This window comes from Hemiscyllium ocellatum, chromosome 4 (genome assembly GCF_020745735.1).
Source record: "Hemiscyllium ocellatum isolate sHemOce1 chromosome 4, sHemOce1.pat.X.cur, whole genome shotgun sequence".
NCBI classification, from domain to species: domain Eukaryota; kingdom Metazoa; phylum Chordata; class Chondrichthyes; order Orectolobiformes; family Hemiscylliidae; genus Hemiscyllium; species Hemiscyllium ocellatum.
This window is the reverse complement of record NC_083404.1, coordinates 20,739,584-20,811,672: the sequence shown is the minus strand read 5'-3', so window position 1 is coordinate 20,811,672 and position 72,089 is coordinate 20,739,584.

Here is a 72,089-nt window from a genome sequence, read left to right as displayed (position 1 = left end):
AATGCAAGCATCTACATGTTCCTCTCTGGTCCACACAACATGGAACTGTACCATCATTTTTTCACTGCCATTGGAATAAAATCCTGAAAATCCCTCTATAACAATACTGTAGATGTATATTCAACAGGTGGATTGCAGCAGAAAGCAGCTCATTACCACTTTCTTAAGGGCAATTGGGGTAGGCAATAAATGTTAATCTTTAATTTAATTTGAGGCAATATTTTTCAAGTTTTCTGACTTACCTACTACAGTAATTAACAAATTCTCCAGGTAATTGATCTAACCTTGTATTTTCCATCTTTTAACCGAGATAATATCATTCAGAAGTTTCCTTTGCTTCAAGGAAATTTCTTTTGATCATATTGATTTTTTTTATCACTCACAAACCATTTGATCTCAACAATATACCTCACCTTTTTTTAAAAGAACCTTTCAATATTTCACGAGATGGGAAAGCCACAACAGAAATTTTGCTCTAGATAAAAATGAGGACTGCAGATGCTGGAAACAAAGTCTGAATGAGAGTGGTGCTGGAAAAGCACAGCAGGTCAGGCAACATCCAAGGAGTGGATGCTGCCTGACCTGCTATGCTTTTCCAGCACCACTCTAATTCAGAAATTTTGCTCTATCCATTAAATGGAGCTTGTAATTTTCTTTTTAAATTCACTTAATACTTCCATTACATTCTACCAAATCATTATCACTGACCTTTAAAAATATAGGCAGTGCCTGATTTCTGAAGTGCTCCCTGCCACCTTTCTTGTGTAAATGCATCTTAAATATCAAGATCTAATGCTGAGGAAGAGATGAATTAAACGCTGTGGTGTTATCTGGATTTGTAATGGTTTTAAAGGCCAGCCTGTCTTTGTGTATAAATGAAAAGCAGTTTATTTAATTATAGCAGTTATTGAGCAATTCAAAAAGATTGTGCCCTCAATATTCATCAAAGAACATACTGAGCGCTTGAAGAGGATACTGACACTTATTCCATTGAAGTTCATAACACTTTAAAGAGTGAATAATTGAATGCATCAAGGAGGTCTAAATTGTCTGGTTTTTGGAGAAAAACATATGATTGAGTTGAAATGGGTTTTAAAAATAATATCATAACATAAACAAATCTTCTTCCCTTAAGAAAGCTACAGATAATAAGAGTAATAATTATAAGTAGCATTTGATGGGACAGGAATGATGAGAATTAAATAAGGCTTTTCAGTGATTCCCATCCATGTCCATCTGTTTGTCTATTACCGTGTTGGGCTGTTGAATAATTTAGATGTGACTTATATAATTCTCAAGTATGTTCCACAGTAGAATTGACAGAGAACAAATGATTCTTTGTACTATAGCACTATATTCTATTGTTGTGGAAATTGAAGGCCCCTGCTTCACTTTCTTACATAATACCAGGGTGTTGGCATTGACAACATTTAAAACATAACATATTAATTTTCTACAAATTAGTCCTGCAGAGGCCAGCTTTGAAAAATTGCTTTGATTGAAATATATAGGGAGAAATTAATTTTGGTGTAAAAAATAAATATAATCAGCAATAAACAATTAAACCTAAGCTCAGTGTCTCAGTAGTTAGCTCAGCTACCTCACAGTACCAGGGACCAGGTTCGATTTCACCTGCGGAAGACTATGTGGAGTTTGAACATTCTCTCCATGTCTGCGCGTGTTTCCTCAGGATGCTCTGGTTTCCTTCCACAGTCCACAGATGTGCAGGTTATTTGCATTGACCATGCTAAATTGCCATAGTGTCCAGGAATGTGAAGGCTAGATGGATATGCCATGGGGAAGTGCAGGGATAGAATTGGGGGAAGATCTGAGGTGAGGTGTTCTTTCGAGGGTCGGTGTGAAGTTAATGGGCCAAATTCTATGATAAGTAGGCAGCCAGACTAATATATCAAATTTCAATTCATTTTTGCCAGCAATCATTCCACAGATATCAAAAAATTAATATATGATAACAAAAAAGCAGTTTCATCAGAGAACATCTCTCATAAGACTGGCTGTAAAACCACCAAGTGAATTCTCCAAATCCAAATCCAGAAGCAGCAGAGTCTCATCAACATGTCTCAGAGTAAATGATCTAGCTCTGAACAAGCTGATCACAAGATCTCAAGTTGCCCATATAATGGAATAATTCTTCATTCTTTGAGAACGGTTTTATTGAAGAGGAATGCTGAACATGAAATCCTGATGAATTTCCATTGAAGAACATACCTCATCCCATTGACATTGATGGACATTGTAATCCTTGACACTTTGAGGGTTCCATCTAAAACATCAGGGTACCCTGCCTACAACTCACTCACTACAATTCCATTATCATAAGACCCTAAGAGCAGAAGCAGGCCATTCATCCAATTGAGTTTGCTCCACCATTCAATGAGGTCATGGCAGCTTCACTTTCCTACCTTTTTCCCATCACCTTTCTATGCCATCCTATAAGACCAGCCTGAGTTCTCCAGATTAAAACTTGTCTCAACTTTCAAATGTAATCACCTTGCAGAGTTTTGCAAAGAGCTGCACCAAATCTTCGCCAAATCCAGCTGTCAAAATGTAGGACTCTGGATTGATGTAATACCTTTTCAAATTTCACAAAGCCCTTTTGAATGAAGCCAATGAATGACTTTCGAAGTCTTGCCTCTGACTTGCATTCCACAACTCAGCAACCAATTTACAGACAGCAAATTTCCAAACACAGCAGTGTGATAATGACAAAAATCATCTGTTTTTCTTGTTAATCATTAAGGGGTCATTATGGCCAGGACAGAGTGAATTACTGAAGTCATGCCTTGGAATCTATTGCACTTCTTTGAGGGGACAGACAAACCTTCTCTTTAACATCTCATCCAAAAGATAGCACTTCCACTGGGTGATGCATACTCTCAATACTAGACTGCAGTGTGAGCCTAACATTTATGCTCAAATCCTTAAGTTAATAGGAAGGCATAACCTTTAAGGGGCATATTATCAATGGACCATAATTTTCTGTCCAGGAGTTACAAGGAGAACAAGAAATAAATAGTGCCTTGTAACAGCAACACCTAAATGAATTGTTTACTGATGAAGGTAGGCTTTAAATTAATCAATTAGTTGAAGGTTATAAGTGTCCACTTCTCAAAGGAGCAGACAGTAATGTAGCAAAAACATATATTGAAAGGAAACTTGACAAATCAAATTAAAATCAATTCCCTGAGGTTGATGTATGAACTCAAATTTAACAATGCTGTGGTCAGCCTCAAGCATAATGAGGTCAAAGGACACATTGTGTCTCTCTCCAGGTTTACCTGAGTGCAAATGTAAGCATTGAAGAGAGGTTCTCAAACACTGAGTCGGATATAATACATGCTCCAGCCAGTGCATGTTAGTGGAGCATTTTCTATCCCCTGAGACAGCTGAAAAATTCTGTACACGATTCCTAACATCTCTCAGTCAATGGTGTATGACTGGAGCTGAGAGAGTCAACAATGAGGGAAACCTACATGTGCCCATCATCATGAATCTATCTACTGCAGGTGAAGCCATCTTGATAATATCAGTCATAGTCGTTGTAGAAATGAAGTATCACCTTTACATTGAGGATACCTTCCACCCTGTTGAGCAGCAATACCTTAGTGCTAAAACTAACAGATCTTTAAACAGATCAAGCAACTCAGAACTGATCATTCACAAAGTGCTGTGAGCCATCAACAGTAGAATTGTCTTCAATCATAATTAGTAACCTTGTGATTTGTCAGCTCCACCCTTTATCAATATCTTCATGTTTAGTTCAATAAAGAGTGCAGAAGGGCCTTGAAAAGCAATACCTGACTTAACTAAACATGAGGTGTCAATCTAATGAAGCTACAACACAGGACTACTTGCATGCCAAGCATGGAATCAGCATGCAGTACACAGAGCCAAATGGTACCACAATCAACAGATCAGATCTGAGCTCAGCAGTTAAGGCACATCCAGTCATGAATAATAGAGGATCATCAAACAACCAACAGGAAAATGAAGCTCCACAAATATCCTCATCCTCTATGCCAGGGCAACCTAGCACATGAGGGAAAAAAAGTGGTACTGAAGCTTTGCATCCATCTTCATGCAGATATGTCTAGTGGATGATCCTCCTTGATGTCAGCCTGAAAACATAAATTCCTTCTGTGTATATCTAGCAATAGTAGACCTATCAGCTCCTGAAGTGTCCTCTGTCATTCAATAAGATTGTAGCTGATCTGATTCTGTCTCAAATTCCCATCAAACTGATAAGGTTTGACTCCCTTGACCAACAAGATTCAATCCACCTCTGTCTTAAAGGCATTGATGACGCCCCACCCCCACCCCCATCACTGTTTTCTGATGCCGAGTTCTGAAATTGCACAACCTTCTGAGAGAAAATAAGCCAATTTCTGTCCTGAAAGGGCAGCCCTTAATTTTAGAACAGCAACCCTTATTCCTGAACATCCACCTTGACAAGATTGTTCAGAATCTTTTACATTTTAATCAAGTCACTCCTCACTCTTCTAAACTGCAATGGAACATGTCTAACACATTCACAAGCATTAAACAATCACACAACACCAGGTTATAGTCCAACAGATGTATTTGGAAACACCAACTTTCAGAGTGCTGCTCCTTCATCAGGTAGTTGTGGAGCAGGATCATAAGACACAGAATTTATAGGAAAAGATCACAGTGTCATGCAACTGAAATAATATATTGAACAAAGCTACATTGCTGTTAAATCTTTCATTTTTTAGAATGGGTTGCAGGTTTTGGTTCATTAATATGTAAATCCCAAAACTTCTTTCCTGTCGCATTCCCAAGATAACTTAAGGTTTTACATTTAAAAAGGTGTCATCTCAGCTTAGACAATGCATTAAAGGTGTGAGGTTAGAGTCTGTCTGCATCCCAATCTTGAGCCAGACTAGTTTTATTTCCAAAGTGGGAATTCAAAACATGTTACATGGACTGACTGCTTGAATTGACTGCCTGCAGATTGTGTGCTTTTTGAACAAAATAGAATGTATCTGCAATTACAATTCTGCGAATACAAATTCACCTCATAAACATATGTTTGTGTATGTGTGCGCGAGAGAAAGAGAGAAAGAGTGTGTATGTGTGTGTGAGAATGTGTGCAAGTGAGAATGTGTGCATGTGAGTGCGTCTGAGAATGTGTGTTTGCATGTGTGCATGCTTGGTAGAGTGTGTGCATGAGTGTGATGGAATATGAGACTGTGATGGGTGTGAGTGTGGGAGGTGTATGTGTCTGCGAGAGACCATGTGTATGAGAGAGGATCTGTGTGAGTGTTTGAGTATGGAGAAGGGTGTGTGTATGTGTGCAGTGGGGTCACCTGTAATTGACGTGAACCCAAGATCCCGTTTGAGGCCAACCCCATGGGTACCAAAATTGGCTATCAGCCTCTGTTTGCCCACTCTGCATTGTTGTCTATCCCAAAGTGTGCCTTGGGGGATGGTCACCCAAAGATCCAAGGCTGTATGTCCCTGATCGCTGAAGTGTTCCACAACTGGGAGGGAACATTCTAACTGGCGATTGTTGTGCAGTGTCCATTCATCCGTTGTTGTAGCATCTGCTTGATCTCGCCAATGTATCAGGCCTCGAGGCCTCCTTGCCTTCTCAATGTCGGAATTAAACCAGACTCTAACCTCACACCTTTATCTGAGCTGAGATGCCACCATTTTTATATATATAAAACCTTAACTTACCTTCAAAATGTGACAGGGAAGAAGTTCTGGGATTTACATAGTAATGAACTGAAATCTGCAACCCATTCCAAAAGGTGAAAGACTTAACAGCAATCTAGGTTTGTTCAATATATCATTTCAGTTGCATGACACTGTGATCTTTTGCTCTAAATTTTGTCTTATGATCCTGCTTCACAGGTACCTGACAAAGAAGCAGCACTCCAAAAGCTAGTGTTTCCCAATAAATCTGTTGGACTATAAATTGGTGTTGCGTGACTTTTAACTTGTCCACCCCAGTCCAACACCGGCACCTCCACATTATACTGTCATACGGTAGTCCAATCATTTCTGGTATCAATCTAAGAAATTGCCTCTAAACCTTCATAATGAGGTGACCTAAGTTGTACAAAGTTTGAGATGTTGTCTCACAAATGCTCTGTATAACTGAGACAAAATGCCTTTCTTCACCTTTCTGTTCAATTCCTCTTGTGAGGAGGGATAGCATCCCCTAAGTCTTTCCTAATTATATGCCATACCAATGCATTCATGTTCCATGGCTCATCCATGAGAGAGGATCTGTGTGAGTGTTTGAGTATGTGGAAGGGTGTGTGTATGTGTGCAGTGGGGTCACCTGTAATGTGACATGAACCCAAGATCCCGTTTGAGGCCAACCCCATCGGAATTCTACAGTCAATCTCCATTTAAGTAAAACTCTGCTTTTTATTCCTGCCAAAATGAACAAATTCACATTTTTCCACATTGTACTTCATTTGCCAAATGTTTCCTACATACTCAACCTATGTACATCCATTTTCAGCATTCTTTTGTCTTCTTTACAACATATTTTCCTACCAATCTTGGTATCTTCTGCAAATTTAACTTGCATGACTTTTCATTTTTTAATTCTAATGAGTTGCGGTCCCACCACAGACTACTGTGGGATTCCACTCATCACATCCTGCCAATCAAACAAAACCTAATTGATGCATACTTTTGTTTTCTGCCTTCAGGACGATCATTTCTACAGGTTAATATGTTACACCTACACCATGAGACTTTACCTTCCCACAATGACCTTTGATGTGGCAACTTATCAAATACTTTCTGGAAATCAAAATATTGTATGTCAACAGCAACTTGCTGCTTAACATGTAAAGTGATTTATGATTTATATGTATGAGCATTTTTAAGTTTGGATGTTTGAATTTTAAGTCAGTGACACTTGTGTTTTTCCGGGTGTCTGAAGGGTTTACTGATTAACTTGAATGTTTATCTGTTGTTATGGTGATTTCTTTCCATAGGTTGAGTAGGTTAGGTTTGTATTTATTGGAGTTTAGAAGAATTAAAGGTGACCTTATTAAAGCATACAAGTTTCTGAGGGAGCTTGACAAGGTGGATGTAAAGAAATTGTTTTCATTTATGGGATATCTAGGATTGAATATTTGAGTAAAGGGTCACCTAGTTAAGACAAAGATGAGGAGGAATGTCTTCTCAGACAGGATAGTGTATTTGTGGATTTCTATACTGCAGAGTGCTGTTGACGCTGGTTCATTAAATACTTTCAAGGCTGAAAGAGACATATTTTTAATCAGGAAGTGAATCAATGGTTATGGAGAAAAGTCAGGAAAGTGGATTTGAGAATTATCAGATCAGCTATGATCTCCTTGAATCACAAAGTAGACTCGATGGATCAAATGGCCTATGTTTACCTTTAAGTCTTATGATCTTATACTTTAATACAGAGAGCTAGGACATAGTCATTTTATTCTGTGTGTTGAATTTTAAACTGGTACTGTCTGACAGAAATGCTTGTTAATTGTAGGACTCAATAATTAAATCTGAATGAGCAAGTTTAACAGAATTGTTATTGGGTAATGTTCATCACCCAGAAGAGCCCATAATTCTGTCATTGATATTAACTAGCTGTCTCATTCAGACAGACCACAAGGGTGACTGGTGGAATGGGAGATAATTTAAAAGTATTCAGAAATAATCCCACGGATGGTAGCTTCATATCATTGATTCTTCAGTCATGCACACACACCAAACGCCTGAACTCACATTCCTTTTCTTTCTGACCCAAATTAAATCAGCAGCTATTTTGAGAAAGACCCGAAACAGATGGTGGGTGCAGAAAATGAAAAAAAAAATGGATTGGTGCAGTAGAACCTTGCTCTTCTTTGTAAAAGATTGAATTGATTGTGATGTGTTAGGATAAAACAGCATATTACACACTCAAGTATCTGGGAAGAAGGTTGAATTTACTTTTAAAATACTTATGTTTTTGCTGTTCTTTGACACACTCAGGAGATCTACTGTCATGGTATGTTATACTTATCTGCCTTCTTCCATTCTCAAATATTGTAACTCCTGTATTTGCTCTAAAGGTTCTGGTCTAGATATCAATGGTACACAACAACTTGGACACCATTCCATTTAATGTGGTACACTTTTATTAAACTGCTAAGTACCAATGCATATTCATAATGACACGAGATGCTTAGATATCCTGTGAGCCAGAGCCTGTCTCAAATGGTCTGTCCAATCACAGATTTTGTGGTATATATTTAGAGAACTCACCAAACTGTGCTAATACAATGATAGAAATTACTGGAGAACATCAGCATGACTGGTACCATCTGTGAGGAAAAACAGAGTTAACATTTTGAGTCAAGTCACCTTCTTCAGAACAAATTGCTGTACCTGGGTGCAGCCTGGAGTTGCTCTCAAAAACTTTCTTTCTAGCTTTTCTTGCTATTATTGTGTGCTACCTAAGAAAATACCTGTTTTCTTGCCCAATTAATTGACTTTTAATGATATCACTGTCCTATTTGAAGCCAAAACCAAACGCATTTTCTCTGGTGCCTTTTGTCATGGTTTTGCTTAATGAAATATGGGTAACTGCCTAGGGTACTATCTCTAACTTCCTTTTCCTGACTGTTGCAGAAACAATGAGGCCATAGTTTTCTCACAATTCCAGCACAGTTTGACAATTATTTTGCAGATTTTAACAAAAATCTTGTCTTGAACTTTATTTTCTCATCCTTCCTTCCTGTTTTCATTCTCACAATACATTCTTCAATGAGGCTATCATTTCTTCTTTGATATTCCATTCCATCATTATGAGATAAATCCAGCATGCAAGACTCCATCAAACCAGTTTACATTCATTAAGATGAAATAAAATAAAGAATGATTATATGATATAATGTAATTAATACAAAATAGAGTGTGTGTGTGTGTGTGTGTGTGTAAGCATGAACTTTGACCTACAGTTTATTCTGTGACTCATCATCAACTACACTGTACACTCTATCATTCACCTCAACCTTGATCAATCCCTCTTTCTGACATCTATTTTGATCTCCAGAAAACTTTGCTGTAGATTTTCAGCTCTAATCAAAGGGTCGATAGACTGACATTTTTCTTTCCAATGTTTTTTTTCAGGCGTGTTTCCATTCTTGCAATTTCAAGTAACTCTTCATTTGTCTTATAATTTGAAAATGAAGTTTTATTCATACATCTTGGCATCAAACGCTATTTTCCTCCATACATTGTTATTTATTGTCCAGGTTTCTAAGGCAGACAGGAAATTTGATAGAACCAAGAAACTTATGCAAATTCTCATTGTGACTACTTGAGTTTTACTGTTAGTAACTATCGCTTCACCTTCCCAAAGTTACTATTAGCTATGCCAATCCTTCTTCTAATTTCAGTATCATACGTGCCATTTTTAGCTATTGAGCTGTTAAGGGCAAGGTACTGGCCTTGATAAGGAATTGGCTAATTGGCAGAAGGCAGAGTGGGGGAGGATAAAGGGGTCTTTTTCAGGATGGCAGCCAGTGACTAGTGGAGTTCTACAGGGATCAGAGTTAAAAGCACAACTATTCACATTACACTTTAATAATCTGGACAAAGGAACTGAGAGCTTTGCTACTAAGTTTGATGACAAAGATGACACAAAGGTAGGTGGAGGGAACAGATAGTGTTGTGAAAGTGGAAAGATTGCAGAAGGGCTTGAACATGCTGGGAAAGTGGACAAAGAATTGATCATTGGAATACAATGTGGGAATGTGTGAGATTATGCATTTTGGTAGAAAGAATGAAGGGATAGAATATTTTTAAAGGGGAAAAAACTTTGGAAATCTGAAGGACAAAGAGACATGTGTATCCTAGTACAGGATTCTCTTAAAGTTAACATGCCAGTTCAGTTGGCAGTTTGGAAGGCATGTTATCATGCATTCCAAGCTGGCTAGGATGCAAGAGCAGAGATTTCCCGCTGAGGTTATGTAAGGCTATGATCAGAATGTTAAGAGCAATTATGAGCATTTAGAATATTATGAGCAATTTTGGGCCCCAAATCTGAGGAAGTATGTGATGGCATTGGAGGGGGTCCAAAGTAGGTTTGCAAGAATAATCTGGGAGAGGAAGCGCTTGTCATATAACGAGCAATTGAGCACTCGGGGTCTGTACTTAATGGAGTTTAAAAGAATGAAGGGGGCATCTGTTTGAAACTTACAGAATACTGAGAGACCTGAATAGAGTCAATGTTGAGAAAAGTGAGACTTGAGGGTACGTCTTCCGACCAAATGTTTGAGCCTTTAGAACTGAGACAAGGAGGAATTTCTTCAGCCAGAGGGTGGTTAATCTTTGGAATTCGTTGCCTCAGAGAGCTGTGGAGTATATTTAAGACAGGTTCTTGATTAGTAAGGGAGTCAAAGATTACGGGGAGAAAACAGGAGAATGGGGTCAAGAAACACATCAGCCATGATCATTGGCAAAGAATACTTGATAGGCTGAATGGCATAATCTTGTTTCTATCTCTTATGGTCTTATGGGTGTAGATTAAGGTCTGAAAGGGAGAGAATGGGTCATAACTACGAAGAGCAAAGTAAACTAGATACGTGCTGTGGTGAGTAACAGTGAGATAAGGTAAGAAAAATTAAGAACAGAAATCATGCAGTCAGTTTCTGAAGTTATGGAATTCAATGTGGAGACCTTAAGGCTCTTAAGTGCCTAAACAGAAAATGAGGTGTTCTTCATTGAGGTTGCCTTTGTTTCATTGGAATATTGCAGCAGGCACTTGAAAGAAATGTTAACATGAGAGTAAGGTGATTTATTGAAGTGGCCAGTAATTGGGACGTAAAAGGTTATCCAATGGATGGAATGGGGATGTTTGACAAACTGGTCATCTAGTCTGTAATTACTCTTGCCAAACATACAGGAGACCACATTGTGAGCAGCAAATGCTGGAGATGTACAAGGGAAGCTCTGCTTCTCCTGGAAGATGTGTATGGGATGTTGGGTACTGAGGAGGGCGGTAGCAATTGGGAAAGTGTTATACCTTCTGCAATTGCATGGGAAGATGCCAAGGGAGTGATAGAGGAATGGACCAGAGGGTGAAAGAGGGGAGTAGATCCTTTGTAAAGCTGACACTGGGGAGAAAGGGAAGGTATGTTTGGTGGTGGCATTCTGCTGGAGTTGACAAAAATGACAGAGTTTGTCCTGTACTTTTTCATTTTTTTTATTTTCTAAATGGGGAGAAAATTTAGAAATGTGAAGTGCAAAGAGACTTGCAATTTCTCATTCAGGATTCTACCAAGATAATCTTGTAGTTAGGAAAGCAAATGCAATGATTGCACTTATTTTGAGAGGACTTGAATATAAAATCAGAGATATTCTTCTGAGCTCTATAAGGCTCTATCAGGCAGCATTTGAAGTATTCTGCACAGTTTTGGACCCCTTGTCTCAGGAAAATTTACTGGCCCTTGAACATGTTCAGAAAAGATTCACAAGAATGGGCCCAGGAATGAAAAGCTTAACATATGAGGAATGTTTGATGACTCTGGGTTTACACTCTGGAGTTTAGAAGGATGGAAGGGACCTAATCGAAACATACAGAATACCGAATGACCCGGAGAGAGTGGATGTTGGAAAGATGTTTCCATTGGTAGGAGAGACTAGGACCTGAGGGCACAGCCTTCGAGCAAAGGGAAGATCTTTTAGAATGGAGATAAGGAGAAAGCTCTTCAGCCAGAGAGTGGGGAATCTATGGAATTCATTGTCACAGAAGGCTGTGGAGGCCAGGTCATTTGGGTATATTTAAGACTGAGATAGATAGGTTCTTGAGTATCAAGGGGATGAAGGGTTACGGGGAGAAAGTAGGAGAATGGGGTTGAGGAACTTAACAGCCTTGATTGAATGATAGAGCAGACTCGATGGGTGGAAAACCCTAATTTCTACTCTAATGTTTTAAGGTTTGTGATCTTAGGATAATTTCTTTTTAATGTGGAGATGGATAGGTGTGAACTGAGGACAAAAGGAACCCTACTGATGATATAGAAAGGAGAGGAGGGGGTGAGACAAGTATTATAGGAGTTGGTTAGTTCCATATAGATACATTCACTTAGTTGTGTAGGCACAGGTACATTTAATTAGCAATGAATGTGGAAATTCCTTTCCTGACATCAGCAGATGTGTTTGCTGAAGAACTGCGACAGGTAATGTACATAGCAGTAATTTAATACATCCACTAATAGTGACAACCAGCTGGGATATAAATAAGGCTTCTGCTCCTCGATGATATGCTGCAATAAGCACCACTGCAACAGTGTTGTGAAATCAATAGAGAACAATTCTCACAACCACATAGAATTACTTTCAAAGTAGTCATCAAACTGGCAATGAAATACTGACCAGTTTTAGTCCATTCCTCAAATACTTACTCATTAATTTGATGAGATTTTTTAATCTTCCTTTTAATCTTCCACAGCTCGCCATTTCGGTCTCATGAGTACTGCCCAGTTGACATCATCTGAAGAACTCCAAAGGTCTTCACAAAGGTCGAATTGTTGGGAATTGTTCAAAATTTCAGTTCCACATTATTTTCCACTCTCATCGATGACTATGTCTGCAGTGGAAGCCATACTAATTACTTTGAGCAAATTGGGTGAAACAATCACTCCCGAAACTTACCAATTGCCTCTTTGCTCTGAACTGAAACATTAAAATAAATTCCAGGTTTATCATGAAGCAATATCAAACATTGCCTTCCAGTAGAGCTGGCAGGTGCAGATTTCAATTTCCCCCAAACTGAGTGGCTTGTTCAACCATATCACAGGACAGTTAACAGTCAGCCACATTGTGTGGATCTGGAATCACATTAGGGATAGTGGATTTCATATCCGAAATGAAATGTTGAACCATATGGGTTTTTACAACTGATGTGAGTTTCATGGTTACCGTTGCTGAGACTAGCTGCTCAAATTTAAGATATTTTTATCCATCAATTTTTAATGTAAAATCTCACCTGTTTCCATGGTGTGAACTGAATCCAAGTCCTCAGCGAGGACATTTTTTATTTTTGTGCTGGCATTGTGACAAAGCAGCTGCTGCGTTGGCCAGTGACAGAGGGAAGTTCAAGTCTGAGACTATCTGTGAATGGTAAACTAGAGTCGCATTTACTGTGATCACAACTGGATAAATCCACAGGAGCAGCATGGCCAGAAATTAGATTAATTTTCCTTTCTCCTCTTCTTCCTCAGCTGGTCTATGTGAAGTGTGTAGCTATCTACTGAATTTGCAGGACCCTAAGGGGCTTCTATGCTCTCATATGGACAGGGCTCTTCACCTTCAGGTCTAATGAAAAAAGTCTTGTAGAGTAAACCAGATGTACTGCATTGAATTGCTGCAACTATTTACAGATTTCAAGAATGGGCTTACTATAAAAGTAGAGATTTTTTGTTTTTGCTGGTCAGATTTGTACTTCAGCCTATCTCCCATGGAATCCAGCTTTACTTTCCCACCAGTCCCTCTGACATTATCATAAGGGATCATGCGTATTGCACTCAATAAAGTATTAACCCTTTCAGATTCTTTCAAACCCATGTGCAGCCTTTGGTGGTAGAGTTATCTCATGATAATGAGATTGTATCTCACCACGGTATCAAGTACTGCAGGACTGCACCAGAGGGGTCTGAAGCAATATTTCAGCACTTTTGTTGTTTTGTTTGGCTGCATGGATTTCAATATATGTTCACTGCCCACATGTGAAGGTGTTACATAGAGTAGGGAATAGTAATGTCTCTGGGGACAGTGAAAACTTGAAATAATTTTGGAAGCCACCATCCACTTCTGCAATCACAATAACAGTATAAATCAATCAACTATTGTGCTGTAAGTAGATGGTGGCCCCTTTAAAGAATCAAGGTGGGAGACTTGCCAACATGTTCAGCTGTGTCATGTTGGGAACTGGCATGAGCATGATCATTGAGCTCCGAAATGGTGGTGTTAACATCAAAGCACATTGATTGAAGCAACAATCTACCTCCTCCCCCTTCGACCAGCAGATGCTCCTTGTGCATGTATCTTTGCCAAAATGTTATCAGCTGCCATTCACTCCAGATGCATGCCTTCATGCCATGGGCTCATTTAAGAAGCAAAATTACATCTTTGTGGTAAAAAATACCCCAGCTGCTGATCCAGACTATGCATCCAAGAATAATTGCATATTATCAATCCCTTCATTTAAAATAAGCAAACTAGAAATTGTGTTAAACAAATTACTTCTAAGGATAATATTTTCACATGAAACAAATTTCTCCATCTATACATAAGAAAGTAATTCTCACAAGAAACCTTTTAAATGATTGAGACAGTCTCACCAAAAATACATCTCAAGTATTTATTTCAACATATTTTAATCCCTGACACTGATTTTTTTTTATGTTCTATGCCTGTTAGTTTTTTTTTTCTGCCTAGACCTTTGTGTTCAAATCTGAAGGAATCTGTGTGGCTCTGAGGAGAGACTTGCTTTACTTGCAGTTTTTTAGCCAGCTACCTGATGCAAAGTCAGATCTGGCTGGTTAAGGTCTGTTACGCTTTGACTCTCTGGATATTACAATCAATCTTTCTGGCATCTTTCAATTTGGAAAGGACGTTCTTTCTGCTGTTTTCTGATGCTCAGCTAATTTTAGGGATTTTATTGACTAAGATTTTCATTAATAGCTGCTGTGCAACAATGCTCCTCTAGATTAAACAGTATTGATTGAATCCTGAAGAAATGGTGTTTAAATTTTATTACTTGTTTCACAAAATCAGATTTGTCAAATGTTGTTTTTGTGCCTTAGCTCTGTTTGACCTTTGAGTACTCTTTCAGTGACATATGTTTTTCTCCTTTTTATTAAATAAAGTAATTGGTTTTGAAAGGGTTAATGCTGAAGTCTGCTTTAATCAGAGCCCAATCTGATGATACCATAATGAATTAAATGGGGAAATGCAGAGCAGCTTTGGATCTTAAAGGAGATAGACCCTTAATTCAGGTGTCCTCATAGTTTAATGTAACTGGTGACCAATTGCTATCATACAATACGCTACATCTGCTTCTGTTGGACTAAATGCAGAGCTATTGCTGTAAATATCTTCCCTGTCCTCACTGACACAGACAACTCCACTTCAACTTGCTTGCAATTCTGAAAGTTTTACTTTCTGTAAAATACCCAAAGTGACTTCTTCCACTGCCGGAATCGCTTAGCAACCGAAAGAGCTATTATTTCACAAGACACACCCATTTTAAATTAAACAAATTCAACACCCAAAAAAATCCACCAATACTAACCACTCACTGTCTTTGAATCAAATAATCCCAAACCCAACCTGGAATTATAGATTTTGATCCCTGACAAGTTTGTTATGGACCAGCCCAAAACCTCTTCAAATAGATCAAGGAGATAGCCTAGACTCTAACTTTTATTTTATTTAAAGGCAAATGTAAGATGCTGTGTTCCAGATGTAATTCTATTGATCACAATAATTGGCTTTTAGCAAAACACATTTTATTCTTAAGCCCAATTAAAATACAGTCAAAAGAAAGAAGAATTGAGATAACTTTAACTCCATTGGAAAATGTAACTGGATAGTAGCTTATTTAACTACTAAGCAGTAACTGTAGCAACTCACAAACACACCTTTGGCAAAGGCAAATTCAGTAAAACAGATTGTATCATGTACAAGTCTATCATCAGTGATGAAGCCAAGCTTTTAGCTGAACCAAAAAAGAGAAAGAGATATGTAGCAGCTTCCACAACCACCTTCCAAATCCCAACAACTACTGAAAGCTAACTGAAGCCCTGGTTCCATGGGAGCCTGACTCCACCCATTCAGGCTGCTTCTATTGTTCCAACTTAAAAAACCCAAGACCTCACAAGCTATTATTTTATTGGCTTGAAATGGACCACTTGGCATGTCTTTCCATCCTGCTTTCATTTAAAAAAAGGATAAAATACATCTCTTAAATTCATAGCATTGTCACACTGGACATGTAGATCCCAACAAAAAGAATAATGGTGGCAGAAATCTACCTTATCATGATCAAATGGTGCCAGTGAGAGTCTTCTGAAGATATAATATATCACATCAGGTAACAAAAGATATGAAGTAAACTAAATTAAGTGGAGTAGAGGGACAGATCAGGTGTTATCCACCTAAAGGAATAGGGTCTGAAAAGTCCACTCCTGTCCTATGAATAGACTAGATTAGCATGGAAACAGATCCTTTGCCCAACAAGTCTACACTAACCCTCCAGAGTGTAACCCACCTAAACCCATTCCCATACCCTATATTTTACCCTTGACTACTGACCTAACACTATAGGCAATTTAGCATGGCCAATTCACCTACCTGCACGTCTTTGGATTGTGGGGAAAAAAACAGAACATCCAGAGGAAACCCAAGCAGACATGGGGAGATTGTGCAAACTCCATACAGACAGTCACCTGAGGTGGGACTCAAACCCGAGACCCTGGTGCAGTGAGGCGGCAGTGTTAACCACTGAGCCACTGTGCCACCCATTAAGGGAGAAAAAAACCAAAATGAAGATTTGAGTCTGCAAACTAATGACAGCATCAGACTCTCTGTGTGATAACTACAGTGGAGATACTGCAGTGTGAGGTGCTTGTGAGGAGACACTGTTGTCTATGGGACACCACACCCAGAAGCCAGCTCTGCAGCAGGCCAGCAAAAAGGTATAGCTTGGATTACTTCACAGCTAAGTGTCCTTGCCCATCAGTATGGATACAAGAGATGGCAGGGTTCTGTAGATGACTCCCTGATGATGCTAACAGTTACCATGATCATTTCTAGGCACATGTGCCTGGATCTACAGAATTCATTGATGCCATCTGTGTGGATCTGACTGATCAGGCTATTGGTTCTGCATCACATTGGTGTATCTTTCTTCCTGCAATACCAGTGAATGGATTTCAGCACTTGAACTGGGTGCATGCCAGGAAAAGAAAATCAACTCTGAGTTCTGAGGAAGGGTCACCAGACCCAAAGCATTAACTCTGACTTTTTTTCACAGATGCTGCCAGACCTGCTGAGCTTTTCCAACAACTTCTGCTTTTGTTCCTGATTTACAGCATCGGCAGTGCTTTTGGTCTTTGCTCAGTTCATTAATGTGCTATCAGGAAGAAAATTTGCCGTTCCTACCTGCCCTATATGTGACCGTAGACCCACGGCCATGTGGTTGACTCTGAGCTGCCTAATAGGCAATAAATGCTGACATAGCCAGTGACAGCCACATTCCATGAATGAATTTTTAAAAAGATGATGCAACTCTTCCATAGAAATAATATACTTAATGTTATTGGGAAATCTTCACACAGCTCTGTCTGATACCGCTGATTGCCAGAACAGCCGCAGATAGCTTGAGGAGAAACATGCCCTAATTTTTTTTTATATACATGAAAATTGACTACAATGAAATGTAAAGTAAACAAAATGAAAGTTCTGGCCATATTCCACATCTGGCTGTCTGCTTTAGTCAGCAGAGAAAAAAGTTCAAGCCATAGTATATTAATACCCATCCCTTGTGGTTCACACTGTTTTTCTTCCAGAATGTCTTCTCACATAAAAGAATTATAAACAAACAGAGATAAATTAATAATGGCCTAGATTATCCTTTGTGTCATGAATTTTCAGTGCTTGCTGCGAACTACTTGAAGAAATGTACACCTAACTTGATCATAGACTGCAGTTGGAACTTATTGCAAAGACTACAATAAGCCTCCAGTGGTGAACTGATCTCTAAGAGCTAGTGATGAGGTAGCTTTATGACAAATATTTTTAATGGTCAGGGCACTTTTGAACTTTCTCATTTTTTGAGAGTTTTGTGTACATTTTAATAAAAACCAAAAGAACTGCACATGCTGTAAATACATGGAAACATACATAGAAATTGCTGGAAAAGCTCAGCAGGTCTGGCAGCATCTGTGGAGAGAACTCAGAGTTAACGTTTCCGGTCCAGTGACCCTTCCTCAGAATAGTTCTAGTCTAAGCTAGTCATTAAAAACTGTTCAAAATAATTTTATTAACATGAGATACTTCAATAATATAATAAAATAGCTGATTAGCGCAAGTTGAAGTATACAATTCTGCCACAGAAAGTGATTGATGCCAAAATATTGAATGTTTTTAAGAAGTTAGATATAGTTCTTAGTGCTGAAGGGATCAAAGGGTATGGAGCGACATTGGGTCGGACTGAACTCTACATCATTGAATCTAGGTTAGATTACTTACAGTGTGGAAACAGGCCCTTCAGCCCAACAAGACCACACCGACCCGCCAAAGCGCAACCCACCCATTCCCCTACATTTACCCCTTTACCTCACACTACGGGCAATTTAGCATGGCCAATTTACCTAACCTGCACATTTTTGGACAGTGGGAGGAAACCAGAGCACCCGCAGGAAACCCATGCAGACACGGGGAGAACGTAGACTGCAAGTCGCCTGAGTCGGGAATTGAACCCGGGTCTCTGGCGCTGTGAGGCAGCAGTGCTAACCACTGTGCCACTGTGCCACCCATGTGTGACAGTGGGAACAGGATACTAACTTGGATATCAGCCATACTCATATTGAATGGCAGAGCAGGCTCAAAGGGACAAATAACCTAGTCCTGCTGCTATTCTCTATGTTTCTATTAGTCTTGCAGTAAACACGTGAAGTTGACTTTGATCAGCCATAACTACCTCAATGTCTTTCGACGAGTCTTTCCAGCTAATATAAAATGTCACATGTTCCACCTCTTTTACCTGATTTTCAGTGAAGGGAGAGGCATGTTTCAAATCTCAAAGTCCAAATACATCGACTACGAGCCAGCTGGGGCCTTTTCTCAAACCCCTTGAGGCATTGCTGTCATGACATTGTACATTTGGCTCCTCCGTTGTCAATATCAATATCAACCAATATCAATGATATCTGCAAGATGAAGAGCCAGTCCTTCTTGTAGGGCAAATTTGTGAAACATTCTATAACACTCATTGACATTGTAGCAGGAGAGTGAAGTGACCTCTAACTTGCTAAACCATTGGAAAGGTGACTTCAGCGCTCACATTGGTTTCTTCACCTGTTGATACATTAACATGGTTTTATCATTTTTTTTGTTCACATTAATGGTTCATGTATCATCAGACATGTCTTTTAGCCAACCCTTGTCACATAACAGAATTCCTGATCTTCAAGGCAAAGTTGACTGGTACACATTGAGTCCCGAAGGACAAAGCTATCATGAACACTATCTCCATGGACTGTATTCACATTCAGGATCCTCAGTTGGGCATTGCAATCAATTTTGGCATTACACTGGTAAAGCCATTTCCTAATAATGTATGAAAGTGGCTCCATTCTCTCTACCATTCTCTGTTTCATTGCAAACCCTGAGCATTTTATATGAGCCAGCAATTTTGTCAAATGAGATCATATGAAATCATGTCCTCATCTGTGCTGGAGAAATGTTAATAGCAGTGAAATCTGAAGTCGTACAGAAAATAGCAATGATTACTTGGTGATTGCAGGTCCACATAGTGTTCTGGAAGATGGACCATATGTCACCAGAAATGACCCACAAACATAAGAGTTCATTGTAGCGGTACATTTGCTGCCATTGACAAGGCAAAGCAGCATCTTTAACTCAGCCTCACATCCTCCTGTAAGATATCACAGAGGCAGTTAATTGCCTCGTTAGTGAAGCATAGTTGCCTGATGCACAATTCCACTGATGCTGTCTCGAAATAAATCTATTCCCTTTACAATCTTGGGATGGTTATGTTGTGATCAGATTCCAGAGATGATACATACCTCTTCTTTGTTGCTCTCTCTGTTCCTTCAGATGACAGAAAACATGTAAACCAAGAAATGAAAATGATTTGGTTGTCCCTCACAAGTTTAGTTCCTAAAGGTCATTGCAGTACCTTTTGGAGGGAAAGTCTACTTTATTTTGAAGTAATCTTACAATGTTACAAGCATTTAGTCAGGTTTTTAAAAATCAGATGTTGTTTTTAACTCTTGATTAAAAAGTCATATTGAGCAATTTTGAATACACAAATGTAGTCAGATGAATTTGATTAAAAGGTCACAGTGAGACATTTTAAAATGTACAAGAAGTTTCATTAGTTTATTTTTTTTTAAAGTCATAGTGTGTAGTCAAAAATGTTAGAAGGAAATGAATTAACCATAAATAAAATGAACTTTATATTCCTTTGAAAGCATTTCTGCTGATCCTCACTGAAAGGCTGTCTGTTTCTGAGGTTTGTCGTCCTGCCCATTAGCTCTGTTGTGCTTGGCTCTCAGAAAAATGCGGCATTCTTATGCCTGTAAGAAAATAATAAAGTTGTGAGCAAGTAGGTCAAGTACCCACACAAGCAGTCTCTGCTATTGTTAAGAGTTGAAGGGTTTGGAACATCAATGTGGGGTCTTTTGAGCCCTTGGTATTGAACTGTACATGTCAGATTGAGTGTATCCAGCTCAAATGTGTCATTCAGTGATTGCTGTTATCTAGGAAGGAACATACAGATCATTAACCAGGACAGACCATGTTATGAGAATCATGGAAAAGAGGTAATATCTTTTGAAAAGCCACTTCCATTATTTAAAATCTTGAAATCTTTGAAATCAAGTATGTCTTTTTTTATAAGCTGGGCAAGAAAGATAAATGTGTTAAGGACGTGCAAATAGGAAAAAAAAGAGGATAGGGAAAGCAGAAATAGGAACAGCAATGCAGAGTGAAAAGATGAAAAATGAAAAGAAGTTGGAGACGTTGTGATGGAGAGTTTTGAAAGATTTAAAGGAGAAGGTGAGAAACTAGAGAAAATAGGAAGATGAAGAAACGATTTGGATGGAAATGACAGGCAGGATCTTACAGGGGCTTGAATGATGTGGATTACAGTAAGATTTCGAAAAGGATCATGCAATAAGTATAACAAGGTTTATCTCACTCCACCTTTTAAGCGTTTGTCGAGTGGTGAGGTAGTTTCTGACAAAACAGCATGAGTTGCCAAATAAGGAGAATTATATCTGGTGAAATGTCTCTTGAACACCACAACTCACCTCATTCATAGACAAAAACAGAAGTGGCTGGAAAAGCTCTGCAGATCTGGCAGCATCTGTGAAGAGAAACCAGAATTAATGCTTCAGGTCTGGTGACCCTTCCTCAGAACCCTCATTCATAGTCATCTTACTATCTTACTAAATGTGCTGAAGAAGCTAGATGTTGAGAATCTTTGACAGTAAGTCAGAACAAGCACCTAGCAACTTCAGTTTACTACTTGCTCCAAAAAACTTCCAGGTTGGACACCAGGCATGTACATCTGAGAGTGTGCTCCATGGGTACATGCCACATATGTCGAACATCCATGCATATTGCCATACAACATGCTTTAGCTTCTAAAAACTCTCATGGTACTGCTCCAATCCCTTTATAGTATGTTTCAGCAATTTAATGCTGCACTTCAGGTGCATTAGCAACTATCGTTATGAGGAGAAAGTGAGGACTGCAGATGATGGAGATCAGAATCAAAAAGTGTGGTGCTGGAAAAGCACTGCCGGTCAGGCAGCATCTGAGGAGCAGGAGACCCGATGTTTCGATCATAAGCTCTTCATCAGAACATTCCTGATGAAGAGCTTATGATCGAAACATCAACACTCCTGCTCCTCAGACACTGCCTAAACGGCTGTGCTTTTCCAGCACCACACTTTTTGATTCTGATCTCCATCATCTGCAGTCCTCACTTTCTCCTCATAATGATCGTTGTTAACGCATCTGAAGTGCAGCATTAAATTGCAGATTTACACATTCCAATCATGGACTGGGCTAGGTTACATCTCTAAGCTCTTCACTTGCTATCATATCATTCACTTACACTGAGCTTATCTGGATACTAACATCATCCCTGCCTTGCATTCCCTTGCCTTCCTTTTTGCATTTTGCCTTCTCAGTCAGAGACGTCAGCCTCATAGTGCTGCAGCTTTGCTGTGCCATTGAGTGCAAAAACAAAGCCAGGAAGCTTGTCATGTTAATCAGCAGCCCTCAGTCAATTCAAAAGGGAAACAGCATTCAGTCAAAGTTAAAATTCACACAACATCAGGTTATAGTCCAACAGGTTTATTTGGAAACACTAGCTTTCAGAGCACTGCTGCTTCATTAGGTGAAGGAATTTGTCCAGACAGCTGAGCATTTGTGCATTTGTCCTGAGATCTCACTGACCTAGCCAACAATCTTGGGCAAGGCTAACATGGTTTGCTGTTGGAATTTCCTCTCCTGGTCCTGAGGAGGCAAGATGTCCTACCTCTGCACCACACTAGCCAGCATGATCTCCGCAAAGTGGGGCAACACTTCTTCTGCCATGCCTGATGCAAATGTCAGCAATCAGATGAGGCTTCTCCAAATTGAAAGCACTTGTAAAAGTACACACAGCCTTTGAAAAATGCTAGCAGTGCCAGAGGTACTGGTCAATTCTAGTGAATCCAGTCAATACTCAACAGCTAGCAAGTTACTCTGGGAACAACAGGTGGTAAGATGGGGATAGCATCAGACAAGAGGGATGCCATAAGACAGATATCAGTTATCAATGAGGTGAGTTTGATAAGATACAACAAGAAAGTTCATTATAAAACTAATAGGAAAATAATCTCAAAAAAATTGACGTAACTGGCACTTAGTCACATAAGTGGCATGGTGGCTCAGCGGTTAGCACTGCTGCCTCACAGCACCAGGGTCCCAGGTTAGATTCTAGCCTCGGGCAACTGTCTGTGTGGAGTTTGCACATTCTCCCAGTGTCTGCGTGGGTTCCCTCCGGGTGCTCCAGTTTCCTCCCACAGTCCAATGTGCAGGTCAGGTGAATTGGCCATTCTAAATTGCCCATAAAGTTAGGTGCATCATTCAGAGGGAAATTGGTCTGGGTTTGTCTTCAGAGGTTTGGTGTGGACTTGTTGGGCTGAAGGGCCTGTTTCCACACTGTAGGGGAATCTAATCTAATCATCCATTCAACCCAAAATAGCTATGGTTTGAGGAAAGAGATAATGATTGGGAATGAAGTGAAGGACAGGTTGGGGACAGACAGGATAGCTCACATGTACATTTTTGTAAAATTAGATTTTGCTGTCTCTGAATGGGATTTACATATTTGTGCATGAGAGCAGACTCATTATAATATGTGACCAACCCATTATGCTTTTGGTCTTCAACACCTAGAAGTTCGACATCCCAATTTTAATTACAGAGAGAGAGAGATCCCATTGAAAAATAGTGTTTGAAAATAATATTATGTAAGATATCAAAATTGTCAGGCACGTGGATAATCCAAATCTTTCTTTGTTCTAGAGTTTTGTGCTGTAAACTATTCACTGAAAAATGCTTTTGTCCTGTGTGTCTATTCAATATAAAGCTAAAATAAATGTTGAGATAAAAATTAATTAACTTTGTGAATTTTGTTCTCTATTAAGTGCCAGTAATACCATTCCAATTTCAATGGATTTCTTTTATAATAGTCAAAGCAACAGATTCAAGTTCAAGGACAGATAACCTAAATTTGAGAAGGACAAGGCAATGGCCAAAATGTATTATGGCTGGACTGTCAATCCAGGTACTGCTGTGGGGACCTGGGTTTGAATCCTGTCATGCCAGACCGTGGGACTTGAATTCAACAAAAATTTGGAATTAAGAATTTAGTGATGACTGTGAATTGATTGTTGACTGCTGAGGAAATGCCCATCTGGACAGAAACTTTTCATCCCTACCCAGTCTGGCTTACATGGGTCTCCAGGCCTGCAGCAATGTGATTGAGCTATAGCTGCCATCTAGGCATTAAGTGTTGGCCTAGCCAGTGACGTTCTGACCCAGTGATTGAAAAAAGTCAAAACGTACCTTGTATTGTATTTTCACGTCCATCCGATATGTCAAATTGCTTTACAGCTAAATGAAGTACTTTTTGAAGCATAGTTAATGCTACCATACAAATGTATTCATTTAAAATCTGATTTATGCAAAAATGGAAATAGTAGGGAATCCTTTCGTGCAGAAGATAACATGCCTTCGTTTGCATGAAAAGCTCTGGGATCAACTCCATTCTCATCAGGGAAAGCTCATTCATAACTTGGCTGACATCAAATTGTAAATCCATCAAGCAGTTGCCAATAGCAGGCAGCCAAAGTGGGTGAAAATCCAAGTCAACTATATGATGGAGAAAATTTGGAACCTCTATCATCGTTATCCATAGCTCCAGAGTAACAGCTTGCACTTAAAAGTGTATGTTGTGTTAGAAATGCAGACTTTGTGTGGAAGGAAGCAGTTGTCTCAGGTGGCAGGAGGCCAATCTGTATCACTCTGGTGCCAACAACAAGGGATTCAATCCCAGTTCCACCTGGATGAATTCAGGATCTGCTCCTTGATCAAGCCTTTTTGGGGTTGGCGGTGCTATGTGTCACATCTATCTTTAGATATAGAACTTAACAACAAAAGGAGATAGTATATCATTATAAATGTCACTGGCTTCAAAAGAACATAGGAAAGATTGTTTTATTTCTTGACCCTGATTTACAGCACTCAGTCCAGAAGAGGAAGAAGAATGGCATGGAAATTGTTAAGACCAGTTTGTCAGAATGAACTTTAAATGAGGTCGTCATCTATTCTCAATCAATGGGCTGAGAATCCAATATCTCTTCATTAAATTTGATGCAGAGCCTATGGTCCACCAGAAAACCTATGAAACAATTGCTCACAATTTGTTTGGAATTTGTTAACCAACAAATAAATGCGAGGTCACAGAAATTTGAGGGTGCACACTTGAGGATCAGTGGTCGGCACAACATCATGGGCTGAAGGGCCTGTTCTGTGCTGTACTGTTCTATGTTCTATGTTCTAAATATGTGCCAACAGTGGCGAAAATATTTTTAGCACATTGTACATTAGCTGAAGCAAGAAATACACAACCACTTAACAGACAGTTGTGGGTCTAATGCTAAATCCATTGCAGCAAATAGTTGGGCATTGATTGATGGATTAAATACTGTCTTAATGGAATTCCTACAGGCTGATTCAGCAAGGATGAAAAAGCATATTGACATGGTTTGAATGAAGTCCTTAGTTTGTAATTGGTGTGGGTGGTGACAGTATATTCACTTTCACCCATTCCATTCATGAGGCAGTGAGCCGTGTTTTGGCTGAGTATCCTATTTCTCTTTGTTAAGATATAACCTGCGTAACAGCAAATGGAAATAAACTAATTGATGAGGCTCACTTTTGAATAGTCAAAGTTCACGTGGGTTTTTGAAACATTTTCAATTGTGCACATTGACTGAAATGTGGAATAATGGACAGTATCACATTCCATTTATATCCTTTTAGGCCTTTCCATTGGGGTTACAAATATGCACAGAGGTCTGAACATTGGGCACTGGGTCCCCAACTATAAAAATTCAAATGCTAACCCATCACCTGAGGATGCATGCGAGTGCCAAGTGGTCCACTAGGGATATTAGGAATGTAGAGAGAAAGGAATCACAGGAATTGCAAAATGTATTGATCTGAGAAATGCAGAAGAATGTTGAAAATATGGATATTAGAATCTGACAGTGTTCTTGCCCTCTTATTCTTCTTGGAGCATTTGTGGCTAGATTCAGGGGGACTACATCTTTGCTGACAAATAGTTGGATTACTTCTATCTAACATCATGTTGGTCAGATGAGTTGCATTTTTCCTCTTGGTTTTGGCAAATTCACCTTTTTATTCACATAGCAAGACACAAAATACAGGTAAAAAGGATTGTTTATGTGGGATGATGAGATTTGCAATGTGTTAAACACCCTTTCCAGCTCTACTTTCCATTTCTCTGGTTCCTGAAGCCAGAGGAATCAGTGGTCAGTTCAGTTATTGTCACAAATATCAGAAACCTGAGATTATACTTCCTCTTGTTGCTAGACTTAGTGAAGTTGGACAAAGAGGAAGGGAGAATTAAGGACCTTAAATGTTACTGTAAACTGTTGGATTGAATATCCTGATTCTGTGGTGCATGTGATGACGTAACTATGTAAATAGGTCCAAAATTCAAGGAAGCACGTTGTAACTCCAGGCATTCTTGTTAAATAAAGCCTCCCAGTTCCTAAGTTTAAGGATATTTCACAGTTTTTAGTAGCAGGCAGCAGGATGCGAAATGGAATATCTGGTGGCCAATAATGAGAAAGAAAAGTTACTGCTAAATATTAACAGGATTATTTTAAAATATCTGTTCAAAATACACTGGCAACAATAGTCTAGTTCCACAATCAGGTTTAAGGTCATTTAGTTTTAAGAAGAGAACCAAACTAAACTTTGTTCATTCCGATTTTAGGGTCAGTCTAATTTGTGTACAAAAGCAGATTAGATTAGATTCCCTACAGTGTGGAAACAGGCCCTTCGGCCCAACAAGTCCACACCAATCCTCTGAAAAGCAACCCACCCAGACTCATTTCCCTCTCACTAATCCACCTAACACTATGGACAATTTAGCATAGCCAATTCACCCACCTGCACATTTTTGGACTGTGGGAGGAAACCCCATGCAAGCACAGGGAGAATGTGCAAATGCTACACAAACAGGTGCACAAGGCTGGATTTGAACCTGGGACACTGGCACTGTGAGGCAGCAGTGCTAATCATTGAGCCACCATGCCACCCAAACTATCAGTGTGGAAAATGCCAGAGTTTGAGAATTCACTTTGGAAGAATAAAACAGCAAAATGTAAAGGCTTGTGGCAAGGGATAACTTTCGTGTTCTGTAGTTTTGAACACAAAAACAGTTTTTACATACTTCACATGAAGATTCATATGTACTGTAGTAGAAAGTAAGGAAGGGAAATGTTTCTGTTTTTGAGATTGAATGCCAAGAGAATTCCAGACAAACTACACAATGAGAACGCCAGCAACATTTCTCGACCTTAATATTATTACCACCCACATTCTGGGCATGGATTTCTATAGATCTTCAAAATCACACAACGCCAGGTTATAGTCCAACAGGTTTATTTGGAAGCACTAGCTTTCGGAACACTGCTCTTTCATCGGGTGGTTGGGGAGCTTAAGATCATAAGACAGAACTTATAGCAATAGTATACAGCGTGATGCAACTGAAATTCAATGACTTGATCAGCACAAGCAAACTTAAAGAAACTGACTGTACCCTGCCATTGCACAACTGGCTATAACTTTTCCCCAATACTAACTCTAAATGCCCACTGTTCTGGATGCATTTGATTTTAACCATTCTTCATCTATAAAATCGCTTTAATTTTACCATGTATGTAGTGAGGGTGATTAATTTTCCAGCGTCTCATCACACCCACTGTTAACTGTGTGCTGACATCACTCTGCATTATCACACCTGCTTCAGCCCATTTTTAAAAAATTCAAACCACAAGCAAAGATGGCTTTGAATAAAACAGAAGGAAGATTCCTAACTTTAATTTTTTGTGCTATATAAGGAGGAAGCATTTAATGTCCAAGAAATAATGACTATTGGATTGGTGGATTGAAAATGTATTGATTACAAAATGCTACCTTTGATTGATTTATGAAACTCTGTTCTTCAATTGATTGTTGGTCACTGTTTGTTTTAGGTATAATTTTACAAAACTCATTAGAATTCAGAAATTTTAGATCAGAAGATGAATAATTCACCTCAAATGTAAGGAAGGCTAAATGAGGCATCTATATTTCAGTTAAAGAAACATTGTTTTCCACAAAAGGATATAGTCTTGAACTCAATCCCCTAGAAATCTATGAGTAGGGACCACATTCGGTTTGCAAGTCTGAACTTTGTTGGATAATGATATCAAGGGTTGTGGAGTAAAGTGAGTAACGACCATCAACCACAATCTAAAAATTGGAAAAGATATTTATATTTTCTGCACGTTTCTATGTTTGGAGTCAACAGTTTACATATTGTCCAAACATCTTTCAAAGGGGAAACCGACATGCAGGAAAAAAATAAAAGAAAAATACAGTGGAATGTAGACTTCGGCAAGTGGAAATCAATATGGAAGAAGCTCTTCTGCGAAAATTCTCTCATTTGCTTCTAATCTATTTGTTTCATCCTTTTCTTTAAAACAAATGGAAAACCAAGGTCCCATTTGTACTCTCAAGCATCTTTGTTGGAGGTGATGGGAGCCTCAGCTGTCAGTTGCAGAGCAGTGAGACAGCCATGTTCCTTCCTTGGTTGAAGGGTCACCTAATTAAAAAGCAACCAGGCAATTAACCAGCTACTCGTGGAACTCCACAGGATCAGGAGCCTGGTGTTGGACTCTCTTCCTGCTGAAAGCTGCTGACCATGTGGACCTGCAGCGCTTTTGTTCAGCACTACCAGTTCTCCCAGAATGTCAACCAGCAGAAACCCAGGAAGACAGAGCAACACAAGCCAAAGGGAAGTGGCAGCAGGAGATGTTCCACTGGATATGAAAGTGAGGGCAGTTGGGTTGGAGAGGAGTCACAAAAAAGGGCAGGTGGTGATTTAAATAGGTCCCACTTTCCAGATGATATCTCAATCACTGACTGACTGCTTTTAAATGAGGAACACCACATATGAGATCATAACCGACATATACAAGTTTATTTGCTGTGCTTCCTGTGTGACGACAGGCCCATTTTAGCACAAATGATGGCAGAATGATGTGTTAATTCTCTAATTTAGTGCCAGGCTGTTCACGAACCATCCTACTATGGACCTTATCGATGTGGAAAGAGGAAGGTCGTGGTGTCCTCATCCAACACTTTCCAATTGACTAAAAGCCCTCCTCATGTTCAAACTCGCCATAGGAGAGGCCATAAAATATTGTCCTTGACTTTCTGCAGAGCTGGATAAAGAAAGCAGAACCCACATGGAAGCGGCAAACTAAAATGAATTGATGAGAGAAATAGTATGCACCTTTTCGCTCCAGAAAAAGTGTTTTCTCAAAGCAGAGCCTATTCAGATTCAGACGGAATATTATCAGCTAACTATTATAGAGTCATAGAGATGTACAGCATGGAAATAGACCCTTCGGTCCAACCCGTCCATGCCAACCAGATATCTCAACCCAATCTAGTCCCACCTGCCTGCACCCGGCCCATATCCCTCCAAACACTTCCTATCCATATACCCTTCCAAATACCTCTTAAATGTTGCAATTGCACTGGCATGCACTACATCTTCTGGCAGCTCATTCCATACACAATATTGGAGCTCATTCAGTGGACATTTCCAGACTTGTTTTACCCAATTTAGTGCCCCCCAAAACTACCTGAAAATGACTGAAATGTTTAGCAAAATATTCAGTCTGCTGGCTAGTAATAAAAAATATCATTTTGAGGATGTATGTTTTTTTTAGTTGTGAAGAATTCCAAAGGTTTATGCCATTGGATTGAAGCATCATAAGCAATAAACTCAGCATGACATATTATATGAATAAACTTCATTAATTTATTTCGTAGACAATTGAAAGTCAATGCAGACAAAAAGTAGTTTTGAATCTGATAGCCTTGCAACTCAAGTTGATCCAACTAACCATATCAGATAAATAATCCATGTCAAACCTGAAAAACTAAAATTAAATATTTGATATGCAGAGACTATTAGAGAGTCATGGCATATTTGATATTATCTCTTGCAATTCAATTCACCTCTCATTTATGAAAACATTATAGACTGACACTTTTTTTAAGTAGCAAATATTGAAGACAGAAGCCATAATGCTAAGCGGACCATTAAAACAGGAATATTGTAACATCAAACATAAATATTTAGTTTATCATATTTATCTATGTTATACTGATGCCTTACTTCAAATCTCATCTCTTCATTTATGGCAATACCTTAAATAAGCTTGGTGTACATTATATTTTTGTTAGGCATTATGATCAAACCTTACAAGTCATTAGCTAGATTAAGAAAAACTCCTCAATTCTTCTTTACACTCTTATCATGTACTTTAAATTTGTACCCAGTGTTATTTGCCTATCTGCTACAGAAAGTAGATGCATCTTATCCACTTTATCTGGACACTCAATTTTCCACAAATCAATTAAAACTCCCCTCTGTCTCCTCCACTCAAAATAAACCAAACTCAGCTGTCAAATCTTTCCTCACATCTTAGATTATCAGTTCGTAGCACCTCCTCATAGGTTCCCCCTTCCCTCTCCAGTAAGAACACATTGAGGTGACCAGGACAGTATTCAGTATCTTAGCTATTGCTTAATTAGAGTTTATACAATTCTAGCATTTTCTCCCCACTCTTACAGTCTGGTTATTGGTCAAGAATAAATGGATAAAGAAAAAAAACTTCCATGTCAGGCTTGTTAACTACCTTATCTGTCTGTTCTGATATCTTCAGAGATCTGTGAACATGTGCCAAAGTGCCTTTCTCCTTTTGCACTTTTCAATATTTCAGCATTAATTGTGTATCTGCTCGCAATGTGCAGTGCTGCAAAAGCACAGCAAGTCAGGCAGTAACTGAGGAGCAAGAGAATCGACATTTCAGGCCTAAGCTTTTCATTCGGCTTATGCCCGAAATGTCGATTCTCCTGCTCCTCGGATACTGCCTAACCTGTAGTGCTTTTCCATCACTACACTCTCAACTCTGAGATCCAAATCTGCAGTCCTCGCTTTCTCCTATTTGCTTGCAATGTTTACCCTCTGCTTACCTTCGCCAAATGAGCATCAGACTTCCCTGCATTGACATTTTCCTTCATTCAACAGACATTTTTCCTCACTACTCTTTGACCAACTTTTGTTTTATCTGCAAATTTCTCAATTGGTTTCTATATGTTTAAATATAAGTCATTGACATTTACAGAAGTTTAGTGGCAAGTCTTTTGGAACATGAGTGGAACCAGCCTTCCGACCACACAAAAAAACTTGTCAAACAGTTTCTTCAATGAACAGGAGATTCGACGTTTCGAGCATAAGCCCTTCTTCAGGAATAAGCCCTCATTCCTGAAGAAGGGCTTATGCCCGAAACATCAAATCTCCTGTTCCTTGGATGCTGCCTGACCTGCTGCGCTTTTCCAGCAACACATTTTCAGCTCTGATCTCCAGCATCTGCAGACCTCACTTTCTCCTAGAAGATTTTAACCTACTGCGAATCCTCTTGCAAGGATGCCTTCCTTGAAGAAGCTCTCTTCCTCCTTCTACCCTCATTCCTGAAGCAGGGCTTATGCCCAAAACGTCGAATCTCCTGTTCCTTGGATGCTGCCTGACCTGCTGCGCTTTTCCAGCAACACATTTTCAGCTCTGATCTCCAGCATCTGCAGACCTCACTTTCTCCTCCAGTTTCTTCAATGAGCCCAGTTTTGGATCCAACTGACCACTTTCCTTCAGATCTTACAGGTCTTACATTTCAAAGACATCTGCCATGCAGAATGATATTAAAAGGCTTGCTAAAAACTATGCAGGCTATATCAAATATGTTTTCCTTATCAACCTTTCTTGTTACTTCTGTAGGGTTCTGGTTTGCAGTCAGTAATTCTAAATTTTTTAAGTGGTTTGACAAACCCCCCCAGATCCCTAGTTCGAGACATTGAGCTTCTTTAGGGAACCTGAAATGAAAAAGGCAGTAGACAGCTGCTTCAGGGCAAAAGAATGTCTACATTTATTTAAAATATGAAAGATAAGTTTAATACAAGAAATAAAGGTAGATGTAATAAACAGTGGAATTAATACAAACAATTATGCAGAGGACATTAATACTTTTAAATACAGTTAACTAGATTAAACATCATCAGAATCTAAAGACAGCAATACACTTACTGAATCTTTGATCAGGCTTCCTACCTTGTGGTCCCAGTGCACTGTCACCACTCACCTCCCTCTCCCTGCTAGTCCAGTCAGGAACTTTGGGGTTTCAGGAGTTTCAGCTCACCCCTGATGAAAATGTGATTTTGAAGTATAACTGGCTGTTCCCACTTGCTGTACCCAGAGCCTGGATGAAGACTTTGGACTGTATAGGCTTTTTCTCTTTGGGTTGAGTCCGCTGAAGTGTTAAGGTGCGTGGTAGTTCTATCGGATAAGCAATCAGTTTCTCTTACTCTCTGGTGGGTTCGTGGGCCTTGAGGTGTCGGTTGAGTCAGTGGTCTTCAGAGTTTTGCAGATCTTGGATCTGCTGATCGTGCTCGGTTGCTGTTGGTTCCCTTGGTTTGGAACAGGTCTGTGTCAGTACCTCAGAATCACAGCTGTCTGGAAGTAGCTCTTAGAAATAGCTGCTGGAATTAGCTGTTGGAATTCTTCTTCTGGCGATAGCTCATTGAAACATTTAGCAAATAGCTCCTGCAGGTAAGTTTGGGGCCTGCAATTATACTGATTTTGAGTCCCCTATCCCTGTGCCACATTTGCTTTTTCGATTGTGTTTCTGGTGTTCCTTTTGAAGTCAATTGGTTTCCAGATAGTTAAGAGTATGCATGAATGGATTTTGATTGATGCTGTAGTTCAGTATCTTGGTAGGACCCATTCTGTCTGCACTGGGTAGCCCAAGGTGTAAAAATTAGTTTCATTCTCGAGTACTCGGTTTAGTTGATTATTCTCCAGAACGAAGGTTCAAGTTGGAATTCCAGGCTGAATAATAGGCCTGGATCAAACTTATACTGGCTTTATTGTGTGTTTGTTGCAGTCTGAGCACAGAATTTTAGCTAGTATTTTAGATATTGGAAAAAGTCCAGGGTCTTGTCCAGACTTTAGATGACAGGCATTTTTTGCTGAATCCTACACTTCAGGCAAAATAATCAGTCAACAAATGTAGTCAGACACAACATTCATTTATTTTTAAGTGTCTATGTTTAAGCATCCACCTTATTTTTAAATTGTGCCCCCAGGTTTTTAGACTCCCCGATCAGACAAAATATCTTACCTGCAATTAGTCTGTCCATCCCTTTAAGTATTTTTTAAGTTTTAAGGAGGTCACCCCTCAGTCTTTGAAACTCTGGCGAATACAGGCCCAATTTCCCCAATCTCTCTTCATAGGACAGTCACACCATTCCGGGAACAAACAATTAAAGACAGGCCCAAAGTCCAAATTAAATTGAGCTTCTAGCCTCTTAGATGTGGTTGTATGCAAAAATGAAATCCAACCAAGTTACTTTCCATTGTTTCTTCTTATGTGGCTCTTCAGAACTTGTGTAATTTCATTTCGGTAAGATTAACAAATGGAAGATGTAATGCATGCAGCAATTTTCCGCACCTTCTTTTTGATCAGCATGATTCCAGATGACATGAAACAAAAAGTCTGATTATCCTCACCAAAGCCCATCAGATAATTTTGCATCAACAACAATTTTTAACAAATCTTCCACAATAAATTCATGATTTGTTTTTAAGTTTAACTCTGTGAATGGGCCTTTCCCTTTGAGGTTGTTGAGAGTTTGCCATCATTCTGTCATAATTGCTGTTAATAATGCTGGGCACATTGCCATTGCTCGCAAAGGTTTCTCTGTCATGACAACACGACCTACTTTCAGCCAATCCCAGATAAAACAGAAATGAATTAGTAAAGTCACTCACACAGAAGTCTGGAAAACATAGTGCAGTCGGAGGAAAGAGAGAATATATGCCCTTTTTACAACAGTAGTTGTCATATTTAGATAAGTTTTGAAAGTCTCAATTTTTAAAACTTCATTCATGGGACATGTTTATCACTGGTTATGTCAGCATTAATTGCCCATTCCTAATTGCCCAGAGCTGTTGGTCTGGAGTCATATGTAGACCAGACCAGATAAGGATGGCAGATTTCCTTCCCTAAGGGCATTAGTGAACCAGATGGGGGTTTTTTTCGCTGCTAATCGGTGATATATCAGGATCACTATTAGATTTTTATTTCTAGATTATTAGTGAATTCAGATTCCACCAACTACTGTGGCAGGATTCGAAGCCAAGCCTCCAAAACATTACCTGGGTCTCTGGATTAACAGTCCAGCAATAATATCACTAGGCTATTGTCTACCCCCAACTTTTAATGAATAAATGTGGATAAGTGAATGGGTGAGTAACTTAATGAGTAGATGATTGGATTCTGAATGGAAGAGAGTGCAGATGGATGAGTGAGTGGTTAGTGTGTGATAAGATAATGTCATCCTAAGCCCAAATGACTGTATGGCTGCTATTTCATTAAAGAGAAAAGATTAAAGGTGAGTTTAACCTGAGGGTCATTACACCTCAAGTGTGGGCGAGGTTCAGAAGGTGATGGCATAGCACAGGAGCTGCAGGTGTATGTGTTAGGCCTTGAAGACCCCACTCCCTCAAGCGTGCAACTAACTGCCTCCATGAGCAGATTGGTGCCTGTCATTGAGGAACAGATCCAGCAAGCCCAGAGTCAGCTGGAGAGCTGGACACCACCACACACCATCACCTCGACACTGATCCTCAGGACCAAAGGCATGATGACAGGAAGCTGGGGAACCTAGGGAATGTTCACGATGTGTTTTTTCCCCACAAGGAGACAGGGCTGTGCCAGGAGGCACACTGCCAGAGGAGGAACCACACAGAGGGCCCCTGGACCTCTCATTCCAGGGCACTCCAGCTCAACATCACCTGACCTCCTCTGACCTCTCAGAAGTGCAGGCTGAGGAGGGGTCACTTGCACTGACAAGGTGTCCATCAGGATAGCAAGAAGCCAATGCTCACAGGTCTCCTGAAAAGATTTCCAGGGGAATGGGCCTCACTGTTGAATCGACACTCTCTGCCCAAGCTGTGGAACTAGGGACAAAACAAAGATGTAGTAGGAGTGAGAGAAAGAAAAAAGTCTTTGCAGACTCTTTGGTGGCATGGCTGACAGCTGAATGTGTATAAATTTGATTGGTTTTGAACTGCACCCTTTTATTCAAATCTCTGTCTAGCCCCAGATGTAACTGTGCCAGCACAATGCCTAACTACTTTGAAGAATGACATCTCACCTCCCTGAAATCACTTAAAAGATGCATTGAGCTGCTCCTGACGTCATGACAGGCCATGCTAGATTTCTTATGCTGAAGGAGTAATAATTGTCATGGATCTCCTGATTGAGTGTTAAAAGGACTGAGGCCCCTTTAAAAGCATGTATTGTTTTAATGGTTGGTGAGGCCTAACTGATAGCTCCTTCATGTTGAAGCATCTTGCCTCACAGATGTGTTTCAGTTTCCTAATTCTTACATCACCGTACACAACTTGAAGGTTTTCCATATGTCTTTTCCCAATTTTACAGTGGTATTGTTGTCATTTTCCATCCAGATGGAGATTACAGTGTAAAAAGGTTTGGGAAAGTATTATTTTTAAATTGCTTATTTAATTCTAAGAGTAGAATTTGAGTCTTCAAAGTGTTTAATCAGAATTTCTGAAGGGTATTGAGAGGGGAATGAGCCGTGGAGAACTCCATGTAGTGCTGGGTTACAGGGTTTAAGGTATTCCTGAACCTCTCACACAGGTCAGTGCAAGAATTTAAGAGAATTAGAGAGAGAGATACTGGAATTATAGAGGTCACTTCCTTGTTCACCTTGCAGAATGTGAGTGAAAGTTCATGCTCAGGCCCGAAGGGAACAATTTTGTGAGGATTTAAATGAGACTGGAAATGCTTTGGTTACGCCAGACTGAGGGCATTGATGTGACCAGATCTGCAGTACCCTGTAAAGTCTTAATTGATGAAGGATACTTTAAAAGTAATTTAGAAAAGTAACATATCCCTGGACCAAAGGGCTGATTTTACAAAGACCAATTGTGTACATTAGGTCTAAATCCATTGGAATTTACATTGTGAGATGATTTTACAGGAGTAAGATGTTGAGAGGACAGGATAAGGTGAATCCCTGGAATACATTTTCTTTTGTGAGGACAAATTTTGAGGAGTAGAGTTCTTCCTTTTCAAGACGGATGCAACTTTATTTCTTCTCAAAGTGTGGAATTTTCTATTCCAGAAAGTAACAGAGGTTCAGTCTTTAACTTCATTCAAAGCTGGTTTGACTGACCAGGGAATGAAGGGATGCAAGGGCCTGATAAGAAGGTGGTTCTGAAACCACAACCAGATCAGCTATGCTTCTATATTCCTATCACTGATGCCCCATTGTTACTGTATGAATGTTGGAGTTCTGCCCTCTACTCCTTTCATAGAGGCACAGAGTCAGGGAGATATACAGCATGGAAACAGATTTTTCAGTCCAACTTGTCCATGCTGACCAGATATCCTAACTTAATCGAGTTCCATTTGCCAGCACTTGACCCATATCCCTTGAAACCCTTCCAATTCATATATCCATCCAGATGACTTTTAAATGCTGTAATTGTGCCAGCCTCCACCACTTCGTCTGGCAGCTCATTCCATACACGCACGACCCTCTGCGTGAAAACTTTGCCCTTTAGGTCCCTTTTATATCTTTCCCCTCTCACCCTAAACCTATGCCCTCTAGTTCTGGACTCACCCACCCCAGGGAAAAGACCTTGTGTATTTGTCCTATCCATGCCCCTCATAATTTTATAAACTTCTGTAAGGTCACCTCTCAGCCTCCGACACTCCAGGATAAACAGCCCAATCTTATTCAGCCTTTCCCTATAGCTCAAATAGTCTAACCCTAAAAACATTCCTTGTAAATCTTCTCTGAACACTTTCAGGTTTCACAATATCCTTCTGATAAGAAGGAGACCAGAATTGCTCACAATATTCCAAAAATGCCCTAACCACAATGTCCAGTAAACCGCAGCAAGATCTCCCAATTCCTATACTCAATGCTCTGACCAATAAGGAAAAGCATACCTAACATCTTCTTCACTATCCTATTTTCAAGAAACTATGAACCTGCACTCCAAGATCTCTTTGTTCAGCAACACTCCCTAGGACTCTACCATTAAGTGTATCAGTCCTGCTCTGATTTGCTTTTCCAAAATGCAACACCTTACATTTATCTAAATTAAACTCCATCTGCCATTCCTCAGCCCATTGGCCCATCTGATCAAGATCCCATTGTAATCTGAGGTAACCTTCTTCACTGTCCACCACACCTCCAATTTTGGTGTTATCTGCAAGCTTACAAACTGTATCTTCTATGTTCACATCCAAATCATTTATATAAATGATGAAAAGTAGTTGTCCCAGCACTGATCCTTGTGGCACTCCACTGGTCACAGGCCTCTGGACTGAAATACAACCCTCCACCACTACCCTCTGTCTTCAATCTTCGAGCTAGTTCTGTATCAACATGGCTAGTTCTCTCTGTATTCCATGAGATCTAAACTTGCTAACCTGCCTCCTATGGGGAATCTTGTTGAACGCCTTACTGAAGTCTATATAGATCATGTCCAACGCTCTGCCCTCATCAATCCTTTTTGTTACTTCTTCAAAAAATTCAATCCAGTTCATGACAAATAGCTTCCCACACACAAAGCCAAGCTGACTATCCCTAAGCAGTCCTTGCCTTTCCAAATACTTGTAAACACTGTCACCTGTGATTATTAGTGATACAAATGTCTCAGCAACGCGCTCCGAAATCACTTCCCTAGCTTCCCTCAGAGTTCTATGGTACACCTGATCAGGTCCTGGGGATTAGTCCACTTTTATGCATTTTAAGACATCCAGCACTTCCTCCTCTGTAATATTGATATTTTTCAAGATATCACCATCTTTTTCCCCACTTTCTATATGTTCCATGTTGTTCTCCACAGTAAACACTGATGTAAAGTACTTGTTTAGTATCTCCCCCATCTCCTGCCGTTCCACACATAGGCTTCCTTGTTGATCTTTGAGGGGCCCTATTCTCTCCTTTGTAACCCTTTTGTCCTTAATGTATTTATAAAAGCCCTTTGGATTCTCCTTCACTCTATTTGCCAAAGCTATCTCATGTCCCCCTTTTTCCCTGTTGATATTCCTCTTAAGTGTACTCCTACTGCCTTTATACTCTTCTAAGGATTCATTTGATCTCTCCTGTCTATATCTGTCACATGCTTCTTTCTTTATCTTATCCAAAATCTCAATTTCTCTAGTTATCCAGTATTCCCTACATCTACCAGCCTTTCCTTTCACCCTAACAGAAATATACTACCTCTGGACTCTTGTTATCTCATTTCTGAAGGCTTCCCATTTTCCAGCCATTCCTTTACCTGTGAACATCTGCCTCCAATCAGCATTTGAAAGTTCTTGCCTAATACCGTCAAAATTAGTCTTCCTCCAATTTAGAACATCAACTTTTAGATCTGGTTTATCCTTTTCTATCACTATTTTAAAACTAATAGAAATATGATCGTTGGCCCCAAAGTGCTCCTCCACTGACACCTCTGTCATCTGCCCTGCCTTATTTCCCAAGACTAGATCAAGTTTTGCACCTTCTCTAGGAGGAATAACCTACTGAATCAGGAAATTTTCTTGTACATACTTAACAAATTCCTCTCCATCTAAACCCTTAACATTATGACAGTCCCAGTCTTTTTTTGGAAAATTCCCTCCCCTACCATAACCACCCTATTATTCTTACAGATAACTGAAATCTCCTTACAAATTTGTTTCCCAATTTCCTGCTGACTATTAGGGGGTTTATAATACAATCCTAATAAGATGATCATCGCTTTCTTATTTCCTCAGTTCCACTCAAATAACTTCTCTGAATGTATTCCTAGGAATATCCTCCCTAAGTACAGCAGTAATACTGTCCATTATCAAAAACACCACTTCCCCTTTTCTTTTGCCTCCCTTTCTATCCATACTGTAGCATTTGTTTCCTGGAACAGTCAGGTGTTAGTCCTGTCCATCCCTGAGCCATGTTTCTGTAATTGCTATGATATCCCAGTTCTATGTTTCTAACCATGTCCTGAGTTCATTTGCCTTCTCTATTAGGCCTCTTGCACTGAAGTAAATGTTGTTTAATTTATCCTGGTGTTCAACTTATTTGCTTCAACATGCAGCTGGTTACACTGCATGCAATCTGCAATGGCTTCCTTCCAATGAATGTGGTTCCTTTTACAAGAGGGATGCGATCCTTAAGAGCTGCAGGTAAGTTGGAAAACATGTTAACCATGTTCTTCATTTGGCTTTGATTCTCTATCCCTATTGCATTCAGCAGCCTGAGTTATTTTCAAATGAACAATATAATCATTCTAACTGGAGCTCAGCACTCTGGACATTGGTTCAACATGAACAATGAACCTGTCATTTGAAAATTGCAGAAAACCACATTTTCGTCCTTTTCCCTAATTCATAATCAGTAAGCTTTCCGAATGACTCAGAAGGGCTTATCTCTGGAAAACTCTTGTATATGTTGCAGAGCTAAATACTAGTGACTAATGTTTTGGGGTTAAGTGTTTCAGGGTTGAATTTTTAACTGTGGTGGGAGATGAACCATTTCAACACGAAGAGAGATTTCTTAACAAGATTTATTGCATATTTGAAGTAAGTGCAAATTTCATTTTCTGTTCAGACATATTAAGAATAAAAGCTGCCATAAGCAGTTTGAACTAAAAATACTTCCTTTGTAACTTAAAAATGCTGTGATTCTAAGCATAACCCCTTATAACAGGAAGATTTAACAGCCATCTCCTATATTTATTGACTTTTAACTAGGACAGAGATAGACAAGACATAATCTCCCTGGATTCGGAGAGAAGAATCAGAATGGTCCTAACTCTGATAACCATTGCATTTTATCACTTGTTTTATAATTTTCAAAAATGGTTGGACTATTGCCTGAGATCTGTATTAAAATCAAAGCAATGCAAATGGGATCTGGATTCCTCTCTCTCCCTTGCAGCTGTCAAATACTCTAATGAAGTAAGTTTGAACAAACTAATGCCAAGAAAGTGCTTCCACTAGCACACATCCAGAGGGCAAATCTCACAATAATTTGCTTCAAATTAGTCAAATTCAAGTAAGCAAAAAAAAATCAAAACGATGCAGAAATCAGAGTTGATATAAATTTTGTATTTTCAGTGAAGCGATTCCCATAAGATCTTGACCAGGAACACTTTGTATTCTCACTATTCACAAATGACTCCAAGGAAAGTACTTACAATAATATTGCCATAATGGTAGCAAAAATAGCGCATCAATTTTCAACTTACAACATCTTATTTAAACCTGGACCCTTTCTAGGACTGAAATAGTTTCCAAAACATAAAAAAAAACTTCAAATGACTCTGTCTTGACAGGTGATCACTGAAGCTAACTTCATGAAATCATCAATTAACTATATTTCAGGGAACAACTTTTGGACAGTAGGCAAAGGGAAAATGGATCGATAATAGCAGACCTAGGTGGTTTGCTTTCTATGTCCCTCCAAAGAGGAGGAACATCCATTTACAGAGAATTCAAACGTATTTAAAATATTCGCTAGTGCTGATAGTACAGGATGTCAATAACACAAACGTAGGTTCAAAGGGAGTCACATTTTAATAATTTTAAACTGTCAATCTAAATCTTCTTTTTGTACTGGTCACTCTTCCTTTTATAAACACTATACCTACACGTGTATGGGTGTTCATCACCTTTTATTATTTTTCCAACGAATGAGATGGCTGCATGCTAAAAAGAATTTAAAAACTTTGAATGGCCAACAACAGAGATTAAATCGATAGAAGGCAATTCAGTCCTTTGATCTAGTCATAATGTTGAAAATAAATCTGGAACCAGCAATAGTCTGAGCAGACATAAGGCTGCCTGTGAAATATGTTTTCCCTGTTTGTAAGTGTAAAGGCATCGGATATTATTGAAAGTGTAGTTGGTGAAATGATAGGATATCAGGTCATTAGGTGAGGGGATAGGGTGGCAGGTAGGGCCAAGTGTTAGAGTATCAATTGCAGTTGAGTGTCAGCTATTGAATTCGGTAGGAGACAATTATTGGTCAATGACAATAGTGTGTTGGGAAGCCTTACTTGCAAGTCTGGTGAAATTGGGTATTCTGTGAGGGGCTGATTATTGGATTTGGGCAGTCCAGGATTATGAGTCATAGGATACAGCAGGTGTTATCACAAGTCAGTGTGAGTGATTGGGAGTTTGTGTGAGTGACTGGACTGTCCAATGCCAAAATGAAGAGGGTCAATTTTAGAGTTAGCCAGGAATTAGAACAAGTTCTAATTCCTTGGAGATTTCCTGGCTAACTAATAAGGAAAAAGTTTGGAATGGGCCCTTTAGCCCATGATGGTGTGTGTAACATGACTGGGTTGATACCTTTTGAAGTCTTTGAAATCTAACTCAGTGTTGGTGACTTCCTTAGAGGTTCCAGGCACAAAACAATTACCTTTCAGATGTTTAAGCATTCAGGGCAATTATCATATATCATGACTTCTGAGGGATCACAAGCACATCTCTAATAGTACATCTAAATTCTAACTATCCTACTATCAGAAAATCTGGACTAATGAATGTAAAATACCTTTTTTAAAAAATTGCTTAAATATAATGTATACATTTTTAATAACACTAATGCAACTGAAAATGGATTTCATTTAAAAAATATTTACCATGTGTCAGCCTAGCAAGTGAAAACCTCAGTTTATTTTGTGAAAAATCACTTTTACCAGCACATTGAGCCATTTCCCAGCTATATTGCTGTTTTTTGTTGTAAATCAAGTCTTTTAAAGATACCTATTAATGTTTTTAGACCCGAAGGATTCAGCTCAATATTTAGACTCCTTAAAGAACCAATAAGTGAAATAAATGGAAACTTCAAATGGTGAATAATCCATCTTGACAGTGTGGCCAATTAGCGCATAATGAATTTAAAATCGGTGCAAAAGATCATAAGACTCCAGTTGGACTCGACAGATTTCTGTTTGAAATTCTATCATCATTTCTATTCATTTCAGGCAAGTCATTGGAAAAAAAAGTGCAACCATGTGAAAATCCAGCCAACAATAAAATCAGTAAATAGGATTAAGTCTAATTAATAGCCAGTCTTCAATCTTCCAAATAATTTTGCAGCTTGAAAGAAAACTGCAAACGTTTTTTGTACATTCTGAAGCTGCACTAAGAATAGCTTGCATCCTTGAGAATTAACCATCAGTGCAATGCTATTTTTGACATTCGGCAACGCATTTTTCTTTTGATCTGTAGGTTCATTTTTCAAACAGAGCACTACTTGTGGAAGTAGATTACACTGTTTCACTGGTTCACAATGGGTCAGTAGAGACATCTGCTGTAACATTTCTGATTAGATCCCAAATGTCAACAAGTAACAGCAAGACATACACTGCTTACTTTTTGTAGAATTGTATGGGTTCTAACATTTCTATTTTAGGGCAACATTTTTGTAAATCTATGTTATTCCAAGTGAATCTGTATTTCCCGTCAATGTTTACTTTGGAACAAAAGCTTGAAAATCCAGTTTTTTGGGGAATATCAATTCTCTAGTCCAATGTGAGAACCATGGGCTAACTTAAAATGTCTTTATGTGCCAATCTATTTGCATTACACAACAGGTTTATTGCCACTACTGGTAGTTGAGGCACCATTCTGACTCGGTGCACTTTCACTAATGCCTGTAAATCAGGGATCTGTGATATACACAGAATCCTGAAGACATTTAAATAGGGTCTCCAGTATTAATGTGGTCTTTTGAGGTTGAACTTCCTCCTTGCCATTCAATGAGACAGGAATTACATCCCATCAACATAATTTTAAGTGATCATCAATTTACATATTAGTTTTTAGTTTAATTTAGCATGACTGGTGCTTTAATTCTACAAATGATTCATTATTTTTACTGTTGTTTCAAGTTCAGAATGTCAATAGGGAAAAAATTTGGAAGTGCTAAAGCAGTTTTTGTTGACTACAATCCTTTCTGCGCAAACCAATTGCCCACAGCTATAGGATATTAAATTAGAATGGACACTTGGAAAAGGGGCAGAGGTGACATAGAGCAAGGCAAGCTGCTGGAAGAAGGAGGAGAAGGAGATTGCTGTAAGAAATTATGTAGAAATTGTGTCAGTTTTCTCCAGACAAAATTTTATGCCCCTTATTATAGTTAGGATCATTTATGGATTCCAAGTAACCATTAACTGTCAGTGTGCCAACCTGTGAAATTTTCATGGAGGTTGTCAATTCAAAGGGCAACTTTGTGCCTTCCTACTAACTACAGATAGGATTCCTGAAACTGCAGGTTTAAACAAAGTTTGTATTATTGGAAAGGTAACAACTCCACTGCAGACCAGAATCCCATTGTAGGATGAGAATGTTGAGGGGAGGCAGAGTGGCTCAGCATTGTTGCATCACAGCGCCAGGGACCCAGGTTCAATTCTAGCCTCGGGCGACTGTGTAGAATTTGCGAATTCTCCCCATGTCTGCCTGGGCTTCCTTCAGGTACCTCAGTTTCCTCCCACAGTACAAAGATGTGCAGATTCATTGAATTGGACATACTAATTTGTCCGTAGTGTTAAGTGCATTAGTCAGGCATAAATGTAGGAAAATGGATGTGGGTGGGCTACTCTTCAGAGGGTCACTGTGGACTTTTTGGGCTGAATGATTCTATACTGTAGGGAATCTAATCTAATCTAGGGTCTCTCCACAGGATGACCAAAAGCTGCACCAGTGGTCTACCGATTGTTGCAGCTCCAGTGAACAGGATTACAGGAACAGGCTTTTCAGGCACTTGCTGGTGTTTGAGGTAAGGTTAAGATGATGCTGGTCCCAGGCAGCCATAAATTGGTGGTTAAGTACATAGCTTGATTCTCTGAATGGTAACTGACTTCTGGAGACAGAAACATATTAGACCCCTGATGCAATGCTAGGTTCTGTGAATTACTTCCATTATCACCATAATGTTCCCTTCCACATCCCTCCCAGCACTAGGAAATGTCCTCCTGCAAGAGAACTTGTGGCCCATTTCCGCAGTAGCCACCAACCATTTGTATTCCCCCATTTCCTGTAAAAGTGCTATACCTGCAAGAAAATCAATCACGTCCAACCAACATGCAAGAATAGAAGAAACTGGTGGTCATAGGTGAAAGTACCAAAGTTTCTCTGATAGAAAGTAATTGGCTTAAGAAGATAGTAGACCTGAGCTGAGTTTTCACAGTAGAGCTCAGTAAGAGTATATCTGATATTGAGGAGGGTGTAAGAGAGCACAAAGTGGTTTTGGAGCAAGAATAATCTAAAGATAAAATTAAGTTTCAAGGGACAGCAGATCATATAAATATGAACATTATTTTAAGATTTCCCATGAAGACTGATTGATTTCTAGTGACTGAATAATTCTTCAATTATTTTTGTAAACACGAAATGACAACTCTGGTTCCTCCAGAGAAATGAGAGAATATTATCTTCAATTAAATCATGAACATTATGATGATACAGTGGTTTCAAGAGATGTATTTTATCCTATTTTTTTTATAATGAAGAAAGGTTGAGAGAGAGGTGCTGAGGAGTCTGCTCAGAGCCAAGAAAGTCATGTTCCTGAGGATTTGGGTTTTCTTTTAAAGTGGAACAATAGAAACAGCCTGAACGGTGAGATCAAGCTCTCACAGAACCAGGATTTTAAGTTTTAGTTTTCAGTTGCAATTGCTGCTAGAGTCTTGAAACTGGATGTGGAAGATGTTTTTCCTCTCTCTGTTACAGCTAAAAGCTAGGGGTTCTCTTCCTGCTTTTGGAATTATATGTGGAACAATCTGTTTTACTGAATTTACCTTTGCCCAAGGGTGTGTTTATGGGGTGTTACTATATTAGAACAGTTACTGTTTAGTAGTTAAATAAACTATTATGCAGTTCAGTTTTCTAGTAGAGTTGCCATTCCAATTCGTTTGTTTTTTTTTTAACTATAGCATAGTTTTCCTTCAAGACTGGCAGTATGGCCAATTGAATTGCATCTGGAACAAAACACCTAGGACTTGCCTTTATAATAAAGAAAAAGTTAGGGTCCACACTATCTTCTTAATATATTTTGAGGATTTGTGAAGGTTTATAGCTCAGGTTGAACACTGACCAAATACTTAACTACATCAGCAATCATCCCAACACACACAAACGAAGCTGTATCAGAACACTATTCCAACACTAGCACAGACGAACTTTGGAAAACAGAGGAGAACCACCGATAATACAACATATTCAAGAAAAACGGATACTCAAAAAATACAGTCCACAGATTCCTCAAGAGCAAACCATGACAAGCAGACCAAACACAGCCCGAAACCCTAACCACCTAACCATACATCATAGAAATTTCAGAAATGACAGCCAGACTACTAAGACCCCTCGGAATCCTAGTAGCACACAAACCCGCCAACACTTTCAAACAAAAACTAACAAACTTAAAAGACCCAGTACAACCCATGGACAAAACCAACGTCATCTACAAAATTCCATGCAAGGACTGCCACAAACATTACGTAGGACAAAAAGGAAGAAAGTTAGCCACCAGGATACACAAACACCAGCTAGCCACAAAAAGACACAACGCTCTCTCCCTCGTAGCCCTACACACGGAGGGAAAAAAAAACACCATTTCAACTGGGATAACACATCTATCCTGGGACAGGCTAAGACAGGCTGCTTACTTGCGGAACGCTTCAGAGAACACCTCTGGGCCGCCCGAACCAACCAACCCAATCACCCCGTGGCTCAACACTTTAACTCCCCCTCCCACTCCACCGAGGACATGCAGGTCCTTGGACTCCTCCACCGGCAGAACACAACTACACGACGGCTGGAGGAGGAGCGCCTCATCTTCCGCCTGGGAACCCTCCAACCACAAGGTATGAATTCAGATTTCTCCAGCTTCCTCATTTCCCTCCCCCCACCTTGTCTCAGTCGGTTCCCTCAACTCAGCACCGCCCTCCTAACCTGCAATCCTCTTCCTGACCTCTCCGCCCCCACCCCACTCCGGCCTATCACCCTCACCTTGACCTCCTTCCACCTATCCCACCTCCATCGCCCCTCCCCCTAGTCCCTCCTCCCTACCTTTTATCTCAGCCTGCTTGGCTCTCTCTCTCTCTTATTCCTGATGAAGGGCTTATGCTCGAAACGTCGAATTCTCTATTCCTGAGATGCTGCCTAACCTGCTGTGCTTTGACCAGCAACACATTTGCAGCTGTGATCTCCAGCATCTGCAGATCTCATTTTTTACAGGCTAAGCAAAGACATGCCAGAGAATTCCTAGAGGCCTGGCACTCCGCCCACAATGCCATAAACAAACACATAGATCTAGATACCATCTAGCAACCCCTCTGAAAACAAACAGGAAATGACATCACCACAAACCCCAGGAACCCTATCCAGGACAAACATATAAATAGCAGGAGACAACAGCTTCTCTTCACTTGAAGGTCGCCACTGATGATGTTACCTAGCCAGGTAATGAAACGTCTGGATATCAATCCTACAACTCAGCGAGCAAATCTATACCCTAAATATTTTGAGGGGTTTAGTCAGCTCCAGAATAATGGTCAGCCTAAAGAGTGTGATGACAAGAAATCACAAGAATATTTTGCATTTAGAAAGTAACTGGGTTTGGATCAAGGCTATCTCCTATAGGGTTTCAGAGTCATCACATAAAGGTTTAGATAAATTGTTAGAGGAATTTCATTAGGAGCATATAGATAGTCCATATGAAAGCAGCAGCAAGAACTTATTTTGGTGCCCAAAGTTACATAGGATATTCAGTGTGAACTTGTGAAATGTGTCTCAGAATCATCTAATTAATGTTCAGTCCAATCCCTGGTTGAACACAAGAAAATGTAGATATGTGTCACATCAATTTATTTTAAGTGTGAAGGAAAGAGGCATTGTTTTGATTATAGCTATAGCAAGTGGATAAATACTAAGTAACAATGACAAAAAGAATTAATGAAAAACATTTAGAGAAGACGGTGTGCAAATTGTTTGCCAGATGTTTAGCCATCAGATAATGGGCCACCGTTTACTTCAGAAGAGTTTGAAATATTGTTGGGTAAGAACGGGCTCAAACACATCACCATGGATCACCTAGGATCACATGGTCCTGCAGAAAGATGTTTACAGACTGTGAAGAGGGCTTTGCAAAGACATTTACTGAGTGATACACAGTGGCAATAATTTCCATGTATCTTTACAAAAAAGGTTGAAAGAGACAGCAGATGCTAGAGAAAAAGCAGATTAACTTTTTGAGTCCTTCATCCAAAAAGCTGTTCAGTTCTGATTAAAAATCATCAGACCCAAACATTAACTGAACAATATTCTGAATGACTCTACAGTCTACACCAAATGTTTACTTTTAGTTAGTGCTTAAATATGTTCTTAAACCTCTTTAAGCAAAATGAACTTTGATGTCAACAGCAAAGTAAAGCAGGTAAGTTACTGTGTCATGACAGACAACACATTAAAACTAAGAATTCACCCCTTATCTTTCTCTCATCTTTGGTGGTTTCATTGCCCTTTAATGGGCTTTGTAAATTAATCAATTGGAACATGGGCTTTTTAGTGATGATAATTTACAGATGAAAAATACCACAGGTGATTTGGTGATGGAAAAACACTGTTTAGATGTATGTGATAACGTTTCCAGATTTACAACAAAAAAGTTCAGTTCAGTACAGAGGTCATGGTGAAAACGGCAACAGAGGTGATAAGTAGTTGTATGTGACTGGAGTTGTTATAAAGACAAAAGAAGCATTCAGATATCTCGTGAAGATTGGTGCAAGACTTTGTCAGTTTTTGAAGCTTCACTTGCTTGAAAAAGGAAATCTGCCAATGGGAGAAGTGGATAAGTTTCCTTTTAGTCCAAATTTCTGCTACAACCCAAAGTAAAGGTCAGAAAGAAAGTGACAGTGATAAAGAAAATGAATATTGTAAGTTTCACAAAATCCAAATGTGGAACAAAATAAGTCAGGGAGTTTGATTTAGACAAATTAATCAATGTCACATTCCTAAACTCAAGTGGAATCGGTAGTAAAAGTCAGAGTTCAGGTTTGACAAAGAGGTTTTGAGAGGGCAGAGTCAAGTTAATGGAAATGGAAGAAGGTCACCAGATAAATTCAGAAAGAAGCAGACAATTTAATTAAAAGTATCTGCCAAGCACAGACTGAAAAAATGTTGATCTTTTAACTTCCTTTTTGACAAATTAAATTTTCTTAAGCATATCCTAGCTTTAAGAAAATAAAGATTTTATTTTAAATGCAATGACTTCTGCAATTTTGTCCTTAAGTTTTAATTGCAATTTGAGCTAAAAATAAGTATGCAACCCAAACTGTTAAATTGTTTAGAGTTAATGGATTAATCAAACCTTAACAAAAGGTAAAGTGATATGGTGTCAGGAGTGAGCTGGCAAGTTGGATGCAGAACTGGCTTAGACATAGCTGTCAGAGGGTAACAGTGGAAGGATGATTTTCAGAATGGAGGGTTGCGACGAGTGGCGTTCCACAGGGATCAGTGCTGGGACTGCTACTGTTCATGGTCTAACATATTTGATTTGGAGGAAAATGTAGCTGATCCAATTAGTAATTTTGTGGATGATACAAAGATTGTTGGAGTTGTAGATAGTGAGGAGGATTGTCAGAGGACAGAGCAAGATATAGATCAGTTGGAGGCATGGGCAGAAAAATGGCAGATGAAGTTTAATCCAGACAAATGTGGAGTGATGCATTTTGGAAGGTCAAGTACAGGTGGAAATTATACAGTGAATGGCAAAAAGCTTAGGAACATTGATATGCAGATGGTTCTGGATTTGCAGGTCCACTCATCACTGAAGGTGGCAGTGCAGGTAAATACGGTTGTAAAAAAGGCCTATAGCATGCTTGCCTTCCAAAGAAGGGGCATAGAGTGTTACGATAGGCAAGTTATGCTGCAGCTCTATAGAACTTTAGTTAGGCCACACTTGGAATATTGTATACAATTCTGGTCACCACACTACCAGAAGGATGTGAATGCTTTGGAGGGGGTACAGAAAAGGTTTACCAGGATCTTGCCTGTTGTGGGGGATTTTAACTATGAAGAAAGGTTGGATAGACTGGATTTGTTTTCGCTGAAACACAGGAGGCTGAGGGAGGACCTGATAGAAGTTTGTACGATTGTGAATGACATGGATACAGTGGAAAGTATGAGGCTTTTCCCCAGGGTGGAGAGGAAAATTACTAAGGGTCACAGGTTCAAGATGAGGGGGGATGTTTAAAAGGGATGTGTGAGTCCAGCTTTTCATGCAAAGGGTGATGACAGTCTGGAATGCGCTGCCAAAGGAGGTGGTAGAAGTAGTCACAATAGCAGCATTCAAGGAGCACCTAGATAGGAAGGGAATAGAGGGATACGGATCTTGTAAGTGAAGACAGTTTTAGTATGGAAGGGCAAAATGTGTCAGCATAGGCTTGGAGGACCGAAGGGCCTGTTCCAGTACTGTATTGCTCTTTTTTCTTTTGTTTTTATATGTTTAACATCTTGCATTTATTGTGCAAATTGTTTAAGTGGTGTGGGTGTGGAGAATATTGCAAAATCTGAACATGCTGTTGTATTACATTCTCTGGTGCAATCTGAAAGCACAAGCAATAGGAACAGAAGTTTGGTCTCTTGAGCCTGTTCTGCTATTCATTAGGAGCATGGCTGATCTGATATTCCTCATGTCCACTTTTCAGCTCTTTCCTCATAACCCTGGATTCCCCCATGATCAAAAATCAATCTCAGCCTTAAATATATACAAGGACTCTGCCCTCATAGCTCTCTGTGGCAAGGAGTTCTAAAGACTTTCAGCCCTCAGAGAAGATAGTCTTTCTCTTAGTCATAAATTGGTACCTTGTTATTCTGAGACTATGTTCTCTGGTCTTAGATTCTCCCATGAAGGGAAACACCCTCTCAGCATTTACCCGGTCAAGCCCCCTAAGAGTCTTATATACACTTCATTAAGATCCCCTCTCATTCTTCTAAATTACAGTGAGTACACTGCTTCAACTTAATTTATGAGGCAATCCCTCTTTCTGAGGGATCATCCTAGTGAACTTCCTCCAATGAAAGGGTACCTTTCCTTAAATAAGGGGAGAAAAACTATTCATGCTACTCCAGATATAATCACACTGACACAGTTATAATAGGACTTCTCTACTCTTGTACTCCAACTTCCTTGAAATATGGACCAACATTCCACTAGCCTTGCGGGTTATTACTGCACTTGTGCACTAGCTTTCTGTGCTTCATGCACGAGCACTCGCAAGTCCCTTTTTGTTGCAGTGTTTTGCAGTTTTTCTCCATTTAAACATTACCCCATTCTTCTATTCTTTCTTCCAAAATGTATAAGTTCACTTTTTCACTACATAATATGCCATTTGCCAACTTTTTGCCCACTTACTGAAGCAATCAGTATCTGTCTATAAAGTGTTTGCATCCCTCACACAATTTACCTTTTGATTTATTTTTCTGTCTTTTGCAAATTTGCCTAAAGTACTTTCATTTCCTTCCTCCAAATTATTAATATGTATTGTAAATGTTAATATAATAGTTGCAATCCCAGCACTGATCCCCATGAAACCGCACTGGTCACAGATCGCCAAACTGAAAAAGAACCCTTTATCCCCACTCACTGTTTCCTGCCCCTTGAGCTAATTCTCTATCCATAAGCTATGATAGACAATAATAGACAATAGGTGCAGGAGTAGGCCATTCAGCCCTTCGAGCCTGCACCGCCATTCAATATGATCTTGGCTGATCATTCCTAATCAGTATCCGCTCCCTGCCTTATCTCCATAACCCTTGATTCCACTATCTTTGAGAGCTCTATCCAACTCTTTCTTAAATGAATCCAGAGACTGGGCCTCCACTGCCCTCTGGGGCAGAGCATTCCACACAGTCACCACTCTCTGGGTGAAGAAGTTTCTCCTCATCTCTGTCCTAAATGGTCTACCCCGTATTTTTAAGCTGTGTCCTCTGGTTCGGCACTCACCCATCAGCAGAAACATGTTTCCTGCTGCCAGAGTGTCCAATCCTTTCATAATCTTATATGTCTCAATCATATCCCCTCTCAGTCTTCTAAACTCAAGGGTATACAAGCCCAGTCGCTTCAGAATTTCAGTGTAAGGTAATCCCTCCATTCCAGGAATTGACCTCGTGAACCTACGCTGCACTCCCTCAATAGCCAGAATGTCTTTCCTCAAATTTGGCGACCAGAACTGCACACAGTACTCCAGGTGTGGTCTCACTAGGGCCCTGTACAGCTGCAGAAGAACCTCTTTGCTTCTATACTCAATCCCTCTTGTTATGAAGGCCAGCATGCTATTAGCCTTCTATCTTTGAAACTGTGGGCTCTGACATTATGAGTAAAAAATGAGGTCTGCAGATGCTGGAGATCACAGCTGCAAATGTGTTGCTGGTCAAAGCACAGCAGGCCAGGCAGCATCTCAGGAATAGAGAATTCGACGTTTCGAGCATAAGCCCTTCATCAGGACATTATGACTTAACCTTTGGTTAGGTGACTTGTCGAACACATTTTTTAGAAATCCAGGTACACCACACCTACAGGTTCTGTTCCTCTACATTGCTTACTACTGTACAAAATTGCATTTTGTATGATCTGCTAGTGTTTCCCAATGATATATCTGCTCAGGGATCTGGATTTTGAAAATGCATTCAATAACCTTGACCATTCATGTGAAATAATTGAAATTTTGTAGCCTTCAGGTCCATGGGCCTGCTTCCAGACATTGACCTCAGCAGCCATTGGCTCCTACTGCCTCCTGAGATAGTAACTGTAGGTCCCCTGATTCTCTGATGACGCAGAACATTTCTCCTAGTTTCCTTCTACTCCACCAAATCTCCAGTGGAATGACCAAAAACCTTAAACCTTCACTCTCATGTCATTTCTAGATCAGTTTCAATTCACACAGGGTACCCAACACTTGCTTCAGTCACAATATAACTCCCCTTTAAAAGTAGGTGCAAATTTGAAATAGTATAAGATAGCTTTTGACTGGTGATGGTCATCCATGATATTGGGCTCTTGCTCGAAGATGCAGCCAATCAGCAGCTTGATTAGCACTGGCTGGATTCTGCAATAATTCACAGCATCCAATGGTGTGAATTTGGCTTGCTGCTTCTGTTGCTGTAAATTGATTAATTATATATTGTAAAACTTAATTCAAGTGCTATCAAACTTATTACTTGTATGTCTTGAAATATAAGGTAAAGACATATGTGGTGCTAACTGTGCTATTTTCCATGAATAGTGTGGCACTGGAAAGGCACAGCAGGTCAGACAGCATCAGAGGAGCAGGAGAGTCAGTGTTTCAGGCATCAGCCCTTCATCAGGAATTCCTGATATTCCTGATGAAGGGCTTATGCCAGAAGCGTTGACTCTCCTGCTCCTCAGATGCTGCTTGACCTGCTGTGCTTTTGCAGCTCCACAGTTTTCAACTCTGATCTCCAGCATGTGCAGTCCTCACTTTCTCCTGTTTTCCATGAATAGTTTGTTCGCTCTATAGATTCATACATTATGAAAGGCCTTTTCTCAGCCTGGAAGACATTAGCATCCCATGACAAGTTCCTGCCAAACAGTACCATCTAGAGCGAATTAAAAATCATGCAACACCAGGTTATAGTCCAACAGCTTTATTTGAAAGCACTAACTTTCTGAACACTACTCTTTCATCAGGTGGTTGTGGAGTATAAGATCATTAGACACAGATTTTAAAGCAAGAGTTTACAGTGTGAAGCAATTGAAATTATATATTGAAAAAGATCTGGGTTGGTTGTTAAGTCTCTCATCTTTTAGAATGACCATCAGAGAACTGAAAGCGACATGGTCATTCTAAAAGGTGAGAGACTTAACAAACAATCCAGATCTTTTTCAATGTATAATTTCAATTACATCACACTGAAAACTTTTGCTATGAATTCTGTGTCTTATAATCTTATACTCCACAATCACCTGATGAAGGAGTTGTGCTCAGAAAGTTAGTGCTTCCAAATAAACCTGTTGGACTATAACCTGGTGTTGTGAGATTTTTAACTTGGCAAAACTGAGGGCAGCAGATGCTGGAGATCAGAGTCGAGATTAGAGTGGTGCTGGAAAAGCACAGCAGGTCAAGCAGCATCCGAGGAGCAGGAAAATCGACGTTTCAGGCAAAAGCCCTTCATCAGGAATGAAGGCCATTCCTGCTGTGCTTTTCCAGCACCACTCTAATCTAGACTCTGATTTTGAACTTTGTCCAACCCAGTCCAACACGGGCACCTCCACACAATATTCTCACACAGTGGTCCAATCATTTCTGGTATCAATCTAAGAAATTTCCTCTAATCCTTCTTAATAAGGAGACCTAAACTGTACTCAGTTTGAGATGTTGTCTCACCAATGCTCTGTATAACTGAGACATAACGCCTTTCTTTACTTTTATGTTCGGTTCCTCTTGTGAGGTGGGTTAGCATGCCCTTAGCCTTTTCTAATTGTGCGCCATACCGACATATTCATGTTCCATTACTCATGCGCGAGAACAACCTTATATATTGGAATTCTACTTTCATTCTCCATTTAAGTAAAACCTTGCTTTTTTTTCCTGCCAAAATGGACACATTTTTTCACATTGTACTTCATTTGCCAGATTTTTCCTGCGTATTCAATCTGTGTACATCTATTTTCAGTGTTCTTGTGTCTTCTTTACAACATATTTCCCTACCTATCTTTGTGTCTTCTGCAAATTTAAATTCCATGACTTTTGACTTTTAAATTTTAGTAAGTTGAGGTTCCAGCACAGACCACTGTGAGATTCCACTTATCACAGCCTGCCAAACAAAGACTCATTGATACTACCTGATGATGGAGCAGCGCTCCAAAACCTTTATTTCCATATAAACATGTTGATGTATTACCTGGTGTTGTGTGCTTTTTAACTTTGGTTGCTCCAGTCCAACACCAGCACCTCCAGAGTGTGTTGAGTGAATGCAGTTGGCATTGTGTTTTGTAAAAATCTATTGGTCACTACATTATGAGGTAATGTTCTGAAATGTCACAATTAAATTTGCAAATGCATGTTTCATTTCATTCATTTTGTTGGTTGATAAGTTGGCTGTCATTATTATTCAAAGATTCAAATTAATAGCACTTTTACCTCCCTCACATATTTATATTGACTATAAATTCATACACACATAATCTTTCTCCTCAGCGAAATGTGTAATAAAAGAATTCCTGTGCAGAAACCACTTACCAGCGCAAACAAATTGAATCAAGCAGTTACACAATCATTCTGCCTTACTCTATCTTTGCAAGATCAGTGGCAGGATCACAGTTTTGTTTGAAGTGAAGGTTATATCTCCTGGCAACACAGGAAGCATAGATATCCTTTAAAGCTACCTTGGAAAATATTTCCTCATTTTGATTGATTGTTTCTCATTTTAATGATTTGGTTTAACTTATCTTTGGCCTTTTTCTGCTTTAGGAAGTAAAATGCTAGTTTGAAACTTTATGACTTATACAAGTCTGTATGTTATTTGGTGGCATCTAGTCACTATACCTAACATGCTGCTGATGAGATAAGAGTAAATGATTCCAATCAGCAATAAATCAAAAACATCTCATTCTATTCTAGCATTTATTTTGATATTACTCTTGCTCCTACAACAGCCAATAGTATACGTACAGACAATAGTATATATCAAAAAAGTGCAATAGGGAACACAACTTGAACTCACCAAATGGATTGGGATGCCTTTCTTCTGCCAAGGATGCTGGATAGTCAACATAGCTTTGTCAAGTGCAGGTCATGTCTGACAAATGCAATTGAATTCTTCGTCGAGGTGACATGGACAGTGAAGGAGGGTTGTGATGTGGACATTGTTTATTCAACTTTTCATAAAGAATGTGATATGGTGCCACATGACAGATTAGTTAGCAAATTAAAAATGTTTGAGATTGATGGGTCCTTGGCAGGGTGGGTTAGAATTTGGATAAAAGGTAGGAAATGGGATAGGTATCGATTGGGATTTCTCAAATTGGAAACAAATTGAAAGTGGTGTTTTCCAGGGAACAATTTTTTTTTTATTTTTCAGATTTGGAGATGGCTTTTGAGGGCAAAATGTCTTAATTTGCAGGTTTGCTTTACCAAGCAAGGGACAATCGTGAGGATGATGCTGCATGACTTCAGAAAGACATTGTCAATTTGGGCAAATGAACAGACACCTCGCAGATAAAATTCAATGTAGAGAAAGTGGAGGTATTGCATTTATTTGGAAGAAGCACAGAGAGACAATACAAGCTCAATGGTACAACTCTAAACAGAGTACAGGAGCAGAGGGACCTCAGAGTTCACACGTATGATTCTCTGAAGGTGACGAGGCAAGTTTGAAGAGTTGTTAAGAAGATTTATAGGATCTTTGGATAATAAATAGAGGGATAGAGTACAAAAGCAAGGAGGTGATGCTACATCTCAACAAATCACTGGTCAGACTACATTTGGAGTATTGCATTCAGTTCTGGGTACATTATTCCAGGAAGAATGATAAAGCAAGGAAGGAGAGTTCAAATGAGATTTAGATTAGATTAGATTACTTATATTGTGCAAACAGGCCCTTCGGCCCAACAAGTCCACACTAAACACCGAAGAGCAACCCACCCAGACCCATTCCCCTACATTTACCCCTTCACCTAACTCTACAGGCAATTTAGCATGGCCAATCCACCTAACCTGCACATCTTTGGACTGTGGGAGGAAACCAGAGCACCCTGGGGGAAACCCATGCAGACATGGAGAGAATGTGCAAAGTCCACACAGACAGTTGCCAGAGGCGGGATTTGGATTTACTAGAATTGTACCAGGAACAAGGGATTTTAGAGATAAGAAAAGATTAAAGAAATTAGGCTTATTTTCCTTGGAGCAGAGAAAGTTAAGAGGTAGCCACATTAGGGTGTTCAAAATTGTGAACAATTTTGGCAGGGTAATGAAGGATGTTTTGTTTCCGCTTGTTGGTATGTCAGTAGCGAGGAACAATAATTTCAAGTTTGTTAATGAGAGGGCTCAGAGTAAAATGAGGAGAAATTGCTTTACTCAGAGAGTTGTGAAAATTGAGATGCTCTGCCGAGGAGAGTGATGAAGGTAGATTCCATAGGAGCTTTCAAAAGAGAGGTGGATACATATTTGAAAGTAATTACTTTAGACACTAGGAGATAGGGCTGAAGAGTGGAACTAGCTGAGTAGCTCTTTCAGGAGCTGGTAGACAGGATAGGTCAAAAATATATAACTTCTGTGCTCTAATAAATGTCAATCATTGTGTGTTACCATCATATGCATGGATGCAATGTGATGATTTATTTGCAAAGATCTTACTGCTATGAAAACCTGGTCTCTCATATTTCGATTAAAATTAGCAGAAGATTTAAGAAAGACAGTATCTTGGTGGTAAAATGTGAAGTCTGACCAGTCATGTGACTCTGCAATTAAACAGGTGCAAGGAAATTTTCAATTTGGATGTAAAATGGATGTGATATTGTAACAACTGTAGGTGATTGCACTCATGAGGCCTGCACCCTTCTCAGCTCTGGGTTTCCTGGATTTTATTGACAAGATATAGGCTGGCAGACAGGTGCATTGCTCTATGCTCCATGGTTTGGTGATATTGGAGCTTAGAACTGAAAATGTGTTGCTGGAAAAGCGCAGCATCCAAGGAGCAGGAGAATCGACATTTCGGGCATGAGCCCTTCTTCAGGAATGAGGAAAGTGTTTCAGCTCTGATCTCCAGCATCTGCAGTCCTCACTTTCTCCTCAATGTTGGAGATTAACCAACTTATGCATAATTGACTGTTTGGGGAAGCAGTAAGGCAATCCCGAAATACAATAGCAATAGTTGACATGTAGGCTTAAAGGTTTTTCTGGAGGAGATGGACAAATTTCACCCTACCCTGAGAAAATAAACAGAAGTAACATATGTTTTCTGAGTGGTCTTTAGATCATAGAATCCCTACAGCATTGAAGCAGGCCATTCAGCCAATCAAGTCCACACTGACCCACCAAAGAGCATCCCACCCAGACCCACCCCATTTCTGTAACCCTGAATTTCTCCTGGCTATTCCACCTAACCTGCACTCCCCTGGATGTTATGGGCAATTTAGCATGGTTAATCCACCTAACCAGCACATCTCTGGACTATGGAAGGAAAGCAGAGGACCCAAAGGAAACCCACACAGATACAGGGAGGATATGCAAACACCACACAGACGGCCATCCGAGAATGGCATTGAATCTAGGTCCCCGGTGCTGTGAGGTAGCAGTGCTAACCACTGAGTTGACCCTGTCTGCACAAAGAAACAATAAGACTTGTATGTATTTTGTATCGTTTTTCTCCATGAGAAATGCAATCCTACAAGTGACTGAGGACATTATTGCCCCTATGTGCACTGGATTATTTCTACACAGATTTTATGGCAATGAATATTGGGCAGGTGATGACCTAATGGTATTATCGCTACAGAGGCCCAGGTGATGTCTTGAATCCTGCCATGACAGATGGTGGAATTTGCAATCATTTTTTAAATCTGGAATTAAGAGTGTAATGATAACTGTGAATCCGTTGTTGATTGGTTCACTAACATCCTTTGGGGAAGACAATTGCCATCTTTACACAGTCTGGCCGACATGTGACTCCAGATCCACAACCATGTGGTTGATTCAATTAAGGATGGGCAATAAATGCTACCTAGCCAACAATGCCCTAATCCCATGAATGAATAAAGCACAAAAAGCATTAGTGTTTGGTAGAAAGTAGCATTTACCTTATTTATTACCATCCTTTTCTCAAGAATTCAAAATAATTCCCTATTTCCCATGCATGTAAATACAAAATACTTGTCAGAACTATGAATGATGGGAGGATCATGTGGTCAATAAACACCTGTTGGAGTGCATAACTTATTTGTGTGCTGTAATTTTTGTCATAATTCTACATAAAAGAAAGTGAGGTAAGGGTGAGTCTAATGAGTGTGGGATCTGCCATTCAAATTTAGTTTGAATCGCAAGCAAGCTTCTAGCATTTATTTGCCATGGCAATAACATTTCTGTTCACAAATGGAAACAAGCTCCATTGTTATAAATATGTATTTTGCAGTTGTAGTTTCTCTGGTGAACTCTTTTTGACCTCTCTCCTGCATGATTAATCACTCATTAATCATCCAAAAACAGATTTCATATCCTCAGGAATGTTAACAAATTAGAATCTAATATGTGAGTTTATTTCTGCTTACAATGTCGGACGATTTTATAAGATTCACCTGGATTTCTAATAGGTTGCTTCATTTTACTCAGAAGAAGGTGCTTTGGATTGAACCATCTCTCTGAAACATTATAAATTGCATTTCTTACAATTCAGTATGTCTTGAAACTCAGTCATTGGTGCTGTGTGCACAGGTACTGCAACCATTTTCCAACCAGCATAGTACCACAAACAACACTGAGTCAAAAAAAATGTTGAATAATATATTCTCCAGATATTGTCACAGCATCTTTAACATCCAACTAAATCATTAAAGAGGCAAATTGTTTCACTTTAAAATTTCATCTAACACCAGCTTCTTTATCGATTTAGAAGTCCTCCAAGACTAAGTTGACATGTTAATTTTCATCATCGTTAAAGCATCAAGGAAGACCATTAACATTTAAAAATAAATTTGAATTCTCAGTTATTGACTGAAACAATTATATGATAAAATGTCATTTTTCAAACAAAGTATTTTATTGTATAAGAATTAAATGAAGCATGTATTACTATCTTAACAATATATTTCATAAATAAAAATCATAACAGGCTCCATCCTTCCTCTGTTCTTAATTCCACCCAGGAATTCACTTATACTTTCCAAGATCTAGAGAATTCTTTCAGTCCTCCTGGATATGTGCCACAGCTCTCAGGAATTCACTTCAGTTCTCCTGTTACTGCTATTTTTGAGGTACAATATTCCTATGATCCCTCCATTGGCATTCATACAGATCACTTTTAACTCTCCTGAGTTTTTGGATGCCCAAGCTCAAGCACGGTGTTCATTGCCATCTTGTTCAGTGGTCTACAGATCTTGGCAAGTTATTCTCTCTGCTTCTGTCATAGTGGCTTCTCACTCTAAGTAACAATTTATGTGAGAGAGCATGCAGATACATCCAAAACAAGACTGTCTCAATGCAATCTATCTCCATGACAATTTTGTATACCTGGGATCTTCCAGATAGACTCAGACCAAAATTTTGATTGATTATCTTAACTTTCAGGTCATTTTCAAGTCTTACAAATGTTTACATTTTCTGTTTCTCAGTCAAAACAATATATTTTCAGTTCAGTCCTTGCATAGAAGTTGATGATATAGCACGAAGAAGGAGAATAGGCAGCACTGTTAGTGGGAGACTGGAAGGACAATCACATGGCAAGTGAACATACACACATGGTTGTCAAGCTTGAATACATGTTTTTGAAGAAATATTATAAAAATGATAAATTTTCTTTGCAATTTTTGTCAGTTCCACAAGAATTCTGAATACATGAGTATCTGATAACAGGGAATATATTCCATTTTGATCTGAATTGTATAGATACTTTAAAAATCTGTGTTTAATCATTTCTTTTGACCTCTTAAGGATTCATATGAAAAATTCAAACCACCTATAAAGATAAACATTTATCTAACAAAACTCAAAGGCCATACTTGTTGCATCTAGTTTTCGCACTTTTTAAAATTATTATCCTTTTGAAATAATCTTGGATTGTTTTGTGAATGATAATTATATTAGGGCACTCAAACTCAGAATATTTCAATTTATCTAATTTTCTAAGAATGCAATTTCCAAAGCTGTAAAAGTTATATTCCTAAAACACATGACTCAGGAAATTATATATGTCTGTACTTAAGTCTTGAATGAAACTTGAATCCATATTGATTTAACTGAGTGGTAAGAACGTCACCAACAGAGCCACACTGACATAGAAGTATAAAAGTTAAGATATCCGATATTATTGTCTCATTTCAATGAACTGGAATAAATTGCTGACAATTCTCACCCTAATGAAGGCAAGGATTAGTAAATGTAAACCTCCTGTTCAATAAAAGGAAGAAGAATCAGCCTGGCAACAACATTCCAGAACACCACTGCAAGAGTTCCTCTGAACAGTCTTATCGTTTACAATCACTGGGTCTAAAATGTGGGTGTTTGCTAATGACTGTACACTTTTCAGTACCTCCACGACTCTAATCATGAAGCAATCTTTGCTTGAAAACATTCAGGTTTAGGCTTCTAAGTAGCAAGTCACAACTGCACTACACAAATGCTACGTAATGAATATAAGAACTAGGAGCAGGAGTAGACCATCTGGCCTCCTGAGCCTGCTCTGCCATTCAATAAGGTCATGGCTGATGTTCTCTAGGACTCAGCTCCACTTTCTTGCCTTTTTGCCATAATGCTTAATTTCTTTACTATTCAAAAACCTATCCATCGTTGCCTTAAAAGCATTTAACTCAACTGTTACACTGGACAAGAAATTCCACAGATTCACACCTCTTTGGGTGAAGAAGTTCCTCCTCAACTTAGTCCTAAATCTTCTCCCCCTTATGTTGAGGCTATGCCCCCTAGTTCTAGTTTCACTGCCAGTGTAAACAACCTCCCTGTTTCTATCTTATCTTTTCCCTTCATAATTTTAGATGTTTCTGTAAGGCCGTCCCTTATTTAATCCCTCCTCATCAACCAAAGCTCTTAATTCCAGAATCAACCGAATGAATCTCCCCTGCATCCCCTCCAGTGCCGGTACATCATTTCTCAAGTAAGGAGACCAAAACTGTACGCAATACTCCAGGTGTGGTCTCATTAGCACCCTATACAGCCAGAGCATAACCATCCTATTTTTAAACTCCATCCATCTAGCAATGAAGAATAATATTCCATTTGCCTTCTTAATTACCTGCAAACCATTTTTATTGATGTACAAGAACACCCAGGTCCATCTGTATAGCAGCATGCTGTAATTTTTCATCATGTAAATGATAGTCCATTTTGCTGTTTTCCTTCCAAAATGGATGACCTTGCATTTGCCAACATTGTACTCCATTTGCCAGATCCTTGCCCACTTACTTAACCAATCTATATCCTTCTGCAGACTTGCTGTGTCCTCTGCACAGTTTGCTCTATTACTAACTTTAATGTCATCTGTGAACTTCAACACACCATAATTCGTCCCCAACTCTAAGTCATCGATGTAATTATAAACAATTGCAGTGCCAATACTGATCCTTAAAGTACATCACTAGCCACTGATTGCCAACGAGAAACACACCCATTTATTCCCACTCTTTGCTTTCTGCTATTTAACCAATCTGCTATCCATTCTAATCCATTACCCATAACAGTGTGCACTTTTATCTTATGCAGCAGCCTTTTGTGCAGCACCTTGTCAAATGCCTTTTGGGAATCCAGATACACCACATCCACTGGTTCCCCATTGTCTACCATGCTCAAAGAATTCCAGTAAATTAGTTAAAGATGACCTGCCTTTCATGAACCCATGCTGTGTCTGCCCGATGGGACAATTTCCATCCTTGCTATTTCTTCCTTGATTATAGATTCAAGCATTTTCCCCGTTACAGACATTAAACTAATGGGTGTATAGTTATTGTCTTTTGTCTACCTTCTTTTTTAAAGAGTGACATCACATTTGCTGTTTCCCAATCTGCAGGAACTGCTCCAGAGTCCATCAAATATTGGTAAATTACCACAAGCACATTTGCTATTTCCCCTCCCATCTCTTGTAGTACCCTGGGATGCATTCCATCATGACAGGAGGCTTGTCCAACTTTAGTCCCATCAACTTGCTTAACACTACCTCATTAGTGACAGTTTCTATGTCCTTACCTGCCTTAGACTCCTTGTCATCAATTATTGGTATGTTACTGGTGTCGTCCACTGTGAAGACCAGCGCAAAATATGTGTTTAATGCCTTGGCCATTTCCTCATTTCCCAATATTAAATCCTACTTCTAATTCTCTAAAGGACCAATGTTTACCTTAACCACTCTTTTTCTTTTTAATATATTTGTAGAAATCTTTGTTCTGAGCTAGTTTACTCACATAATCCATCTCATTTACTTTATTGCTTTTTTGTGGCTTTCTGTTGACCTTTAAAGATGAGTCCGATGAGAGAAGGGGCCATATTGGACTTGGAATTGGGGAACGAGCCAGGACAAGTGGTAGAAGTTGTGATGGGGGATTTCTTTGGGAACAGTGACCCCAATTCTGTAAGTTGTAGAATACTCGTAGAGAAGCTTTCAAAGATAGATTAAAGATAGTGCAGGATAGGCATGACACATTGAAGGCAAAGGATAGGAAGGGCAAGATTCATGAACCATGGATGACAGGAGAAATTGTACGATTAGCCAAGAGGAAAAGGGAAGCGTACATGATGTCTAGGCAGCTCAGAACAGAACAAGTCCCGGAGGAATATCGAAAGAGTAGGACAAATCTTAAACAAGGAATCAAGCGGGCTAAAAGGGGTCATGAAATAGCTTTAGTGAGCAGAATTAAGGAAAATCCCAAAGCATTTTATTCTTATATAAGAAGCAAGTGGGTAACTGGAGAAAGGATTGGTCCACTAAAAGATAATGAAGGGAGGCTATGTGCCGAACCTGAGAGAATGAATAAGATTCTGAATGATTACTTTGCATCGGTGTTCACTGAGGAGAGGAACATATGAATCTTGAGATTAAAGATAGAAGTTTGATTAGTCTGGATCACGTTGACATAATTAGGGAAGATGTGTTGGGTAGGCTAGAGGTTATTAAGGTGGACAAGTCCCCAGGACTGGATGGGATCTATCCCAGGTTGCTGAGGGAGGTGAGAGAGGAAATAGCTGGGACCCTGACAGATATCTTTGTGGCATCCTTAAATACAGGTGAGGTGCCAGAGGACTGGAAGATTGCTCATGTTGTCCCCCTGTACAAGAAGGGTAGTAGGGATATTCCTGGTAACTACAAACCAGTGAGCCTAACATCGGTGGTGGGGAAGTTGTTGGAGAGGGTATTGAGAGATAGGATCTATTTATATTTAGAAAAGAATGAGCTTATCAGTGATAGACAACATGGTTTTCTGCAGGGGAGATTGTGCCTTACCAACTTAATAGAGCTTTTTGAGGAAGTGACCAAGTTGTTAGATGAAGGAAGGGCTGTTGATGCCATGTACATGGACTTTAGTAAGACATTTGATAAGGTTCTCCATTGTAGACTAATGGAGAAAGTGAAGTCACATGGTGTGCAGGTTGTCCTAGCTAAGTGGATAAAGAACCGGTTGAGCAGCAGGAGACAGAGAGTAGTAGTTGAAGGGAGATTCTCGAAATGAAGAAAGGTGACCAGTGGTGTTCCACAGGGGTCAGTGTTGGGGCCACTGTTGTTTGTAATGTACATAAATCCTCTGGAAGAGGGCACTGTTGGTATGATCAGCAAGTTTGCAAGTGATATAAATATTGGTGGAGTAGCAGAAAGCATAAGGAACTGTCAGAGAATACAGGAGGATATACATAGACTGGAGAGTTGGGCGGAAAAGTGGCAGATGGAGTTCAATCTAGACAAATATGAGGGGATGCATTTAGGCAAGACTAATTCTAGAGCGAACTATACAATGAATGGAAGAGCCTTGGGAAAAGTTGGGAGTGCAGGTCCATTGTACTCTGAAGGTTGCTGCACAGGTGGATAGAGTGGTCAAGAAGCATATAGTATGCTTGCCTTCATTGGACAGGGTATTGAGCATAAGAGCTGGCAATTCATGCTAAAATTGTGCAAGATATTGGTTCGGCTGCATTTAGAACACCGTGTACAGTTCTGTTTGCCACATTACCAAAAGGATGTGGACGTTTTGGAGAGGGTGCAGAGAAGGTTTACAAGGATGTTGCCTGGTATGGAAGGTGGTAGCTCTGAAGAGAGGTTGAGTAGGTTAGGTTTATTTTCACTAGAAAAAAAGAGATTGAGGGGGGACCTGATTGAGGTTTACAAAATCATGAAGGGTATAGGCAGGGTGGATCAAGACAAGCTTTTTCCCAGGGTGAAGGATTCAATAACGAGAGGTCAAGCTTTCAAGGTGAGAAGTGGACAGTTTAAGGGGGATATACGCGGCAAGTACTTCACACAGAGGGTGGTGGGTGTTTGGAACGCATTGCTAGCAGAGGTAATAGAGGCAGGAACGGTAAATTCATTTAAGATGCATCTGGACAACTGCATGAGTAGGTGGGGAGCAGAGGGATACAAATGCTTAGGAATTGACCGACAGGTTTAGTCATTACATTTGGATAGGCTCAGGCTTGGAGGGCCGAAGGGCCTGTTCCTGGGCTGTAAATTTTCTTTGTTCTTTCTTTGTTCTTTCTTTGTTCTATTACCCAATCCCTTAGTTTCCCACTGATCTCTGTCATTCCAGCAAGAAATAAAATTAACTATCTGTCACTAATGTTCAGAATTCTGGATGTAACTATTGTTTGGAAACATAAGCTGCCCAGTCATATCAAAACTGTAGGAATGAGAACAGGTCAAAGGGTGGAATTCTCCGTCAAGGATCTCATTTCATAACTCTCCAAAACCTATCCACTATCTATAAGGTGTAATAGAAAGCAATATTCTCTTCCAGCCTAAACCCTTGCAGCCACAATAACATTTAAAAAAAGCTGGTCCTCGTCCTGAGTACAGTAAGCAATTACTGTCCCATTCAATATTTTAAACAGGTTCTCTATGCATTGCATGAGCACAGTCACAAGCAACACAGGTTTGGGTTGAATTCACTGAGAACATTTTTGAGTTGAGATACCAGAATTATCTAAAATTCCTCTGGCTTTTCCAAGGCAGGCTTAAAGGCCAGTGGGGAGTCCTCTGAAAGCTCTTGGGTAACGAATTTTACACGCAGTTTACATGAACACAGTTGCTGAAGTGTGTACCATCTACAATATTCATTGCAACAATTCTCCAGGGCTCCAGCCTTTCACATTCCTAGCCTAAGGGCAGACGATGTGGGAACACTGCCAGCCGCAAGTTTCACTGCAATTTGCATGGAATCTTCCATTATACTAGCACTCTTTCACTACATCTGGGAGAAAGTGAGGACTGCAGATGCTGGAGATCAGGGCTGAAAAATGTGTTGCTGGAAAAGCGCAGCAGGTCAGGCAGCATCCAAGGTGCAGGAGAAGCGATGTTTCGGGCATAAGCCTTTCTTCAGGAATGAGGGAGGTGTGCCAAACAGACTAAGATAAAAGGTAAGGAGGAGGGACTTGGGGGAGGGGTGTTGGGAATGCGATAGGTGGAAGGAGATTAAGGTGAGGGTGATAGGTCAGAGATGTGGTGGGGGGCGGAGAGGTAGGGAAGAAGATTGCAGGTCAAGAAGGCGGTGCTGAGTCCGAGGGTTGGGACTGAGATAAGGTGGGGGGAGGGGAAATGAGGAAGCTGGAGAATTCTGCATTCATCCCTTGTGGTTGGAGGGTTCCCTCCAACCTAGGAACCCTCCAACAACAAGGGATGAATGCAGATTTCTCCAGCTTCCTCATTTCCCCTCCCACCACCTTATCTCAGTCCCAACCCTCGGACTCAGCACCGCCTTCTTGACCTGCAATCTTCTTCCCTACCTTTCCGCCCCCCCCATCCCCTCTCCAGCCTATCACCCTCACCTTAACCTCCTTCCACCTATCGCATTTCCGACGCCCCTCCCCCAAGTCCCTCCTCCCTACCTTTTATCTTAGTCTGCTTGGCACACCTCCCTCATTCCTGAAGAAGGGCTCATGCCCGAAACGTCGATTCTCCTGCTCCTTGGATGCTGCCTGACCTGCTGCGCTTTTCCAGCAACACATTTTTCAGCTTTCACGACATCTGGTCAAATTCCTGGAACCCTCTACCTAGCAGTTATGGTAGCCTCACCAGACCATAGGATTACTCTTTCTCGTTAGAGAGAGATGATCAGTCGTGCTTAAAATTGAGGGGTAGGTTGAGAAGGAAAATTTTTCATGGTAACCTCAGGAAACGTTTGCTATTGGCATCATGCTGCATCACGCTGCATCACAAGCCAGCCATCCAGCCAACTGTGCTAACTGCTCCCCCTAAGCACATGAGTATAATGAAGCTGAATGAAGTGCAGAGCAAGTGAAGTGACTTTGAAAAACTTGGTAGTCACCAGTCCAACACTGACTTGATTTGATTTATTGTCGTCATGTACACCTAAATCAGTGAAAAGCTTTGTTTGTGAGCAGTACAGGCAGATCACAGCAAGCAAGGTCATACAGTTTATTGGGTGCTCAGAGCGAGATATAGAGGTTACATTGCACTGGAGGGGTGTGAAGCAAGCTCAACATCAACAAGATCAACATTATTTGAGGCAAGAGAGCCCATTCATCAGTCTAATATTGGCAAAGAAGAAGCTGTTCTTGAACCGGTTGATGCATGTGTTCAAGTTTTTGTATCTTCTACCTGGTGGAAGAAGTTGGAGGAGAGCATTACAGGGGTGGGAGAGGAGTCTTTGATGTTGGCAGCCTTTCTGCAACAGTGAGTCGCGTAAACGGAATCCATGGATGGAATGGCTTCTGTAATGGTCTGGACTGTGCACCCCATCTTCTGTAATTTCTTACAGTCCTGGGTAGAGGAGTCCCCTTACCAGGGCACTATGTCCCCAGACAGTATGCTCTCAATGTTGCATTTGTAGAATTTGGTGCAGGTCCTTATGGATATACCAAATTTCTGAAGCTGCCTGAGAAAGAAGAGGTATTGCTGTGCCTTCTTGACTGTTGCATCGACATGGAAAATCCGGTACAGGTTGTCAGTTATCATCACTCTGCAGAACTTGATGCTCTCAACCCTCTCAATATCCACTCCACTGATGTAGATCTGTTTTTCTTCTTGTCTTTCTCAAGTCAATGATCCATTCTTTTGTCGACATTGAGAGAGAGGTTGTTATCATTGCACCACAACACCTTTCTGTATTCTGACACGTGATTATTTGATATCTGTATGAAAGCACTCCCTGAGAAGGATTGCTGGGAGCAATAGCCTCTCACCTGGCCTCAGCTGGAGCTCTGCAGTTTCATTAATTAAAAGCTTCCCAGCCTTTCACTTTCGGAATACAAACATTTCCCACTCTGCACAGACATGATGAGTAGCTGATAGCTTTGGAAATATGTCCTTTGACTTTTAAAGCCAGAATGATCTGCTGGAGCATGCAAAATTCATAATCCAAGAGCTTTCAGGAGAGTCCCCACCGGCCTTCAAGCCTGCCTTGGAAAAGCCAGAAGAATTTTAGATGATTCTGGTATCCCAACTCGACAATGGCCTCAGGGAATTCATTCCCGCATGCCCCAAATTCGTGTTGCTTATGAAAATGCTTTCCATCAAGTGCTGTTAAACATCAAGACGTTTATGACCGGATGGCATAATCTTAGAGTCAGGCTTTACTCATTTAAGACAGCGATGAGGAGTAGCCTTCTCTCTCTCAGATGGTGGTGAATCTGTGGAATTCTTTACTGCAGGGGACCACAGAGGCTGGGTCATTAAGTATAACCAAGGCTGAATCAGACAGATTTTCAATTAGTGAAGGAATTGGGAGTTATGGAGGGAGAAGGTAGGAATTTGGCGTTGGGAATTATCAAATCAGATTTCACCCAAAGGCAGAGAATAACCTACTTCTGCTTCTATGTCTAATGGTCTTACGGAGTTGCTTAATCCTCTAAAAGCCTCACCATAATAAGATTTCACAAAGGGATTTGGCATTCAAATGCATGGTAGGATAGACATTTGCAATCCTTATGCATTAGATGCTATGATTTGATACGCATGTATCTTGAAGAGAGATTGTCTTAAACTGTTATCAATCATTATCTGCCTCAACAGATATGGTGTATTAATCCCAAGGCATCGATACATGAATAGGAAGGGTTTAGAGGAATATGGGTCAAGTCCTGGCAAATGAGACTAGGTAAGTTTCAGATATATGGTCGGCAAAGACAAGTTGGACCAAAGGGTTTTTTTCCGTGCTATACAACTCTATGACTCCGAATCTGAAACAGAAATAGAGATTAGATGTGTTTTACTTAGTCTTCCAAATAAATCTGTCTGTATTTAGGGCTACTTCCAAATGATTACTTTTTTAACCACTTCTGGTGCATTTATAACAAAAGAAGAACATTAATATTAGGGATCCATCAAATGCATCAAAAAAGGTTAGTGCTTGTCCATTCAAATACAACTAAAATTTTAATAGCACAATAATGAGTTTATGTTGGACCAATCAACTTCACTGGCATGACAATTTAACTTTTATGTGTGGTTTCTCATTTCTTTAAATTTAAGATTATTTTGGTTGGAGAGTTTGTGACCTGTACCCCAGATATTTTTTGTAATGATTGAAAATTGTCAGCCATGGCATTTATTTCAATGTTGATTTTATTGGCAAACATCGCTCCAGCAGTGGAGATGCAGGGTGACTCTGACAACACCGCTTGGATTTCTGGATTTAAAAGCTGTATTGGTGTAGTTGTTAGATATCTTCTGTGATAGTGGGTATCTCGCTATTATTCTCAACAAAATTCAGGCCACTGACTTGTAAATGGGAATTGAATATGCTCATAAAAAGTGACATATTTAACCCACGATAAAATGCAAGAGATTTGATCTAATTGGGTAACTCTGTGAAGGAACCGCCACTGTCATGAAGGAAGGATCTGAAGAAAGAAACATTAATTCGGATTGCTTTCAGCCAGACCTGCTGAACTTTTCCAGCAATTTCTGTTTTTTTTTGTTACGGTCATGGAGGATGCGTGCCTTCTTTTTATCCAACAATAATCAATGATCCTGTAATTCTATAAACCCCTTCATTCTCTTCATGTTTCATGATTGTGAAAAACTGACACAAAAAGTATGTCTTTGCTTTCAGTCCCCACAGCAATTCATTTCTCACTGTTTATTTTCCATTTTTATCTCTCTAGACTGCCTTGGAATATTACATGTGAAATGCTGTCTATAAATGTGAGATATTGTTAGTGAACAAACACTTAATTCATTAATTTCAAATTCATTTGCTGACTACTTTGAAGGAGCTTTAGCCGATTTAAAATAACCTGGCTAATGCCTCTAAGCTTTTAGGCACATTTATGCTGCAGAAGCTGATATGAGGCTATTATTTGTCAAATCTAATATGTAGTTGCTTTACTTTTGGCTGCATTGAAATCAATATAAAGGAATTCTATTTATATGTAAGTCTTCAACTTGATGGCTAAGTTGTAATGTTAAAAAATAGCAAATAAAAGTTTCCACTTTTACAAACATTAAAATTATTGGAAAATAAGTTTAGAAAGTGTTCTAACATGTTCCGACCAGCAGTCTGGTAATTTTAAAATACCTTGGAGTTATACTATTCTGGCTGCAAGAGCAGGTCATAGGCTTGGAATACTGCAGCATGTAACTCACATCCTGACTTCCCAAAGCCTGTTCACCTTCGACAAGACACAAGACAAAAGTCATTTGCCTGAATGACTGCAGCTCCACCAACACTCAAGAATATTGACACCATTCAAGCCAAAACAGTGGCTTGGTAGATGCCACACCCACAAGCATTCACTCCCTCCACCAGTGATGCTTAGTTGCAGCAGTGCACATTATCTCCAAAATGTAGTGCAGAAGTTCACCAAAGATCCTGTGATAACACCTTCCAAACCAGCAATCACTTCCATCCAGAAGGACAAGGGAAGCACGTACATGGGAACATCACCACCATCACCATTGCTGGATCAAAATCCTGGAAATCCCTTCCTAATAGCACTGTGGATCTATCAATGACATGTGGACTGCAATGGTTCAGCTCACCACCACCTTCTCAAGGGCAACAAGGGACAGGTAATAAATGCTGGCCCACCCAGTGATACCCACATCCCTTGAGTGAATGTAAAAAAAAACTGGTTTGAGTTCAAAAACATTCTATCAACTGTAGACTTTGGTTAACAGCGAGTGTGCATATCTGAATAAACGGACATGGTATTGTGGTAGCCAGAACTCTTTGGTTTTTTTCCTAATGAGGAAAAACAATGTTTGGAGGTAATACTTGATAGCTCTTTCATAAAGTCAGTACAGGCACAATGGTTTTCTTCTCTAATGTACAATTCCAGATAAATCAGAATTTAGTGTTCAAACTGAGTTTAAATGTGTGAAGAGGGTTGGGTTTCAAAATATACTTATCCTGCAACTTTGCCATAGTCCTAACCATGAATGGCATTAAACTCAATTGTAGTTATTTAAAGGAAACATTGCTACAAGTCTACATACAGATGAAGACACAATGGTACAATTAGTTGCATTTCAACCAGCATATAACTGAATAGGAAACTTTGCGACTTCACCGATATGGCATTTCTTGCCAAGGTTTTGAGTAGCTAACAGATGGCCATGGTGGAGATTGTATCCACAGGAGACATCACACTATTACAACTTGTGCCCATTGTCATAGCAAGAACCATGTCGAGCTCACCAGTTAGCCAAAAAAGTGTTGTTTAAACTGACAATACAACAGCTGTGGAAATCATCAAGAGACAATGTTGTGGATAATTGCACCGGGGAGAAGTTTGCAAAATAATAACATTTTACATTGAAAGCTAAATATATTCAAAATAAACACAAAGTAATTGTTAATGTTCTGTTCCATGTCTGGTTATAGCGTTTTGTGAACTAATACCAGATGTATGTGATTCTGAGGGAACTGGCTTGACATGATTGACCCAACTGCCAAGAATAAATACTATGTTGTCCAATAAACTTCTACTTTGCTTTTGGTATATGGATTCTTTTCTAATGCTCAGAAATTCCTGAGAATCTCCTTGGTAGATGTGGGATTGATTTATCCTCCAGGTCAGATTTTCAGAACATAAGAAATAGTGAAGGAATAGATGATTGAGTTCCTTGGGCATGATTTGCCATCAACAAGATCATAGAGTCATAGAGCTATACAGCACGGAAACAGACTCTATGTACAACTTGTCCACATGTTTGATCTAATTATAGTTTCAACTCCACTTTCTCGCTTGTTCTCCATAACCTTTAACTCCAAAATCTGTCAGATCTGATGTTGAGAATATTCATTGACCTACATCTACTGCTGTCTGGGGTAAAGGAGTCCAAAGATTAGTAATACACTCAAAGAAGAAATAGGACTCCTCACCTCGGTATTAAAATGGAGATATTTTATTCGCCAACAGTTCTCCTGACTTCCAGGAGGAGAGGTATGTTGTTAGCACCTGTCCTGACAAGCTCCATCAGAATCATATGTATTTTAATGCAATCATACCTCATTCTTCCAAATTCCAATTAGTCTCAACTCAACATTTCCTGATAGGACAACATCTTCATCACAGCAAGCCACATCCTTAAATAACTCAACCAAAAAAACAATATTTCAGATGTGATCTCACCAATGTTTTGCATAGTCATAATAAAACATTCCTGTTGTTATACACTGTCTCCCTCACTATAATAGGTTTCAAGGGAAGAACACAAATGATATGTGGAGATTGTTCAAGGAACAGCTATTGGGTGTCCTTGATAAGTATGTACCAGTCAGGTAGGGAGTAAAGGGTCTTGTGAGGGAGCCATGGTTTAATAAGGAAATGGAATCCCTTGTGAAAGGGAAGAGGGCGGCCCATGTAAAGATGAGGCGTGAAGGTTCAGTTGGGGCGATTGAGAGTTATAAGGTAGCCAGGAAGGATCTAAAGAGAGAGCTAAGAGCAGCGAGAAGGGGACATGAAAAGTCCTTGGTTGGTAGGATTAGGGAAAACCCAAAGGCTTTCTATAGGTATGTCAGGAATAAAAGGATGACTAGGGTAGGTATCGGTCCAGTCAAGGATAGTAGTGGGAAGTTGTGCGTGGAGGCGGAGGAGATTGGAGAGACACTAAATCAATACTTTTCATCAGTATTCACTCAGGAACAGGACACTGTTGCTGATGTGAATAATAAGTCACAAATGATTAGAATGGATGACCTTGAGGTATGTAGGGAAGAGGTCTGGGGAATACTGGAAAGGATGAAAATAGATAAGTCCCCTGGGCCTGATGGCATTTATCCTAGGATCCTCTGGGAAGCTAGGGAGGAGATAGCGGAGCCATTGGCCTTGATTTTTATGTCGTCATTGTCTACGGGAATAGTGCCTGAAGACTGGAGGATAGCGAATGTGGTCCCCTTGTTCAAGAAGGGGAGTAGGGATAGCCCGAGTAACTATAGGCCAGTGA